General features: G+C 38.6%; 1 protein-coding gene across 1 annotated transcript; it reads left to right on the top strand.

Annotated features, from left to right (window-relative positions):
- The first annotated feature begins 241 nt into the window (after positions 1-241).
- On the top strand, positions 242-21,757 carry TNFSF4 (TNF superfamily member 4). Its single transcript, XM_043567942.1, has 3 exons — positions 242-745; positions 16,935-16,983; positions 18,720-21,757. Exons 1-3 carry the CDS (start codon positions 257-259, stop codon positions 19,067-19,069), a joined length of 888 nt encoding a protein of 295 aa, XP_043423877.1. The 5' UTR covers positions 242-256; the 3' UTR covers positions 19,070-21,757.
- The last annotated feature ends 39,191 nt before the right edge of the window (positions 21,758-60,948 follow it).

Genomic DNA, 60,948 nt, shown 5'->3' with positions numbered 1-60,948 from the left:
ATATATATAATTATTTAAAAATATTATATATATGTATATATATATATTTGTATTATGGTTCAATGCTTAGTTACCTAATAAAGTGCAGATGAGAAAGTACGTCCAACATTTTCCTTCAATCTCTTCTACAATTTAAGACATCTCAGGGAAGGGATAGAGGAACTCCTCCATCAACGGATCATGATTTTTATCTCTGTCAAGTGACCCACAATTTGGTTACTGGTGCAATGAGAAATTAAGAAATTAGCACACTTTTATGACTGTCATTTCGCAGTCACTCAAATCAGAACTGGAATGCCACAAAAACAACTCCCTGTTAGCCCAGAGAAAAAAAAGAAAGAAAGTAAAGGGGAAATTCAGATTAGTCACAAAGAAGTTCCCCCGCCTGCCTGCAGAAGCTGCAGTGTTAAAACTGAGAGAGTGTGCTCTGTTCTTTCAATTGCCTCTTATCTCTGGTCCCAGGACCTCTGTGTATTTTCTGATTGATAAGCTTTGTTTTCCCTTCCCCTCCTTCTTTGTGAGGAAGAGGTCAGTCCTCCATCAGGCTCCCCTTTGTTACAGTTTTCATCTTCCCTGCATCCAGATTGTGAAGATGGAAGGGGTCCAACCCCTGGATGAGAATGTGGGAAACGCACCAGGGCGAAGATTCCAGAGCAACAAGCTATTGCTGGTGGCGGCTGTAATTCAGGGGCTGGGGCTGCTCCTGTGTTTCACCTACATCTGCCTGCACTTCTATGCTTCCCAGGTAAGATGCTCCACTGGGCCCTTTGTTTCCTCCAGCTTGTGATGATGGTAGCTCCAGCAGCTACAGTCATTTGGAAATAGTCTGATGTCAAAATTCCTGATTGCCCCCCGACCTGCCCCTCAGGGATTGTAAAGTGTGGTCAAACACCCTCCTGTCTTTCTTTTCCTTCCTTCTTTTCAGTAGTGGCAGTGGTGGGGCACAGTGGAGGTAGGGCATGGGCACTGCTTCTGGATTCTTCTTTTCCTCGCAGTGCAAGAATCCTGACATTCCTTTATGAGCTGTCGCTTTGAAGCATGGAGCCACTGCTATACTTGCTTTACCCATTCTGCTAGTAAGCATCTGATCAGGGGATTAATATAAAAAGGAAACAAGAAAGGGACCAGTTCCACCTTTCCACTGCATTCATAAACCCCATAGGTGATTTGCTTTTTGAAGAATGCTGAAGGTACCAACATTAAGTTCCTTTAAATAGCTAACCTGTGTTTTTTAAGGGCGGAGATGTGCATGTTCACGTGCATATGCATACATGGCCAAATGATGACCCCACCAACTTAATCAGAGATTGTATTTCAGCTATTCTCTGCCAGTCACAACCTACAGACATCACTTTGTCTTCTTCCCACTTTGTCCAATGCATTGTGTAGTGGGTGATCATCTTTCTATGTATTTCCCCCACTTAATGCAGATATTCTTTCCCTTTTTCCTTCTCTTTGTTCTGATCCATTTTACATTATTTTTTAAATTTACTTGCTTATAACTACAAACATTATTAGGTCTTTAGGGATGCTCTTGACTACAAGAGATTCCACTAAAAAGGAAATAAATGTATAATCTTCCCATGGTCCCTTGTTGGGGCCAGTCTGATCATTCTTGTTTCCTTGGCAGGCTTCTTTGGGTTGGAAAAGCCTCTCCCTGGGAAAGGTGAGACAGTAGGAGGTTTCATTTCTGATGGCCATGTCAGAGACTGGGTACTTTAAATTAGACCAGGAGAAGATAAGCAGAGTCCTAGCCAATGCCTGGGCTTGTCTTTGTCTACCGGAAGTAGGGGTTTTTGGTGTATAGAGGCCGGCGGGAGTGCGGTTGTGATCACTGTACCGCAGAGAGGGCTCATGTTCCTAAATTCCAGAAGCGTAGCTGGTGTCATGTCAGGTCTGCAGACCAGCAAGCACAAGGTGCCAGTCCTCTCTTCATCCTGCCACACATTTCCTTCTCTGTGCAGAGCCCCTTGCGTGAAATTAGAGTAGGCGATTAGAGGGGAGGGCTGGGGGAGGAGCAACGTGTCCATGGCAGGATGCCTAAGACATAGACCGGAATTAGGCTTTTCTGAGAAGAAAACAAAGAGAATGACCAAAAATAGAACAGCTGAGTGCATTCACCAGGTCTAGGAGCCCTGAGAGTGCTTTTCAAACAACCACAGTGTTACATATTTCCTTACACCGTGGGATGATAAAAAGACAAGACAGATGGCCCCAGTCAAGGCTCAACAATTGCACCAGGGCTCTGAGCAGGAAAGAGAAAAAGGTGAAACAGCTCTATAGCCAGCTGGTGGCAGGGCCGCCCTGGACTGTCAATACCTAGGAGATGCTGAGGAGAGGGGTCCTTTCTGGCAAATCACCCAGTGACTAGGTGAACAGAGCTTGGAAGGAAACATAAGCACGAGTTTCTAGGATGCTCGAATTCACAGTGAGCCCATCGCTAGGAGAGAATTAGCTTTCTGTGATCCTGGCACAGAAATGGAAGCAAAGACCCAGGAGGTATGTTAGAGCTGTTTTCTCAAGAAATGTGCTCTCATATACTCAGGATACAAAATTTTTTTCTGGCACAGATATTTGAAATTCTTCACTTGACATTACCTTTAATTTTTTTTTCTTATTTCTTAGCTAGACTGTCTTAGCTAACATAATTTCTTGTACTGTTGTAGGCCCAAGGGCAGCATAATGGGTCCTTACATTTAATCTCATTTAGTCTATTAGGGGGAAGGATAGCATAGATGGGTCATGTGTATTCTCCCTGGAATTTGATCAAATGGTTGTGGCGGCAGTGTGTGTGTGAGTGTGCATGTAAGAAAGAGATAGAAAGAGAGAGGAGAGAAGGGTGTAGAGTAGCTGTTGAAAAAGGGACATAGACTGGTAGCCTTCCTAAACTCATTGATAAGCTGTTTGGAATTTTGGTTGAAATGGGGTTGAAGGATGGGGTTGGTGGTGATTTAAATCAAACCCCTACTTTTATAAAACATGGTATTTCAGGGGTGTCTGGGTGGCTCAGTCAGTTGAGTGTCCCACTCTTGATTTAGGCTCAGGTCGTGATCCCAGGGTCATGGGGTCAAGCCCTGTATTGGGCTCCATGCTGAGCGTGAAGCCTGCTTAGGATTCTCTCTCTCTCTCTCTCTCTCTCTCTCTCTCTCTCTTTCTCTCTCTCTGCTCCTCTCCCCCACTCACACACACTCTCCCACTAAAATAAAATAAAAAACAAAAAAACCACACGATATGCCAGTGATGTGTTTAAAGGGTGAAATTGAGCTGAAATGCTGATCATTTTTCCAGTTAAACTGGATCTATTTTATTGCAGGAAAACATATTTGGAAAATAATCATGATTTTTCTTCATTTCCTGGATTTAACTTTTAGCTTTATAAAATAACTGCCTACATGTAGAGGTCTGTAAAAAAATACAGATATAGCTATTAAACTTCATTTGACAGTGGGCTTTCTCTTCAATCAAGTTTATTTAATAACCTTTTGTTTTCCCACCACTCTGTTGAGTTTTATTTACTTACGTGAAAAGCAGAAGTTTGAGTTTTTGAGATGCGAGAAAGAAAGATAGATCTTACCCACTCCTTCTGTAACTTCCCTCTTTGGGCCTTGATTTACTCATTTTAACACAAGGCAGTTGGATCACATGAACAGAAAGATCTCTTACAGCTCGATATCCTGTGAGTATGTAGTTCATATATATATTTGTAGAATGGGTATGAGGATTTGAGAAATACAAAATATAAGTAAACAGGTTTTTGTGTCTAAGCTTATGGATTTATGCTTCTTAAGAAGGGACTGGGGGAAATCAAATTTGCACATATATTTGTAACTTGTACTTATTCACATATCATACACATATCAGATAACTTAATATGGGTTAGCTAAATGCCTTATTTAGAAAGGGGAAAGAAGTGGATGCCTTAGAAGAATATTCATGACACAAGTTATAAAATTGAGTGCTTCTGTCACTAAAGCCAATAGACATTTTTAGATATTTATTGGGACCACCATTTAAAATATCAGGCTCCCAATTGTATCTGTAGTTTCATCTGAGAACAATGGCAGAAAAAAGTTGACCTATGAAGCATGGAGTTTGTGTAAATTATATCCATGTGTCTCAGGGTTTTTGAAGCCAGGGCTCTTACGAGATTTATACCACCTTCACTATAGCACTCTATATAGGTGAGGGCTTTTAGTGATAATTTTGTTTTGAGATAGAAGAAGAGAGAGAGAGAGAAAGAAAGAGAGACAGAGAGAGAGAGAGAGAGAGAGAGAGAGAGAGAGAGAGAGAGAGAGACAGCACCTGCAAAATTGCATGTGTGAGCAGGGAAGGGGCAGAGAAAGAGGGAGACAGATCATCTTAAGGAGGCTCCACACTTAGCGGAGACTGACACCAAGCTCAATCTTGACCTGAGCTGAAATCAAGAGTCCGACACTTAACTGACTGAGCCACCCAGGTGTCCTTTTTTTAGTGATGATTCTTCAGCAACCCCCCAGTGAAAGTTTTACATTCCTTCCACTTTTACTGGTGGGAAGAACAAAAGTGGAGATGCTTCGAAAGTGAATTGACGTCTTCTGTACCAACAATGCCCAGGATTAGAATTCACAGTTTATTGATGAAATGTCAGGCTATAACTTGGACTTTTATTTGTATCATTTAGGAAGAAAAAGAGGTGTTTTTGCTTGAAAAATCTTGTCTCAGATTAGCTCAATTTAAATGCGTCCCCATGCAACCTAACAAGTTTTTAGAAATACTTTTTTTTAATGACATGCAAATAAGTGATTTCTGATACAACTGAGTTTGCATTTCATAAACAATTCTATGAGAATTGAAAAGAAACATCTGAAGGATTGAACTGATTTGTCATTAAATATTTTTCAGGTTTTTAGGGGAGGTACTGATAAAAACATACAGAATCTTTGGATTTTTGAGCAGGCATTAGACATAGCCTATCTAGAGATAAAACCCCATAAACTCAGAGATGGTAGAAGCTCGGGGATCAGGTAATGCTTCAGCTGATATTAGAACAAAGAGGGGAAATTCTTTAAACAGACAAGAGAGATGGTGTTGGGTAGGGGCAGAAGGCTTCCTTGTTCAGAATGGTTGAAGTGTTCATAGGGAAAAGTGGCAGATGAGGCTGAAAACTTAGGCAGGGGCAGATCACAAAGGGTCTTGTCACTCTTGCCAAGGGGCACATTTATTTATTAATATGCAAAAGAAAATACAGGAAACATTACTAAAATTGTTGCTTCTCCAAATTTCGCTTCTCTACTCTGTGGCCTACTTATTGGCAAATACAGAAAGTGAATCAAATCTCATATGGCACTAGGGGGCACCACAGTAAAACTAACCATTCTCAGATTTATTTATTTATTTATTTTTAAAGAGCTTATTTCTCAGGAAGCTAAGTGCTGATCCACGTGTAAGAGGATGAACAGTACCCGGGGGCCTAATATTGTTGACTATTTACACAGTGATGATATTTTCTCAGTGAAAAACTTAGATACATGTTCTACACAGTGATGATATTTCCTAAATGAAAGTTTTAGCTACATGTTCTCACCCACATATTCAAAATAGGACAGAGTAATTTGGAGAGATCATGTTGGAAAATGTCACATACATGTACAGATACAGAAACAAACATATCCACACATGCACAGGAGATCTGGAAAGCTTGGTATAGACCCAAGAGTATAATCTCCCAATTCCTTTTCTCTGATGTCAGCCCCTAACTACCAGCACCAAGTAAACCCAGCCTTGCCCAGGGCTGACCATCCTGCCCTTCCAATTCTATTTCTTTTAGTAGCAATTACTTCTGTGCCCTTCACTCTTACAGAAACTGCAGCTTTCCACTCTTCAGGGATTTTTCATTCATAGAAAATGAACATTAATCTTCTGGAGACATCTAGGCTAGAGAAGCCATGTACAATATTGTTTTCTTTTTTTTAATTTTTTAAATGTTTATTTATTATTGAGAGACAGAGTGTGAGCAGGGGAGGGGCAGAGGGAGAGGGAGAGGGAGACACAGAATCCGAAGCAGGCTCCAGGCTCTGAGCTGTCAGCACTGAGCCTGATGCGGGGCTCGAACCCACGAACCGCGAGATCATGACCTGAGCCAAAGTCGGATGCTCAACCGACTGAGCCACCCAGGCACCCCTGCAATATTGTTTTTATGTTATGTTTGGTGAGTGAAAATAAACAACTGAACTGCAAAGTAGAAAGGTTATTTCCCAGTCCCAGGTGAAATAGATGGTCCTGACACCCTATAGCTTGTGTGTTTTGTTTGTAACCATCCATACTTTTGATGTCCATATCTTTCCAGATGAAGGAATCAAAACACTTCTTTACATGAAATTACAAAACATCGCAAACTTTTGGAGGAGCTGTTGATATACAGGAGAGTGTGCTGGACCAGAAACTAGATGACTGGTTCAGTCCAGCCTTTTAACTTCATGACCCTAGGTAAATTCTGTAAAATTCCCAGAGCATCAGTTTCATCATTTCCAAAATCAGAATTTGGTTGTTGTGAGGAGCAAATGTTGTGTTGCAGAGCTTTGTAAATGCTAAGATTATTATTATTATTATTCATGAACATGCTTCCATAAGGCTAGGGCCACTAAAATGTTTACTTTGTGGCATGTATACACATGTATGCACACCCCGTGACCTCAGAAAGCGTATCATAGTTAAGGTTAACCTTAGCTTCATGAACACTGACTTTGCTACTGTAATTTTTAGGATTAAAAACAAGTCCCAAAACCCTTGTAATAGTGCTAGCATTTCTGAACATAGACTTCTAAGTGAGAGCTCACGACTGGGTGGGAGAAAAGAAGAGCAAAGGGGAGAAATTTATGAAGGCATAACAGTGTTATCGGGTTAGCATCCGAAAGTGGTTCAGAGATCTAAAATGACACACTTAGAACATGCCTATTCCACCTCCCCCCCCCCCAGTTTGGTATGTTTTATCCAATTCTCCAATGACTTGGTTGCCAAATAGAGTCGAAAATTACGTCTAGAAAAAGCATGCTATCTTTTTCATGATACTGGAAACATTGGGGATAGGGCTAGCATAATCAAATTTGCTTTCCGCAGACCTTTCATTCTAAGATGTAGCTTAGGTGGCTTGTTAATTGTATAAATTTGTCTAGCTTTGGTAACATGTAAATGCTATTTAAGAACATACTCTGGCCAATAGAAAAATGGACAGTAGGCTCAACTTTAATTCTCCCAACACTAATGTAGTGAGCATTATATATGATAGTAATGCTTCCTTCATTCCCTAAATGCAAACTGTATATGTGGGGAAGTGAGAGTCCAGTGAGTTTAAATGGTGTACCCTCAGGGCTGGGCTTTCCTGTAGGTATAGCTACGGCAGAGCCAGAGAAACCATCAAAGATCTGGATGAAGATGAGAGTGTCATAAAAAATTGAAAGCAAGCAGCAAAAACAGTCATTAAGGGCAAATATAAAAACCTGCTGGGTTATAAAATAAGTTGTAAAACACATACTGTACAGTTAAGTATATATAAAATATATTTATATATTTCATATTTATATATTTTATAAATTTATAAATATATGTTTTGTATATAAAATAAATTTTGAAATACTCATGTGTTGGGTGCTTAGTGTTTTTAGCTTCAAACTCCCCGAAAGTTCCTAACCTGGCCCTGTATACGGTACAATGAAGACTGGGAACGCCAAGATCTTTTTGGAGGGATAACTGAGGGCTGTCACTCCTGTTATTTCCAATAACAGCCCCTTGTTTTTGCAGATCTTTTCTGTACTTTTGTCCTCACTAATTCACTACCACCTTGAAGGCAGTTACACACATATTTGTGTCCAGTTTTTCAATGAGAAAATGTGAGGCTTGAGAGACTTGCTTAGGTTTACATAGAAAAGTCAAGGTTAGAAATTAAGACAAGGTCTAAATTCTAGTCCTGTCTCTTTCCATTACACTTGGCTAAGACTCCATGACTCTTGGTTTTACAAATTTTGTCTGGCTGTTTTAAAATTTGTTTCCTTTTCTGGCATTCGTAGTTTTTGAGGAGAAATTGAGGGAAAGATTTGTGACCTAGTATGGAGGAGGAAGATTCTTTTCTGAAAGAGAGTTAAATCTATTTATGCCAATGTAGGTAACATGATCAATGAAGCTTTAACAGTTGCATAATACCTTATGGTTGTTTTTATAAGACAGAATATTGCATGTCTGGTATATTCATAGATGAGAAAGGGGACCTCAATTTGGGTACTAGCTCATCTTTTTTTTCTGAGCCCGATTTTCTCTCTTTTATTATTATTATTATTATTATTATTATTATTATTATTATTATTTTAAATTATAAGGAGATTAGACTACATAATCTCCCTAGGCCTTTGTAATTCCGTCAGACTCTGATTCAAAGATTTACTTTAATGTGAAAGTGTGATTTGCCACTGCTTGTAAATACCTATTCAATCATGTGTTAGTTTTTTAGAGCTGCCATGATAAATTACCATAAACTAGGTGTCTTAAACCAGCAAACATGTATTTTCTCACAGTGCTGGATGGTAGAAGTTCAAAGTCAAAGTCTTTCCAGGGCCATAGAGAAGTCTTTCCTCTGAAGGCCCTAGAGAAGAGTCCTTCCCTGCCTCTTTCTGGCTTCTGGTGACTCCCGGGAGTCCTTGATCTTCCTTGGCTTGTAGTTGCATTACCCCAAGCTCTGTCACCGTCTTCGCCTCACCATCTCCATGTGTGTACCACTGTGTCCTCTCCTTTTGCTTTAAGGACACCAGTCATATTGGATTTAGGGCCCACCCTAATCTAGTTGGTCCCATGCTAACTTAACTAATTACATCTGCAAAGGCCCTATTTCCAAAGGAAGTCACAAACTGAGCTTCCAGATGGACATGAAAGGTGGGGGGGGGGGGGTGACACTATTCAAACCACTACAAACCTCTTATTCATTTACTTGTTTAACAATATCTATGGTTATTATTTTCCTGTCAGACACTGAGGAAACAGTGGTGAGTGAGATATGGTCTTCTTTGCCCTCCCAGAGTTTCCAACACAGTGGGGAAACAAGATGGTTAAAGAAGCAATAACAGTGTGTGAGACGTACTGGATAACCACATAGGGTACAGTGAGAAACTTCAGTAAGAAGCTTCACAGAAAGCTATCTACCTATGTCAGTACCTGGTTTCTTGACTGGGAGTATAAAGTGAGCACACTCCTCTTTTGCATTAGATGCTTTACTTCTCTTCCATTCCTTAAAAGAAAGGCTTTAGTTTTTTTAAAAAAACTTTTAAAGTTTTGTTGACATAAAATGTTACATTAGTTTCAGGTGTACAACAGAGTGATTCAACCTCTCTATATGTGTTCACCACCTATCTCCATACAGTCCTGTACTTTTTACTCCCATGACTTATTCATTCCATAACTGGAAGCCCCTGTCTCCTATTCCCCTTAACCCATTTTTCTGAACCCCTACATCCATCAATTTGTTCTCTGTATTTATAGATCTGATTCTGCTTTTATTTATTTATTCATTTTGCTTTTTAGATTCCATATATGAGTGAAAACATACAATATTTGCCTTTCTCTGTGTGATTTATTTCACTTAGCATTGTACCCTCTAGGTCCATCCATATTGTTGTAAATGGCAAGATCTCACCCTTTTTATGGCTGTATAATATTCCACTATCTATATCTATATCTATATCTATATCTATATCTATATCTATATCTATATCTATCTATATCTATATTTATATCTATATCTATCTATATCTCTACCTACCTACCTATCTTTATACCTATTAGGAAAGGCTTTAGTTTAAGATGTCATTGTCACCACCATGATCATCCCATGATGATTTTTATAAGTTACCAATCCCAGCTTTCAGCAGAATACAGGTTGAGGATTATTTAGGCTCATGCGAATGAGGCTAAGAGCTTCACTGCACAAAGAACACTAGAGATATCTTTGATTGTTCACTAACCATCAGAAGGAGTCACTTGAGAAGGAGACCTACTGCTTTTATTAAGGAAGAGGGATTTATTGTATTGAAAAAATCTGTTCAAAGGTCTTCTTATCACCCAATCTCCCAGGGTTTCTCTTGAATGTTGTGATTTGCTGAATCTCTGACATGGAAGAGTTCATGGGCATTGTTTATTCCACAGTGTGAATAAGCACTTCTTACTGCTTTTTCCATCAGTTTAACTGAGGTTGGACATCAAGAGGAGGAAATTAGAAACTGAGAAAGAGAAGGGACTTATAGATGGCTTCAAACCAGACCCAGGCGTTCCTATTCCCAGACGAATGCCTTGTCCGGTTCTACTAAGTTGCCCTCCCAAGGCAACAATCCCTCCTTTTTGTATAGCAAGTGAAATGGGGAATGAGTGACTTCAAATAGAAATATATTGCTTGTGATAATTTTGCTATTCCCTTTGTACTCAAGGAAGAATGAGGCAATTTCAAAAAACCTTGAGCAGTGTATAATGTTGGCTACAGCCAGTGTCAGCTCTATGTGATTATAGATTATAGATTATAGCCACTAGCTAAGGTCTGGGCATAGTCTAAGGGGCTAAGTTCCACCTTAGCTCAGCAAACATTATTTACTGAATGCCATTATGTTTGATGCATTGTAAGACTCATAATCATACAGTGGGTACATTGTTAACAGAGCCTTCCAGTTGCTTAGAGACTAGGCTTCTACAAGGATATTATGGTGGAGACTTATTCATTGGGGTGAAGAAGGGTGTTCTTAGAAATGTTTTGGTAGACTCCTCTGCCAATGTACTTTAAGGACTTCCCCAGTTAATCTGGAAAGGGAAACCCAGATACAAGAATACCCTTCCCTTGGGGATATAATTGGTTGTCTTAGGTCAGTCATATAATTTTGAAGGTATGTTCATGTCACCTGGATGCTTATGCTTCATTTGGTTGTTTACCTGAATACCTGGATTCCTCTTAGGAATCTGTTAATTGCTAAGCACTGAGGACAATGGAACCACAGTTCTTGTTCTCTGAGATAGGAGAGGGTCAGTAAATGGCTATTTGAGAGATCTCCATTACTAAGTAAGTTTGGCAGGAAGAGTGGAAGTGGTTAGAGAAAGCAGGCTACATTAGGATTTCACATGGGTTGTGTAGTTGGGAAGAGAATAAATAGTAGGAGAAAAATTACAGCAAAAAGGTGCCAGCAGTCACGGTGAAAGGTGGGGAGGAGCAAGAGAAAGTGTTTGGATGACAATTAAAACAGCTCTTCTTTGTGTTCATTAAATCCCCCACAAAAGACTCTTTATTAGAAGAGGTTTTCAAGGCCACACCTCTTCATCTCTAAGAAATGTACCTTTGGGGATATGGTTTTATGAATACAGAAGCCTCCCTGGCCAAAGTACCAGTTTTTGCCCATTCTTCTCATTCCTTTCTGAGTGGGCTCGTGAACTTCCCCGATCAGAGGCGGGCCCTTCCCTTTGCAAGGAGGCTGTTTCCACCGAGTGCACACACACATGTGGCAGGATGAGAGTCTACCTCCCCAGCCTACTGTAATGAGTTAAGTATGGAAAATTCCATCTTTCTTTTCAGAGGCTCCTTGAGACATACACCAACAGCTTGTGAGGTTGTGCTTTCATGAGCTCTCAGGTCTTCTCTACTGACATGCAGCCCAAGGTGGATGAGGCTCACATTCAGTGCGAGATGGCATGGTCAACTGGGGAGTCCCCCTTACAGATCTCTTTCCCCACCATCCAACACTGATTCACACCCCAGCGCACTCCCACACAGGATCCTGACACTGTAGCCTGACATCAAGTGAGGAAGGGCAAGGCCCACATAGTAAGTGTGGAGCCCACTTCCTGCTTTCATATTTGATGACTATCATTCCCTCCTGCCACAGATGCCCCTCTCCAGGACAAATGCCAAATGAGTATAAAGGTGGCAGCCTCCTGCCACATCCCAGTGAGTCAGAATTAGAAACTCACACTCTCCCAAGATGAGCCCTTGAATGAAGCATCACATTTTTGGGAACTCGGTACAGACTGCTAGGCAAACTCTAGCCATCAGATATGTCCCAACCATGTTCTTGGACAGTTCAGTGCTCAAGATGCTAAGAGAGGCCAGGAATGGACCTAATTCTGGCTCTTGTTTGCAGCACCTGCTTGCTTCCTACTTTGTACTTGTTCATGGGCCTGCTGCTCCATGCCAGGACAACTGAACCTAATCAGAGCCTCACTAGAAGTTTTGCCAACCTGTACAATACAGACGACCTTGTAGAGTTGTCTGAAGAGCTTTGTTTCTGGAGAACTTCTGGATATTTTGAGATATATATGAATATTTTGACAACTGTGTAAAACCTAATATTTATTCCTCATTAGTATTATGATGAAAATAATTCAAATTAATCTTGGACCCTCTGACAAATATTTTCATAGGTTTTGTGTTTTTTTTTTCTCTTAAGATAATACAGGATAAAGTGAAAAGTTATTATCAGGGACTGGAGTTCAACCAAATTCAAGTTAATACCTGTTTATTTGTGAGCAAGTTCTTAAGAGCATTGATTCTCATTTTCCTATCTGCAAAACATGGGTTGTTATTATTCATACTTAATAGGATTATTTTGAGCAGCAAATGAGGTAATGATTCTGAGAAAGAACAACCTAATGCATGGCATGTTATAAGTTCTTAGTGAATTTTTTTTTTTTTCTTGAATACCAAGAATGGTCTCATTTCTAGACCTTTCTTCCATAGAATGTCTTTTGCTTATCTGGTCCCTTTCTCTCTTTCAAGGCCCCTGTCCAAGTTTTTTCTCCTTGAGCTGCCAAAGCCTGCAGTGACTTTTTTATTCTCTGGAACTTTTTCACATACACTGTCTATTGATGTTTCCCAAAGGTTTTATGTAGAGGGAGGGTTTTATTTCCTCAGCTGGCATATGTTTGTCAAAAATAAGAATTGTGTGTTCTATTCCTTTCTGTTCCCAGAGTTGAATGAATGCCTGCCACACAGCAGATACTCAGTAATTGTTGATGCTGTTTCAAACCACCAAATAATATGACAATCATATTATTCAATCAACTACCAAATAATTCAGTAGAACAAACATTTCTTGTTTGCATCAAGGAAACGATTTCCTTTATACTTATGCTTCTGAGACCACTTCATTCCAACATCAGGACTATACTTTTTCTGATGTGCTTGACCTACATGAGTTTGGATTTCACCTTTGAGAATGATGTGGGTTCTTCAGACTTTCCAGCTTGTTCTTACATGGAAGCTCTCTGAGACCTTTGATATTTTCCCTTTTCTTTTAGTATCTGGAAAGGATCTGAGGATTTTGCTTTTCATCATGGTAAAAAAGACCATGTTTGTTTGTATGTGGGTAAAATAAATATCTTCTGATTGTTTTCTGGTAATTCTTTCTCATTAGGCCCGGATGCTTTTGTACTGTTTCTTTGGGCTACGAGAGCCAAAGAGCTAATATTTCAGGGACTTTGATAGTCTTTATTCACTATTGTAATAATTCCTTCATTTCATACTCATATATAAGGCTTGAGTAGTGTTGTGCTGAATAAATTAAGAACATGGATCTTGTCTTCCATGTGCATCCGAAAATAACAGCTGACATTTGTCGACTCCTACAATATTTCAGGCCATGTGGTGAAAATTCACAAACATTATATTATTTAATCTTCTTTCACTCTAAGATATAGATTTTATTATTTCCATTTTATAGGTGAAAAAAACTGAAATTTAGCAAGTTAGTACCAATTTCCCAAGGTCGTACAGCTAAATAGTCTTGTAGAGCAGATGAGACGTATGGTGGTAGAGTGGAAGTCAATAGAGAGTTTTTGTTTTATTTTGTTTTTTACCTTAGGATCCACTCTTGGTGCTGTACATTTTATAGGTTTTAACAAATGAATAATGGCACGTGCCCACCATTACAGTGTCATACAGAATAGTCTTACTACTCTGAAACTTCTGTACTTACCTACTCATCTCCCCCTGCTCCCTAACACCTGACAACCACTGATCTTTAACTGTCTCTATGGTTTTGTCTTTTTCAGAATGTTCTGCATTCAGAATCATACAGTATGTGGCCTTCTCAGATTGGCTTCTTTCACTTAGTAATATGCATTTAAGTTTCCTCCATGTCTTTTCATGGCTTCATAGCTCATTTCTTTTCAGCACTAAGAGTCCAATGTCTGGATATATCACAGTGTATTTATACATTAACTTACTGAAGAACATCTTAGCTGCTTCCAAGTTTTGACAATAATGAACAAAGCTGCTATAAACATTCATGTGAACAGAGTGACTTTAAACACTCACTGTGCGAGTGCAGAAGCCAAAAATCAGTTCCTGATTTAGGCCTTGAAGGTGGTGATATTTTGATGGATGGACACAGATGGAGGGACATTTTTGGCAGAGAGAACAAAGGAGGCAAATATATTTCAAATGCTCGCCAGCCTGATTGCTGGGTGCTTTCACATGTTTCTTACTTAAACTTCACAGTCATCTGGAACATTCCAATAGCAATTATTATGCCATAGTTTCACACAGATGAAGACTAATGCTCAGAAATAGTATATAATATCTCCAAATACACAGAGCTAGATAAGTCACAATTTGAACTGAATCTGACTCCCAAGTCTGTGCTCTCTGTCTCATCCTACCAGGCTCTAGTCAAGGGCAAAAAGATTGGAGAAAATGGTTGGCTAGAGCGTATGACATGGAAAGGATATGTGTGGTAATAAAGCTTGACAAGGAGGTTGGAGCCAGGCAATGGAGGGTCTGTTGGGAGGGTGGTTCACGGCAGTGGGGTAGTGAGTGTGAAGAATCAAATATGGAGGACGAAGGGAAAAGTGGAAGGGCACAGAAGAAGAGGAAAGGAGAATCTTATTTTATTTTACAACATTTCCTAGACTTAATGGTATTGATGCCAGTAAGAAAACTTCTGAGAATATGTAAATGTCTAATATTGGTCAATCTTCAGGAGAAGAAACAGGAAACCTGAGCCTGGAGTTCTGTTAGATCTACCCTAGAGAGGAAGTCACGTTGGCTTTCCTTGGTCTCAGAGAATGTCCTCTTGGTTATAACCACCCCTACTTCGTAAGGGTACTTCAAAACATTCAGAACTTCCTTTGATTTGCAGGGAGTGTTTGGAGAATCAGTCAAATAATTAAGTCATGAGGGCTTTTAGATCTCAGAGCTTGATGTAAACTTGGATGAAGAGCCTTCATGTTTTTCTATTTTATTAAAATTGACTTAGCACTGCAACTTTTAAAATCCAAATCATGGACAGTTAATGCTGGAAGAAATATCTGTGATCTTCTGGTAATTTTTAAAGATGAAAAAACTGACTTCTAGGAAAGTTATGAAACTTGCCTGGGATGACATTGTACCTGCCCCGCTGACATTAAAACCAAGGTTGCTGCATGCTGAAATGTGGCCATTCATGCTGGGACCAACCAGCTAGAGAGCATTGGGAGCATTTATTTACCCAGGGGATTATGGTGATAATGTAATATGCCCTTTGAGAGGCCCTCTTCCAGAACATTGCCTTAAGCATGAAGGATACTAATTTAGCTGTCACAAATAGTTCATGGAGGGGACAGACTCTCAAATCATCCTAAATCAACAGCTCTCTCCATGTGCTTACCACTGGCAGCTCTCAGAAAGGCTCTCCCTTCTTCCTACGCTGCCTGTTGGTTTCAGCTTGGTAAGGCTTGTGATGAGAAGGCTTAGAAGGGAAGTAGGGGATTCCTCATGTGTGTGGGCAGTCCCCAGTGGAATCTGCTTGACTGCAGCCACTGGTGTGCCAGGAGAATGGGAAGCAGGGATTCCACACCCCAGGGTATGAAAACAAATCCCTCCCCATGCCTTTGAGCAAAATGTCTTGCCAAAAATAATCTGTGAGAAGAGATGTTGTTCCAGGCAGGAGCAATAGGTGGTGCTTTTTGTTTTTCTTTTTAATTTCCTTTTTTAGTAGGTAATACAAGCATATGGTACAAAATTTTAAAAATATAAAAAAAGTAGACCATGAAAAGTAAGTGTCCCCCCCCATTCCTGACCTCAGGCTTCCAATTCCATTTTCCAGAGGCAATATTTATGATCCACTTTCTGAGAATTCCTTCAGATATATTTAATGCCCATACAAGCATTATTAATATTTTTTAATGTGAATGGTAATATATTTTATACATGATTCTGCCCCCTTTTTTTCACTTCATATATTTTGGAGATTGCTCTGTATTGAACTGCTTTGTTCTTTTAACCATCATATTACTATAGACATTTCATTTATTCAGGCTTCCTTTCTTCATTATTTTACCTCTCTTGCTGTTAAGTACTCGCTTGGTTCAAGTTAGGTTTTTCAAGCCATTAAACAAAAGAGAAAGAGCCAATGTTAGAAATATATGCACTCAAATCTACTGAATTCTGAAGGATTAGACCAGTTTCTATGGCCCGTATGATCTGAAGACAGGATAGTCTTACTCCTGTGTTGCAGTGAAAGAAGAAGTAGCCAGGAAGCTTCCAGAACTCATTCCCAGTGCATCCTGGGAGTTTGTGGCCATGGTGGAATGACTGGCCACAGCCTTCTGCATGAGGGGATCTCTGACTGAATGGATTTCTCAAGATGACTATTAAATGCTCTGTTATCCAAAGTGGGAAAGGGGGGCTTAGAGAGACAAAACAATATACTAGAGATGGGTTTGGCAGAGGTGAGGACAGATCTTAGATGCTTGCATGACAGAATACTCCTGGCTCATCTTAGGAAATGTTATAGAAAAGCAAGGGAGCAGGTACAAGTCTGGGTCTAATCTTCATAGAAAAAAATGGTCTCTCGTCAAGTCATTCCTTCTATAGCTCCTGCATTTCTGCTTCATAGGATATGATTTGTCAATTTCATTTGTTCACCTTTTTTCCTAAAAATATATCCTTTTTCCTCCATCAGGTGCCACCTCAGTATCCTCCAATTCAAAGTATCAAAGTACAATTTACCAGTAAGTATTGTTCAATTGATTCATGTTTTTCTTTAAAAAAAAAATGTTTATCCATTCATTCTGAGAGAGAGAGTGAGCAGGGGAGGGACACAGAGAGAAGGAGACAGAGAATCTCAAACAGGCTCCACACTGCCAGCATGGAGCCCTATGTGGGGCTCAATCTTACAAACTTTGAGATCATGACCTGAGCTGAAATCAAGAGTTGGATGCTTAACCGACTGAGCCACCCAGGCGCCCCTGATTCATGCTTTTAAATGAATCTTCTTTCTAGTCTCTTAATTTCTTCCCCCAAACAGGATCTCTTCCTATTCTTTGGGAAATATGAAATCCTGCAATTGTTAGAGCCTGCATGCTGTTTTCATTAGGGACAAAGAAAATGTATAAAGAATAAAAGGGAGTAATTAGTTACCAAATATATGCTTGTCACTATTAATCACTTTATATGCCTCTCAGGAAACCTCTGAATAGGAATTATTCTCATTTTTCGTAGGTAAGAAAACTAAAGGATGACTTTCCGACACATCATTTCCCACTAAGTTGATTATAGGACAATATTCTGTCTTAATGAGAGTTGGGAAGTCCCAAATATGAATGCAAGGTGATCCACTATTAGGAGAGCATTATTTGGATCCATGATTAGTATTAGGACAATCACCAGTAGTTTCTATATGGATATTCATTTGTTTCATTCATTCCCTTCATTTGCCTGAAGGGAAGTATATCTTGCCCTCCAAAAGTGGTCTTCATTTTCAATTTAAACTATGCCACCTGGGCCTGATGCAAATCAAGAATTAACTGAATTGTGCCCAAGAGTGGGGACTATTCTCTCCTATGACTAAGGGACATGGACCAGAGTGGGTAATCTGAGATGTGGTTGCTTGGCCATTCACAATGATATTGTGGCTGAGGTAGAAATAAAAGAAATTTAGTCTTTTTGCCTTACACTTGGAATGGCCCTACACAAAGCTACCAAAGCTATCAATCTGTGTCCTCCCCCATCCTTTATCTTCTCTCTCCTGTGGTAGTAACTTTCCCCAAAGCACTTTCCAGGAAAAACTAGCAATAAAAAGGTAAAATGGAGAAGCAGGTCTGTGTTCTTGAACTCTTCCACCTACATCGTATCGAGCAGAACTGAGCCCACAGACATTCTGGGCATGGCGGCATTATCAAACTTAAGTGACTGCTAGCAAAGGTCAGTAGTAAATGCTGTTGATAAGTCCAGTGCCCAGGGCATGTGGCAAACTTGCACTTCACAGTCAGGTGGAGAGAGGATAGGGCAGCATTAAGAGCAATTGCTTTGTGTGAATGGGGTGTGCAGGCCCTGGCAGGGGCACTCCTGCTACCCTTTGCCCTTGTCTATTCATTGAAAAAGGAAGGAAGCACTGAAGTGGCAACACCTGGTTTTGAAAAATCAGAGAAACTTCGAAGTGCCATTTCCCGCCACTGGTCTGTTGCGACCACTGCCAATTGCTCTAACCTCTTAGTTTTTGCATCCAGCTCCGTTCTGAAATCCTCTTGGCCACTAGTATTAGCTTTGCCTCTTCTTCCATTCCCCAGGTAAAGCAGACTCCAACCCTCATGTGGAAACACAATGCTCTCCTTCTTTTATTCTTTTCAAAAATCTTTCCCGATCATGTTCTCTTCATATGTTTTTAGATGTACTGGAAGATTGTTGCCCAATGCTGTGCTAAGAAATCATTCTTTTTTTTTTTTTCTTCTTGCCCTCCCCTCCTTAGAGTGTGGGAATGGGACAGGTTGCATCATCACATCCCCAAACAAGGATGAAACCATGAAGGTGCAAGACAACTCAATCATCATCAACTGTGATGGGTTCTATCTCATCTCTCTGAAGGGCTACTTCTCTGAGGAGCTCAGCCTCAGCCTTTATTACCGGAAGGGTCGGAAACCTCTCTTCTCCCTGAGCAAGGTCAAATCTGTCGACTCCATTGGAGTGGCCCATCTAGCTTTTAAGGACAAAGTCTACTTTAACGTGACCACTCACAATACCTCCTACAAAGACATCCAGGTGAATGGTGGGGAATTGATTGTCATTCTTCAAACTCCTGGTGGATTCTGTGCCTACTGAGGACCTGAGGGCTGCACCTAAGCCTGGCACCAGCAAGAACACTGAACTGGGGTTGGACAGGACTCTGATTCTTCTGTGGGAGTGGAGAAGTCGTCCTAGTTTAGCCCCCATATATGGCCACACGGGATGTGACCAGAAGCAGATCCCCTAACTCAGGGATATTTAAAACTTATTTTACATATGAATTAACTTTATTTATCTTCACATCTTCTAAATCACCTATCCCTCATCCCTGATGGTTGCGTCAAGCTTACTAGTTACCTCTACAAAAATGAGAAAATAGGTGCCCCTTCCTTAAGGCACATTATTTCTATTGATCAGGAAATTGTCATAATAAACTTTCTTTATTGAAAAAGACACTTGACTACCCTTTGGTGGAAATTTGACATCTGGCTTTATCAAAATGAAGAGGACAAAGGAAGGGGACATGAATCTGTCAAAGGTGGTATCTCTCCAAGATGAAATTAGTTGCTATTTGCATAGTACCTAAATACTTCTCTCATTTGGTGGAGTTCAAAAGGAAAATCATCTTGAGAACAGCTGCCAGGACTTGAAGACAGCCAGCTAAAGAATACTCTGTGCTCTGGGCTTTTTTTTTTTCTTTGCCACTTTGCTTTTCCAGCCTCCAATGTAATTAATAGAGATTTCCCTTCAAAGATGCTATGAAAAATGTAATCAGAAACTTCAGGAAAACTGTAAGAGATTTTTCCAAACTCGGGAGAACAAGATAATTTATTGTGAAGGTTATCTTTATCGCATGGGAGAGCAGTGAAACTGGACATCTCAGGGTAAAAGTAAGAGTTTAAATAGTCTGGGAAGGAAAAGACATAAGCAGGAGGCAAAGCAACCCATGTGCATTCTCCTGCTTATGCTGAATATACAATCAGCTCCATTTCTTGTACATGTATACCACATTGCTAGTTTAAAAAATGAAGCAATTCTTTTCTTAAACACAAATTTATGTTGAGACACTGAGAAGCTATTACATGAAAAATACTGACATCTGTCTACAATCACCGTCATATCATATATTATCTCACATTGATAATTGAGACTAGAATGACCAATAATCAGCCAATACCAAAAGGGGAAAAGATCCACTTATTTTTAATTTAAACATCCCTATGGATGCATCAGGCTTATGGCACTGTGGACAAACTTCCAATGATTTGTAAGAACTCAAATTTTTGATAAAATTTTTAAATGGCAGCAAATGTTCTTCTCCCATTTTAAATAGAGTGTATAACATAACATAGAATCTTTCTGGATGGTTCTGTGTCATCACAGTGATTGTACAGTGATATCTTCAGGATCTCCAGAAAGGTGGAAGGCAGTGTGCCCCTACACTAAATGGCCTCAATTACATTTTGACTTTTTCCTATCTATTTAACACAGTTTTCCATGTGTTTTATCTATGTCCACCTATGTTCCTGCACCCTCTATTTTAATCTGTTATGGAGAGAAGCTAAACAAAGATGCATCATAAAAAGAAGCTAAATAAGAGAAATTGTGCATAAGAGTAACCAAGCTCTGAGTGGCTGCCAAGGCAGTCACATACTCATGATCATGATCATGACCATGAGCATAATCATAGGTAAACATTAGTGGAGGGTCTTCTGTGGACCAGGCATTGGTCTAAATGCTTTACATGAATTGTTCTGAGCAAGATACTCTATGACATTTGTCTTAACTACTCAGAGAATTTAAATCTCTGTGTGTCGGTGTGTGTAGGGTGTGTGTGTGTGTGTGTGTGTGTGTGTGTGTGTGTGTATTTCTTTGTTATTGACTATGGTCTGCAAAGTTGAAGTTACTCAATGGGTGATATCTAATAAGTAAATGTTTATGACTTAGATAATATTTAAGAATATATATATTTACTTTTTAAAGTTTGAAATGTCTAACTATATTTCTCCTGGACATGCACATTCCAGGCCTAAGCATAATTGTTCTGTGGGTTATCTGTCTTTGGTGTCATGGTCCTTCCTCACAGATGCCCACTCCCTTTGGGTACATGTGGCTTGCTCTTCCCATGCTGGCCTCCTTTGGCCATGCAGGGATTTTATTTTGCCATGCACCAGCTTCACCCCCTCTCCCACTCTACCCATCAAAATATGTTTGTCCTCTTTAAGTCATTCCTTCAGAAAGATCATTAATCCTTCTTTGGAGACAACAAAGTTTTGTGGAAAGAGAGCTGAATGAAAAGTCAGGAGATTGAAAACCTAATTTGATTCAGTCAGTAACTAGCTATGTGACCTTAAGCAAGTAACTTCCCATTTTTGGATCCTGTTTTCCTCTCCTGTTAAATGATCATTTTAGAATCTTATAGTGCTAACTGTGAATGTACATACTAAATGTCTACATACTGGTTGCTGTGAGTCAAGATGTATAGCCTTGGATTTTTTTTTCTTAGACAAACTAACATCTTCACTCAGCCTTCTTGAGGATTCTTTCAAAAAGCAGCTGCAATCGTTACTTAGTAACTTTCTGTTTAGGGAATGGCTTAAGGGATTCCAATCTTGATCCAAAATCATAATTTGTTCTTAAGCATACTGGGCAGGTCCCCTATTTTAAGACATAATTTTGTAGTTAGTGCTTTTCTGGCTCTCAGGAAGTATTAATATTGATATTAATAATATAGCTAATAATAATATTGATATTTACATGGAAACAAAAGATTTCAGAATTCACTACTGGCTAAAGTGCTGCAGTTTTTATTTATCCTTCTCTTCCTTTCTTTGTTATGATCAGCTAATTCCTTGATGAGGGAAGGATGGGGCACGTGTTCCAGTTTCCTAACTGCTTCCAATTTCTTTTTTTTTTTAATTAAAAAAAAAATTTTTTTAACCTTTATTTTTGAGACAGAGACAGAGCATGAATGGGGGAGGGGCAGAGAGAGAGGGAGACACAGAATCGGAAGCAGGCTCCAGGCCCTGAGCCATCAGCCCAGAGCCCGACGCGGGGCTCAAACTCACGGACCGCGAGATCGTAACCTGAGCTGAAGTCAGATGCTTAACAGACTGAGCCACCCAGGCGCTCCAACTGCTTCCAATTTCAACCATCGGAACTATGTCCGGGGATACAACTATCCAAATTCCATCTTTGCTTTTGAAAAGATATTCACTAGAAGTCCTTAGGGCTCCTCTTCTTGTTCATGATACTGATTCAAATACAATTCTACTATGTACTGTTCTTCTTTCTCTCAGGAATTCTTGCCTCATTTCTAAACCTGGGATGATTTCTTTGAGTATTATGTCCCTTCTCCTTAGTAGTAATTACATCCTAAACCTTATTACTCTCCTTATCTGTAAAATGGGGATATTAATACATACCTTCTGGAGTTTTGTGACCCTGAGAGTACCCGACATATTGTCTGAAACATGGTTGGTCTCAATACCTAATAACTATTAATTTACAAAAGTCACTTTAAGTGCCAAAGGAATAAAAGAATTATGGGGTTTAGTATGAGAGATCACTGAAGCATAATGGAAGAGCCTTGTAGGATTTAGACTGGAGAAGACAGAAGGAGAACACAGCTGGGGAAGAACAGTATGTACAAAGGCAAAGGGGTAGGACTTCTCATGGTGTTTTCTGGGGACAAGGAGCTACCACTATGGTTATGGCACTCATTCACTCATTTCTTTGTTTGAGCATATTCTATTTTTCCAAGACAGGAATTTGTGTTTGGTCATTGTGGGAGATAGGATTAATGGGTAGTTTGAGGATAAAATATTGGAGGTGTAAAGACAAAACTGAGAATTTTGGATCATGTCTTACAAAAGGAAACACAGGTTTTTGAGAAGAATTTATCACGGTTTTGGAAAAAGTCTAAGTTCTTGTCAGTGTCACTTTTTCATTTTGACCCAATTCATAGGAGAATCTTACTTTCTGTCAGTTGAACAAAAGCTTCAAATAACTTTAACTAGAAAAAAATGAGAAAAAGAAATTTCATAATAGCCACATTTTTAATACTTTCAGAAAAAGACATATAGAAGTTTTCTTATTAAATTCAAAGTAAATGTTTAATAAAGATTACACTGGGTCATTTTTAAAATATTACATATTTTCTAAAAAGTAGTATTAAAAAAAATATCAACCTGAGATGTTATGAGCACTAAAAAATAATCCCTGGGGATTTCAATCTCTCTGCACATTTATTTGTTTTTGTTTTAAATATACCCTGTTTCTAAAATTAAATTTTTGGCAGTGCTTTGAAATTGCCTAGTTCTGTCTGTCTATCTATCTATCTATCCATCTATCTATCTATAATTTTCTTTCACTGGCAGTAGCCTCACTCACAGAGTTTGTGGGTGGCTTGGAACCTCTCCCTAGGGTTCCTAGTAACTAGCCATGGTGGCTGTCATAGCCACTCATTCAATCTGTGATCCATGGGATCAAAACATGAAAGGATATGGGTAAAATTTAAATGTAATTATTACTGAGGAGAACTGACACATGAAGCCTATAATGCTTTACCACCACCACTCCCCTCCCCCCTCCAACAAAAGCTGGTTGGATGGTTCTTTTTAATCTTGAAGGCATGGCATGTAAGGACCTTTAGTTCTGACTGGTGCCTGGGGGGACAATTAAGGTAGCATTCTATCTGGAAGCTGGCAGGGAGTTGACATAGGAAGAGGATGCTAAGCATCCAGGGTATTCCAGCTTTCTGCCACAGTCCTTGAGATATCTGAAGCCATTGTGCATGAGCACAGTTAAACATGGTCCTGACCAGCATTTTGGTTAATGGAACTGGTTGACTTTGTTTATCTTTTCATGGCCCATCTGTGGTAGAAAACAGAGGGATTTTAAGAGCTGAAGCACAGAATTTCAGCATTTGGGTTTCCTTGGAGTCATGTCAAAGCTGAGAAAATACTTTTACTTTCATATACACTCTCTTTATTGCTGATGTATATAAAAGACCTTTCATTTTCCTACTGATTATGCTGTCTTGACCTTTGGTTTTTGAGGTTTGAGGTTAAAAGAAGAACAATAACAAAATAAAAAAATAATCAACAAGACTTGATATTGTAGAAATATAAGCAGGAAGTAATCTCTAAAGGTCATTTCAGTCCAGCTGTCTACTTTTATTTAGGGTACACTATTTATTAATAAGAACATATGTTACCTTAGAGATTTTTAGTATATGACAATCTATATCTTCCCCTTGCAATGAATTTTAAGAGGTAACATTCTATAATCCTATGACCATTCTTTAAGGCAACTTGAATCTTTTAATTTGTAAAATATCTTCATTATTATGAATCAAGCAATAGTCAAGCAGTCAACCTAAATTTGTTCTACTTCTATTTTACATCAGGCATTGTGCTAGGCATTTTGTGATATTTTTTTTCCTCATTAGAAATTAAAATGAGCTGTTATTATTAATCTTCTTTTATTCTTAAGCCCCCAATACTTGCTATTATCATGTCTATCATCCATTCTGCCCCTAACATACATGGATAAAATGTGCCACGTGATTTTTATATTTTTTCATGAATACTATTTATGTCCCATTAATCATGTTCCTACTATTTTAAACTCTTAAAAATTGATGCAAAACACTTCTCATTCCATTTACAGTTAAATCTCATTTTTATTACTCATCAAATACACATTTTTTTAAAAAGCAGATATGTGCAAGTCCAAAAGAATTTTGCCTATGAATTTTCATTTTTAGAGTACTGAATTCCTAAGATAAGGAGACCATCATGAGAATCAGTAGATTTCTTATATGACATCCCTTATATAATTAATAATATTTTAACCATTCATCCACAGATAATTATTGAATTTCTACTGTATGTTACCATGTGCCTACTGTGCTGGATACTAGAAATCTAAATACAAATATGAAATAGTTTCTTTTCACTAGGTATTTACCATAGTATGTGGTCTTAACTGAGTGGGAAGAAGCTAGAAGCCAGGCTACCAAATAAGAAACCAAGTGTTGATGTCTGTAAAGCAAAAAATGGATCTGTAAAGCAAAAAATTGGACCTAATGATTGATAGGGTTTAGGTGGTAGATAAAGGGAGAGATTAATGTGTTCACTCATTAAAACCATTATTGTTTTGAGAGTCTGGAAGAAATAAGAAACAACAAATAAAAACAAGGAAAGAACAAGTCAGAGTAATAGAAGAAACAAAAAGGGCTTATCCACTTTAAGTTGGGAAGAGACTTCATTGAAAAGATGACATTTAACTCAAGATGTGAAAGTTGGGAGAAACCAGCTGCTTGAAACCAAAATGCTGACAGGGGCCAATGAGTTGGGGTGAGGAGTGGGAAAAGGAAGTTAAAAATACTATCTATGACCATGTGACCAGTTTTAGAAATGAGGAATCTACTAGTTGTATTCCTTCCTAATTCTGATATGACTACATTGATGTATGTACTAACCAATGTTTTCCTTCCAACTCTCCATTCCTTTGTCATCTGTTAATAGTAGTTAACTTTACATCTTGTATTTTAAGTAACATAATATCAAAGAGGGAGTATGACTCAGCTGCAAAAATAAGGAACATCATCCACAGATGGATGAATGAACTTTGGATCTTATTTGGGGAAGAGCTAGAATATTGTACAAGGGACAGCTGCATCACTGGGTGGAACCATCATTTTGATATAATATTTATTTGGAAATAAATTATGATTAAAGATGCCCTGTTGACAAGGGGTGAACTGTGGTGGGTTTGTACTAGCACAAGTTAGTGAACATGGAAGAATAATTCCTAGAATTATTTTCCCTATAGAGTTACAGGGAGAAGTCTGCATGAGATCTGGAAGGTGGAAATGAAGGAGCGGCCATCTTTATACTTGAAAGGCTAGAGTACAGTGCCAGGTACTGTGGCAGCTCACAGTCATTGTTGTGGATCTGCCAGCTCACTATGCTTCTGTGGGGCAACACCTGGGCCCACAGCTCATCTAGCTCCTTGCAGATCTTCTATAGCTTCTCCAAGTCCCAAGCCAGGCATTTATACAGCTCTGTGGGATCTAATTTTCCCTGCCGTCACCCGTGTCCTCAAAGTTGGTGGTACCTACAGACAGATGTGGGTTCCAGCTTGTTTGTATGGGTATGGTGTTCAAGAGAAAGTGACAGTATTGAAACTAGGCAAAGAAGATCCAATATGTAAGGTAACAGTAGTCCTTGAAGAAGAAAACTAATACAGAAAACAGGAGAAATACTAAAACTATAATTTAAAAAACTTCTGAAATAGAAAAAGATTTGAAAACACAAATTGAAATGCAGTGTACATACCTTAGGAATACTGACCCTGAATGACTGAATTTTAAAAATTACTGAACTTAAGAAAATATGAAAAATTCCTTAAGTGTCTTTGCAAAAATATTATCACCAGACTCACGAACACTATTATTTTTCTGTCTGCTCTAACAAATTGCCACAAACTAACTAGCTTAAAATAACAGAAATTTATTCTTTTACAGTTTTAGAGGCCGCAAGTCTGTAAAGAGTCTTACAGGGCTAAAATAAAAATGTAAAAGAGGCTACATCCTCCTGGAAGCTCTCAGGAAGAATCCAATTCTTTGTCAGCTTCTAGAGGCTATTCTCATTCCTTGGTTAATAGCCCCATATCACCTCACATTTTCTCTCCTTGCTTCAACCATTACATTGTTTTCTGCCTTTACCTCCCTACCTGCCTCTGCCTCCCTCTCATCAGGATACTTGTGATTACATTTAGGGCCCATTTGGATAATCTAGGATAATGTCCCTATCTGAAGATCCTTAATTTAATCACATCTGCACTGTGCTTTTTGCCATGTAAGGTAATATTCACGGGTTCCAGGTATTAGAACATGGATATCTTTGAGGTGGGGGCATCATGCAGCCTGCCACAAACACTTTAACCAGAAGAAAGGAGAAAATATATTTAAAAGACCCAACAGAAAAAATATGAGCCAAAGGATTTTATATCCAGCAAAACTGACATTCAAGTATAGTTTGGCATGGATAAGTTGTTTTCAACTTTTAAGAACTCAGAAAAGGGGCGCCTGGGTGGCTCGGTCAGTTGAGCATCCGACTTCGGCTCAGGTCACGTTCTCGCGGTCCGTGAGTTCCAGCCCCGCGTCGGGCTCTGGGCTGATGGCTCAGAGCCTGGAGCCTGTTTCAGATTCTGTGTCTCCCTCTCTCTGACCCTCCCCCATTCATGCTCTGTCTCTCTCTGTCTCAAAAATAAATAAACGTTAAACAATTTTTTTAAAAAAGAACTCAGAAAATATTGTTCCTGTGAGCCTTCATGAAGAATCTATTAGAAAATGAGCTCCAGACAACTAAAATAACTAGACAGACATTGACCTAAGAACTTGTGATCATGAAACACCTGGTTTTTACAAAAATAAGGCTTAAAAGGAAGAGACTATGGTATATAATGGCTATATCCTCTGACATGTAGGTATATTATAACTTTAAAATGGGTAGGGAAGAATGAGGAGGATTATTAAAAATATATTTTAATGGGGCGCCTGGGTGGCGCAGTCGGTTAAGCGTCCGACTTCAGCCAGGTCACGATCTCGCGGTCCGTGAGTTCGAGCCCCGCGTCGGGCTCTGGGCTGATGGCTCAGAGCCTGGAGCCTGTTTCCGATACTGTGTCTCCCTCTCTCTCTGCCCCTCCCCCGTTCATGCTCTGTGTCTCTCTGTCCCAAAAATAAATAAACGTTGAAAAAAAAAATTAAAAAAATATATATATATATTTTAAGCTGTTCTTACTAATTGCATTATTTATTTTTTTTTTTAATTTTTTTTTCAACGTTTATTTATTTTTGGGACAGAGAGAGACAGAGCATGAACAGGGGAGGGGCAGAGAGAGAGGGAGACACAGAATCGGAAACAGGCTCCAGGCTCCGAGCCATCAGCCCAGAGCCCGACGCGGGGCTCGAACTCACGGACCGCGAGATCGTGACCTGGCTGAAGTCGGACGCTTAACCGACTGCGCCACCCAGGCGCCCCACTAATTGCATTATTGATGGCAGTTATATATTAGAATTGCTATTCTCAAACTGTTGTGTATAATGTGGAATAAAGTAAATGTATAATAATCATTCAAGGCTCAGCTTGAAAAAAATTCCTCTATAAGGATTTTTTAAATTCCAGTAGGCAGAAGAAAGCTTTTCCTTTCTCTGAATTCCCATTATATATTATATAATTCTTTTATGACCTTATTATTTTCAAAATTATGAATTTCTGTACTTAGCATAGTGCTAAGCATATAAAGTTGGCCAGTAAATATTTTTTTGTGTGAATAAATAAATGATTTACCCTGAAGAAATTTAGCAGGTACAGAGATAAAACACTGATATTGCTAATAAAACTCTCATACTGGGTCCACATTTCTTTTTTCCCCAAAGTGATGTAATATCTGAAGGATAAAGTATCTTCATTAATAATGTCTCTTCATTAAATAGTGAAAAGTTCCTTCTACAAATCCAGGTCCTGCCCCCCAGCAAATGTTTTTGTTTTGTTTTGCTTGGTCTAGATTGGTAGTATGGAAATAGCTCCCCAAGGAGCCACAGTTTTACTGTTTTCTAAAAGTATTTACTTCCTATGGATATAATTTATTAGACAAACATCATAAACCATAATTACATATACACAAAAAGATCAATTACACCATTACTAATTACCTGCTTACAATTTCCTTAAACAAGGTACTTTGTACAAGATATAAGGATGCTGTAGCATTCATTCTGAGTCTCTAGCCCAGCAATATGCTTACGAGCAAAAGACATTTGTAAGAGGAGGCTTTAGCCAGCTGGTGTTAGATGAAAAAAAAAAGTATTCCTTTCTTCTTCTAGCTTGGCAGATTGTCCATTAATTTAGTGTCAATTGAAAATATAACTCATATACCACCCGATAGGAGTCTGTCTGGAAGAGGAATAAAATCTAGCTGAGGAGCGTGGAGAAAGAATAGTGTCCTGAGCTAAGTGCATACATGTAGACAATTGTGTCTAGAATCACATTTCATAGGAAGGTCTGAATTGTTTTTTCCCCCATAAAGTTAAATAAAACAGGAACATTTTTCAAAGTATAGTAAGTTATGCTCTTCATAAGATTTTTGCCAGAAATTTTCAAGTGGCTAAGTGACAGCACAATGTGTGCCATAACTTCCTAAATAAAAGCTACCTTCTCAGGGTGGGGTGGGGGGCTGCAGAGGCTGAGATAGACCTTACAAGCATCAACAAAAGGACTGACTGAATGTAAGTGAAGGAAAATTAAAAATAAAGCAGGAATGAAAAGGACAAGAAATCAAGGAAGGGATGATATAAGTTTCCTTCAAGAGCATAGGTTTCCACTAAAGGTATATTAAATTTGAGGACATATAAAATTCAATTCAATTTACTTGAACAAGTATTTGTTAAATTTTTGTTTTCACAAGGTGACTAACATTGTGCTAGGTGTTCTGGGGAATCTGAAAGAAGTAAAAGGTAGCAGAATAATACAACTGGTATAAATCTAATACTTGGAATCAATGGAGGCTTGAGTTGAAGTTGAGACTTTACCATCATCTAGCAGCTGTATATTTTGGCTGATCACTTACTTGTAGGTCCCCTACTTATTGCCTTCCTTGCTCCACCATCATACAGATAGCAATAATTAAACTTATTATGTTAGATTGTTGAGAGGATTAAGTGATGTAGTTCATGACATTTTAAAGATGTTTAATAATTTTTAGTTGCCACCTGTAGAAACCACATCTCCTGTCCTGCAGGATCTTAATTCACAGAAACCAAAGACTTAAGAGCCTCTAAAAGAAGTAAAGACAAATTTATATGGGCTTGCAAGAAAGATGAGTAATACAAGTGGAGTATTTTGGATGATCAGCAAATGGTGAAGACTTTTTGATTTGTGTGAAGTGGTAAGGCTGTAGGTTTTCATTATTGAAAATTCTACAGGCTTAAAAAAAAAAGTCAGCCTTAGCATTGAGGTGAGAAAAGTAAGAAAAGTAAGGTTTACAGTAGCAGAGACTACTAGTTAATCAACAAAGCTATTTACTCTTCTTTCTGGGACTCCCAGCCTCCCTTGCAGTTAGTGGTGGTCATGTGACTGAGTTCTACCCAAGGAAATGTGAGTTAGAGCCCCTCCCACTTGCAGTCATCCATGTTCTCTTATCTACTGGTTAATATTAAACCCCAGGGAAATTCTGAAGCCTTCTTCAGCCTGGGCTTGTAACCAGCTGCTTGGAATAGAGCCTCTTTCCCCACTCTTGTCACTAATCAGAAACACCTATTTGATCTACATAGCAAGAAATTTCCAGTATTTTATGTCATTGAGATTTAGGGATTTTTCTTTTACAGTAAGTAGGATTGCTCAACTAAAACACTTGGAGAAAATAAGAAATTGTCTATAGATAGAATCACTCACAAAGCCAAGTTTAAAACCTCAGAACATCAAGGAATCAGACTAGAATGTTAGAGACAGGTGAAATTTTAGAGATTATACTAACATTCTAGTAGAGAAGCAGCCATATTTAAGGGAAAAAGGTAACACCAGGACTGCAACTACCACCAACCACTGTCATCATCATCATCATCAGCCAGATGACTTGTGTGAATCCTGGTTTACCATTCACTAGCTGTGTAACTTTGGGAAAGATACTAAACTACTCCATGCCTCAGTTTGTAAAATAGAAATGAGGATAATATTTACTTCACAGAATCGCTGATGGCATTGTTATTTCATATGTGTAAAGCATTTAGAAGAATGCCTGGAACATAATAAGCACTAATTATGTAGTAGCTATTATTGATATAGTTTTAGAATGAGTCATGACAATGGGGAAAATATGAGGCCACTGAGGCCTCATATTGTTATCACCTTTCCTTATCTATGTGTCTACAAAAAGCATGGTCATACGCAGCTGAAAAGTGTGGGTATTTTGACTCTATGTGGGTGATGGCTTTTAAACATGAGGAAGTATTTCTAATATTCTGATTCTTTTTTTAAATGTTTATTAAAAAACATTAAAGCAGAGCAGAGTGGGGCAGAGAAAGAGAGAGGAGAGAGAAAATCCCAAGCAGGCTCTGCACTCAGTGCAAAGCCCGATGTGGGGCTTGATTCCATGAACTGTGAGATCATGACCTAAGCCAAAATCAAGAGTCAGGTGCTTAACCGACTGAGGCACCCAGGCACCCCTAGTATTCTGATTATTAAGTTTTATAGTGAGTAATGAGTATTTGTTTTATTATTGTCTTCCATAATGTTCACATACATATATATTATTTTGCATGCATCAAATATTTCACCAAAAACATGATTTATGAAGTCCTATTTATGAATTTATGGAAAATTATATAAATAGACTGCATATGTAATAAGAATAGATTTTTCAATAATTTTTTAAACTTTTTAAAAAATTAAGGTCAAGTTTGACCATGTTACTTCTTGGCTTGAAACTCTTGGATGACTCCATTGCCTACAGGGTAGAATTAAGATGGTGTGGCATAGCAAAGATTACTAGTTGCCTTTAATATTTTTTCCCCTTTTTCCTGACTTTGTTAGGGAGAGCAACCGTGCTCAGCTAAGAAACCATATTTCCTAGCATCCCTTGCCTATAGGAATGGTTATTATGACTAAGTTCTGGTCAATGGAATAAAAGCCAAAGTTTCAAATGTAGCATTTAGAAAAGTTTCATCAAAAAAGGAACTTAATTGGGGGAATGTCACCTGTTGTTATTTTTTTTTTCTCTTTCAATCTCCTTGACTGGAAGAATAGTGGCACAAACTAAAGTGGCCATCTTGAGGCATTGAAATGGTCTTATAGAAAGAAGTCCTGCACTAAATATGAAAGAATTGAAAGCAAGAATGAGCTGAGATCTTTATTTTAAAAAATTTTTTTTCAACGTTTATTTATTTTTGGAACAGAGGGAGACAGAGCATGAATGGGCGAGGGGCAGAGAGACAGGGAGACACAGAATCGGAAACAGGCTCCAGGCTCTGAGCCATCAGCCCAGAGCCCGATGCGGGGCTCAAACTCACAGACCGCGAGATGGTGACCTGGCTGAAGTCGGAAGCTTAACCGACTGCGCCACCCAGGCGCCCCAAGCTGAGATCTTTAATGTTTCCTCCATCATGAAGATAATTTGGACTGCCTATACCTGGATTTGTTGTACATGAGAGAAAAATAACCCTGTGTCTTATTTAAACCATTCTTTGGTGACTTCCATCTCTTATAGCCATACACAATTTCTAAATAATATATGTATAACTTTAAGGTCTGGTGTCTACCTGTCTCTTCAGTCTTATATAGCATGCCTACCTAATTTTGCCCTCGACTCTCAAATACCTACATCTCAAACAGAATAAATTATTTTTGGTTCCTTAAAATTGTTGCTCTATTCTGCATGAAATATTTTCTTCTCTCTCTGACTACTTTTTAAAATTTTTTTTTCAACATTTATTTATTTTTGGGACAGAGAGAGACAGAGCATGAACGGGGGAGGGGCAGAGAGAGAGGGAGACACAGAATCGGAAACAGGCTCCAGGCTCTGAGCCATCAGCCCAGAGCCTGACGCGGGGCTCGAACTCATGGACCGCGAGATCGTGACCTGGCTGAAGTCGGACGCTTAACCGACTGCGCCACCCAGGCGCCCCTCTTTGACTACTTTTATTTTTTTTTAAATTTTTTTTCAACGTTTATTTATTTTTGGGACAGAGAGAGACAGAGCATGAACGGGGGAGGGCAGAGAGAGAGGGAGACACAGAATCGGAAACAGGCTCCAGGCTCTGAGCCATCAGCCCAGAGCCTGACGCGGGGCTCGAACTCACGGACCACGAGATCGTGACCTGGCTGAAGTCGGACGCTTAACCGACTGCGCCACCCAGGCGCCCCTCTTTGACTACTTTTATTTTTTTTTTTTAATTTTTTTTCAACGTTTATTTATTTTTGGGACAGAGAGAGACAGAGCATGAACGGGGGAGGGGCAGAGAGAGAGGGAGACACAGAATCGGAAACAGGCTCCAGGCTCCGAGCCATCAGCCCAGAGCCCGACGCGGGGCTCGAACTCACGGACCGCGAGATCGTGACCTGGCTGAAGTCGGACGCTTAACTGACTGCGCCACCCAGGCGCCCCGACTACTTTTAATATCTACCTTCTCTGGTCTTAATTATCACTGGTTCCAGGAAGACTTCCTCTTCATTCATTAAATCCTATATTTCTGTCTTGTCTTTTATCAACTATAATTGATAAATTGCTTGTATACTTCCTTTACTAAAACCTAGGTTCAGTGAAAGCAATAGCTATGTCATATCTACAGTTTTATCTCTAACATCTAGCAGCAATTCAGGCATCTTAGAGCCAGTTAGTAAATGTATGGTGACTAATGAATGAATAATGAATAAATAGGTAGATAAATTCATACCAAAGTAAAAATTACAGATTTATCCAAATGAGCTGATAACAGGGTTATTTTGCCTACAAAGAAGAGTTCAGGGTGTAGCTCCTATGAGAGAGATGGGTGGTCCTTTTTGTTCTCCTGATATCACATGACATAGCCTTCCTGCTCCACAGAAGGAGAAGATGGAAGATTTCCACTTTTGTTTATCATTTGCCATTATTAACATATACATGCCTCACTCTCCCTTCTCCTCCTCCTCCCTTCTCACACACCATGGCTTAGAAGAAAATTCAGTCAAGGATGAATGCTTCTTCAGAGAAAACAGCATCTCTAATTTAAACCATACAAAATCCAAGGAATCAATCTGGCTCTTTTCAGATTGAGTCATAGATTTGGACAAGTGTGTTGACATATGCCAGATGCTACTGATAACCATCAACTCTTGACGTAAATTTGACTTTATTTTCCAGTTTTTATCATTACTCACACTTACATGTTCTTTGTTCCCTTTCTGAAGAAATAACGTGTCAAAAGTTAATTTATCTTGGGGGTCTGTGTCTATGGAGAGACTGAAATTTGGCTAGAAATGTTTGTTGGCCAAGAGTGAATTACACTGCTTATGATTTACTTGGATGATTCTGTGAGTTTAAGATACCTAACATAAAAATGTTACTTAAGGGGCACCTGGGTGGCTCAGTCACTTGAGTGTCTGATTTTGATTCAGTCATGATCTTGCAGTTCATGAGTTCAAGCCCCATATTGAGCTTGCTGCTGTCAGCACAGAGCCTGCTTCAGATCCTTTGTCCTCCTCTTTTTTGCCCCTCCCCTGCTTGCACTCTCTCAAAAATAAGTAAAAAAAATTGTTTTTAATGTTACTTACAATAGAGGCCTTATCTGGGATTTCCAATAATTCTTACGATTGGGCAAGTAATGAAACATCCACCCTTAAAGACTGGGCAAATAAAGTAGCTGAGTTCCAAGAGTTTGCAAAACAGTTCTTTATTTCCCTTGGCTTAATGTTCTGTCACTGAATAAGGGAATGCTTTCTAAACTTCTTCCTTTTAAGGTACTCAGATGAAGTTCTAAAACTCTAAAAAGGAGGTTTGGGGCCAAGAACCAGAGAAGCTGTGTTTTTGAGACTTATGCATCAACTTGTGTTTGTGTTTGTTTAAAAATTACTTACTGAAATTACTTATACATATTGAAAAATTTTATCAACAGTTACCTACTCCTACCTTCTTGGTCAATGTCAGAATAGATTGAAATACAAATGAAATTTACTGTGTATCTGGATTCTTTTTGTAACTAATAAATTTGGTCAAAGTCAGCCAAATCCTTTAAAAGTTGCTATGAAATAAATAGGTAGATACTCTTGACATGCCAAGTTGAAGAAGAGGCTTTAATTTAAAAAAATTAGCTTGATATAAATATATAATAATATACTTGAGTCCCATAGCCACTAAAGGAAATGTGGCCAGTAGAAAAAGGAGGTGATAGTAAGGAGAGATGGAGGCAGAATAAGTGAGGAAATTGTAGGTGTGTCTCAGAGGCTGTCAACATCTCCTCCCCTGCATGACAGACATTGCTAATTGACCTAGACATTCTCTTCTGTTAGGCCTGGTTTAGCATCATTATTTTTGTTAACCTGGTTTTTCAGGTAGATACTAAAATTGATTGGCATTAGTAAGATAAAGAAGAGTTCTTTGTAACTAAAATATTAAAAATGTAAGTATTGGAGGTACTTAAAACGTAGTGAAAAACTAACCATGGAGATGGCCTAAATTAGGAGTTCCAGTTAACATAATTAAGGGACTGAGTTGGGATGTGAGTCCTATAGGTTGAAGAGCTGTTCCAATGGGGAGAGGGGATGTGGAGGAAACATGGTGTGGGATAACCAAGCATCCTTTGACTACTTGTACAGTATAGAGTACATAGATCCAATTTCCTTCATTTATGGTTGTATAACTTTGCACAAGTCACTAAACTCTGAATTGCTCTGTCTTCATTTGTAAAATGTCATGACAAAGTCAGAAGAATTAAATGAGATGATCATAAGTTTTGTCAATTATCAAATGTTATGAAAACCTACTATTAAGGGGCTATTGATTTGTAATAAACAGCTGCCAGATAGACCCTAGATCATTACTACATCACTGAATGTGAAATTTTGAGAATACTAAGTGGATAAAAATCAAACTAGAGCCAATCTACAGAGAAATCAGTCCTCCAAAATTATACACTAATCACAAGCAGGACAAAATAATGGTGGAGGTAGAAGTGACTGAAGGGTTTTAAAGCCTAGAGTCCACAGATACAAGATGTGGGAGGAGACCTTGGAGCCTTCATCAGGGAAATGAATTGAGTCACTATATCTGGAGTAATTTGGCTGTTGTGCTGTGCAGCAGACAGTGGTACATGTGTGTGCTAAAAGTAGAGGGTAAGCCTAAGGTCCAACTTCATGCCCTGCTCCCCTCCCACAATGACCAGAATAAGCAGGCCCCATACAAAGTTCCCCAGTTTAAAGACTTTCAAACACTTAAACAAAGGCTGCACCATGAAAAAAGAGGCAGCAAAATTAAAAACCAGAACTCTTCCCTCCGGTTAAATGTTAGAAGAAGTTCATATGAGGAATAAGGGGCTGGTTTTCAGAGGAGGGGGGTCATTTGATGCTAGTCCAAACCAAGTTGTTTGTGAGGGCTTACCTACACTGCAGAAGATCTTTAGGAAGCTACTCACCTACAGTGTAGTGTACATCATGAGTCACATAGCTTACTTATGACATGTCCTCATTATTCACACTGGTATTACAGAAACTTTCTTCAGAGAATTGTGAAGAATAACTTGGAAGCCAGCCATGCTTCTGGGATCCAAGCAGGCAGAAACACTGGGATGTGGGAATGGTAAGCAAGCACTGAATTGGGTACACTGTGTGGGCGGGCTCCTGATAAGCCACAGGTAAAGGTAGATGCATGCTGAGAATGTGGCAAAACTTTGATCACATGACTTTGGGTTATTTTTCAGGAGCTTACTATCCAGTGGTATCCTGACTTCTAAATGTGACAATTATACAAATATTTGCTGAATATTTGTCATGTACCATGTATGAATGCCTGTAAGAAATAACCCCTGATGGAGTTCTCTTCAGTCCATTCCAGCTGCCTTACAAATAAGATAATAGTTAAATAAAAAGATATTGAAAGATATTACAAGTGCAGATGAGTGGGACAGACATAGGCTGCTATTGTATTAGAAAAAGAAGTCCTTATCATTGGAACTCCTTGAGAGGTTTGCATGGATGTGGTGGTCCATGGCTGAATGTTAAGATTAAGTAGCAGAAAAGGAAAAATGTTAGGCTGTTGGCCCTGTGACTTGTAATCTTTGTGGATCCTAAACAGGCATAAACCTCCTATGACCAAAAAGAGCTATGAAACCTAGTCATTCCTCCAGGATTTGGAAAAAAGGCAAGAATATTCCACAGTGCAATGAACAGGATGAGAAACTAGAATGAAGGGCATACTAAGTATTTATGCCATGAGTTGAAGTCATCTGTTACATGTGGCTGTTGACGTTTTGATTGTTCCCCTATTATGATTTCCACCTTTGTTGGGTAGAATGGTGATGGCAAGTCATCTAGATTCTACCAATACATGCAATTCAGAGTGAGTCATGTCAGAAAAAAGGTTATGTGCAGGTGGCTGTGGCTTGGTTCTGGGGTCAATGGTAGATACACTGTTCTGTGGTGAGGTTCTGTGAGGAATTTCTGGAAACTCAGCCATAAGTTTATTTCTCCAGCCCCTTGAGCTACCTAATGCCTTAATAAATTCCTTTTCTGCTTAAAGTTGCCAGAGTAAGTTCTCTTTTTTGGAACTAAGAGGCCTAGCTGACATTGTATTGGCTCTATATAGCATTTGTAGCTCTTGGCTTTAGAACCTCCCTATATCCCTCCCTGGATACTGAATGGATCACATGAAGTCTAAGCAGTAGAGTGACCACAAGTAATTCATGATATAAACAGAGTATAATTTCATTGTCTCCCTCCAACCCTTTAATGTCTACTAAGAAGAAATAATTTTTCCCTACTCTGTAAACCCTGGTAGATCCCAGGACTTTTCTATTCAGGAGGTATGGTCACTTTAAGTAAAGAACACAGTCTGAAGTCAGTAATTACAATATCCAGGATAAGATATTAAAGAGACCTCAAAATGTGATTTAATGGCTTATGTCCTCCTTATCTCTGGACCAGCCTGGAAGTTTCTAGTGGGAAAGGGGGGTATGGTTAACTTCTTCCCTGTATTTTTATCTTTTTTCACCTTGCTCATGTGGGAATATAAAGAATAGAAAAAGCATCAATTGAACTGACCAAATAAAGTCAGCTTAACACAACAGGTGTTTAGAGTCTTGCATGAAGCACTTTGGTGGCTCTTTGGAAGGTACGATCAAGTCTCTCAGACTTCAGTTTCCTTGTCCCGAGCAGATACTTCTCTAATCTAGATGGTTATTTGTGCCTTCTGTAGCGTCTGTGCTATCTGTAGGCATTTATTTCCAGGTTTTTGCTGCTGGGGTTCCACTGCCTCTCTAGGTGGCTATAATATAGGACAAACACCCATGGGAAGCCCGCATACTTGGTTCCCATCAGCATCCTTTGCCTTGACAAACTCTAGCAGTGTTGGCCAATCTCAATATAATAGCATGTTCTGTTTCCTTGCCACTGGAGCAGTTGGGTCATATTTGAGTTGAGATTCTTTGGGTGAATATTAGACCTCAAACCTTTATGACATATAGTACTCACAAATTAAGCTTTTTTCAGTAGTCCCGTGGAAAGCCACACTGCTCCTATGAGTGAGATGAAGGGGGCAAGCATCTCTTCCTAAAATCTTGTTATAGACATAAAGGACAGATATGTGTTTTATTAAAACAAAATGCTTTTAATATTTGATAAACCGAATTCAGCAAACATGCATGCAGTGAGTAGTGAGTTAGGCTCTGGAGATGCAAAAATAAACAAAAAATGGTACTTCCTCCCTGTGTAGCAGATTTATAATTGCAAACAAGTAATCACAGAAAGGCGTGTGTCAGATGCAAATGATGGTGTAAGCTAGTCTGCTGAAATGGTGTGGTCAGGGAGTAGATTTAAAGAATGAGTAATGATATTTTTCAGAGAAAAAAAACCACGTTAACTCAACAGAAAATGTCTGGATGTATGAGGTTAACAGGAAAATACGGGAAAATTTGAAATTGAGAGGGAAGATTAGGCTAGCAATTCAGATCATTGATGGGGGAGTTTCCTTTAGATTGTGATGTTTTATCTTGTGGATGCACTTCAAGTGACCTTTGGGAAGCTCATGGCTTCAGACATCTGCATACTTTGTTTGACTTTAGGTATCTACATAAGTTGTTTGAGAACATCAGCAAATATCAATAAAACAAGCATCAAGAATTTATAATGAGTAGAATTATTTTCCTTGGATCCAAACAAATAAGGCATAAGGCATAAGGCAATGAGTTAATAACAGACTTTGGATGAAATAACAAAAATTAGAGCTCCTCATTTTTTCAGAAAACCTTTGGGACAGTCACAGAAATACTCAGAGGTCAATTCTTAGTCTTCAACACTTTTACTGTTAAAAATAATGAGAAAATAAACAAATAAAGCACTTAATTTGATTATGTAGGAGGAAAAAACACATTGAAAGTCCTAAGAAAATTAGAAATGAAATAAAACAAAATTCAGAAAAAAATAAATAGGTAAGCAAAAAATGTTACAATAGAACTAACAAACTCAAGAGCTATCTTTACTCTTATAAGACTACAGCTTTATAAAGGAAGAAATAAATGAAGATGAAAAGGAGGAAAAACACCATAGAAGATAGTATTAGCAAGGGTTCTCTAAAACAAGAGAGAGGAAATTGATCAGAGGGTATGATGGCAGAGTTTCAGCATTGCAGCAGATGACCCAGGTAATCAGATGGCAGCAGCAGAATCAAAGTTTCTTGCCTTCTTTCCAGTCAAGGACCCTTCTCAGTTAGTCACCAGGAATTGGGAGACCTGATACAGAGACAGTCACCAGGAATAGGGAGACCTGATACAGAGACAGAGACAGGGACAGAGGAGTGGTGGCTGCTCCTCAGAGCGAACCCAGAGCATTTGGAAGTGATGATTTTCTATGTCTTTTTCCTATCTTTGCTAGTTTTGAAGGTCTGGATCATGGGAGACCCACACAGTCCTTCTCATGTCAGGAGTTAGGAGAGTGAGACTTAACACAGGAAACAGGTAAAATTTAATATGGGATATGGGAGGCAGTTTCTGTCCTCACTCCTGGGTCCAGAAATCATGGATGTAGCTGCAGGTTAGAAGTCACTAAGCTCCACAAAGTGGGTGACCCAACAGAGGAATGGTGTGTCCAGAGGCCCAAATGCCTCAAATGCTGGTGGATTCGCCACACTTGTGCCTGTCAGGCTCTGGATCACCGAGTCCGGTTGTTGCTACTGCCTTGAAACACTCATATCTCAGGACCGTACTCATCAGACAGAGCTGTGGCAGGGAGATGGTCTTGTGTCCCTTTTGTCTTCCAACTTGCACAGGAGAACAGAAGCAGAAGATAAGTAGGTCACATCTAGGACCTCAGTTGTGCAGTCTGGGAAATGTAGTCTGAAGCATTCCCAATAAACAACCAAACTGGACAGAACACAATGGAACCCAACCCAACCCAACCCATTCCGACCCGACCAAGCCATAGAAAGGGGTTGGAAACTGATGTCATGTGCTGAGTCAGCATAATGTGTCTAGATGTAGGTTTCCTTTCATTTACCTTGTTTGGGGATTCCTGAACCTGAGAGTAAATTTTTAGTAATTCTGGAAAATTCACAGCCACTATGTACTCAACTGTTGCCTGTCTTTTTCAGGTTCCCACTTTCTCTTGGTTTTTGGCCTCTGAAGATTCACCATTACTTTCTTTCTTTCCATTAACTCCTACCTGTACTCTTTTCTAGGATTTTTATAGTTTCATGTCACGCATTTAGATCTTTCATCCATTTTGAGTTTATTTTTATGTATGGTGTAAAAAAATCACCCAGTTTCATTCTTTTGCATGTAGCTGTCCAGTTTTACCAACACCATTTGTTGGAGAGACTGTCATTTTTCCCATTGTATATTTTTGTCTCCTTTGTCATAAATTGACCATACAATTATGAATTTATATCTGGGCTCTTTTTCTGTTTTGTGTATCTATGTATCTATTTTTGTGCTGTCTTTGTCAGTTTAATTTTCAGGCCCAGCCAGGAACCTCAAGAGGGTTGAAAATTTTTTTTTCTTCCCCTACACTTAAGTAGGCATGCTCCTACTGTACTTCCCAAACATGCACTTAAAAATAACTTTTTTCCCTTACTTGAGGGCTGTAATGACTCCGGGACGAGAAACGAAAGCTATTTCCTATTACCACACTCCCTCAGATGAATTCTCTCATAGCAAGCGGGGGAAGAGAGAGTGTGGTAAGAGAGGTTCCTTGAGAGTAGACCCCACAAATATTCTCTCTTTATCCTGGGTCAGGACTGAGTATGTCCCATTAGATTCTGCCAATCCAATTCAAAGGGGCAAGGCATCCTCGCTGTTGGTCTGGCTAAAGGCTAAACGCAGGGCCCAGGTCATTGCCACTCTGGGATTGAATCTTGCATGAGGCACAGATGTGCAGAAAGGAGACACTAGTTCACAGGTGCTGATGTATGGCTGCACTGACTAATACCCTCCAAGTCTTCTCTTCCACGTTACACTGTGCTTATTAAAATACACTCTTATCCTGCCACTACCCTGTTTAAAAATCCTTCAATGACTCTTTCATTACCTTCAAGTAAAACCCAAATATGTTATAGAAGGCCATTCATGATCTTAGCCATTAGCTGCTACCCGACTTGAGAGCCATTCAAAACATTTTGGTTTTCCATGATCATATCTCACTGTTCCAAATCTCTGGTCAGAGTCAGCCATTCTCTGTGTCTCCCAAATTGAATCAATGAACTCTCTTGCCAAAGGACTTTTGGATTTGAGAAGAGAGACAGAAATTGAGGGTGGGTGGAGACATACCATCTCAGCTGGTAGAATTGCAAGAGGTCAAACTCAAGAGTTGTTGGTGATCATGTTTTACCCAAATGTGTAGAAAACCACTTGGCAGTGACAGAGGATGAGGCCCAGATGCAGATAAATGAGAAAAAGACTGAAAGAGTCTTCGTTGCATTGAGTCCCTGGTTCCAACTGGGTTTTATTACATTGCTAACCTGGCTAATGCCTCCTATCCTTAACAGTTGCTTGTGAGACATTACACAAAAATAAGGGAATGAGTTTCTGGTCTCCAGTGAGGGTGCCATACAGAGCATGCTATCAAGAGCATTCTCTTCACTTTGTCTACTTGGAACAGCATGTACTGTGAAGGAAGGGAGACATCCAGTTATTTCTAGCTTTGTCCTTAACTCAAAGAAAGTGCCCAATAAGTTTTTTTTTCTTTTGAGGCTTTTATTTTATCTTTTAATTTATAAAACCTTTTTTTTTTTGAGGCCAATTCTCAGCAATTAAGACAGGATCCTGAGCTTTGTGAAAATATCTGCTAATCTGAATTTGATAAAGGTAATACATTTGGAGGATTGAATGGAAAAAATATGCCTTGTTAAATATTTTTCCTTCTGCAAATTGTCTCTTAAGTACAAATCAAGGCCAGCAATGTTTGGAATTCAAGAAGGAATCTAAAGAATTAAGTTAGAACACACAGATTATCTGCAAAACATTCCTTTGAGGCTTCAGGACCTAGCAAGTTGGTGCTGACTGAGCTTGAAGTGTGGAAATTTATACCTAAGAAATTTCCCTTTCTTTGTTAGTACAATACCTGGGAAGCCGGTTTGGAAAAGATGCAGTGGGGTGTGCCTGGGATGATTCCTTCCCTTCCATCCATAAGAAGCTGGCTCAGCTCTCTCCACGTCTGGGCAGGCTGTGACTGAGCAGCCTGCACAATGCCAGCCACCAGAGGAAGCCCATGACGTAGCTCCACAGACTGTAGCTAAGAAGGGCACCAGTGGTTCAGCAAATTCAAAGCCAGACAGAGAAATGGGTAAAGGTAGAGAGGCGAGAAGCTGGGGCACCTGATCCATGTAATAGGATGTTTATAGCCAGGTCTTCAAACTGGAGTCCCCCTCAACCTACAGGTACACCAAAGATGAAGGAGAATATGTTGGGGTTCCCTCATTAGCCTTTCTTTATTCAAAAAACCCAAAACCAAAAGAACCTTCTTAGGCTTTAGATAACAAGCTCAGAAAAAGGGAGGGGAGTAAACTATTAGTACCTATAAAGCTGACTTAATTAGGCCCTTCTCAGTGTCTCACGTGCATACTTGGCACAATTTCTAGAAGAATCCTTATTCCAGGGGCGCCTGGGTGGCGTAGTCGGTTAAGCGTCCGACTTCAGCCAGGTCACGATCTCGCGGTCCGTGAGTTCGAGCCCCGCGTCGGGCTCTGGGCCGATGGCTCGGAGCCTGGAGCCTGTTTCCGATTCTGTGTCTCCCTCTCTTTCTGCCCCTCCCCCGTTCATGCTCTGTCTCTCTGTCCCAAAAATAAATAAACGTTGAAAAAAAAATTTTTTTTAAAAAAAGAATCCTTATTCCAAATCCTTGGGTGCCAGGGTCATCTTGGCACTGAATCTGGCGCCCAGTCCACTCCAAGCCCCTCCTCCTTTCTAAAAGCAGGTCCCAGCCTCGATCTCCTTATTTGGGTATTAGGAAGGCAGGACCTGTTGGATCTCTAAAGAACCTGGCGGTTGGGAGAATTAAAGGATTAAAGGCAGGTTAACAGAGGTTTGAGCTGTAACTGGCCTCTGAATCATGAAAGGAGGAAGCTGGCTCTCACTCCTGAGCCCAAGGCTCCCTCCCTTGCCTGGCTAATCCAGCATGTGGCTGCAACTCCTCAGGAATGTGCTAAGTGGAGGAAACAGATGGTTGGTTTCACTTTTAAAAGTAATAACAATTTAGAGAAACTGGCAGGGATGGGATCCCTCCAGGGCTTCCGCTTCTCAGTGATGCAACACTTCTGGTGCAAGCAGTGGTGATGCAAATGGCTTGGGCCAGACCAGGAGGAATCTCTCGTGGGTGGAACAGACAGGGGGGATTTTCTTTTGGTTAGGCTAAAAATTGGCATCCCTGCCCAGTGGGAGGAGCAAGCCATTCAGACTTTTGTTTTCTCCAATCCACCCCATGAATGGAGACTCAGTTGTGGGGATAAAATCCATGTTCCTGATCACTCAGCTCCTCTGACTTTAAGGAGTTTTTGTTATTGTTGTTGTTGTTGTTGTTGTTTTGTTTTTGTTTTTGTTTTTTTATAGGAGGGTCTGGCTTTTGACCACCTTAAGCAAAGAATAGAATAGTTTGTTCTCCTCAGGAAGGGAAATTGACCCTCCAGGTCTGTTCCAGCACCTTAATTTCACATACGGTATTTGTGAACCACCCTGAAAATCAGGAAGCTGCAGTTCTCGAGAGGCTCATAGTTACAAGAAGTAGAAGGAAGCCCAAACTAAATTAATGCCTGCCCCTAAACTGTATGTGCAGGAACTGAAGAACAGACTTTCTCAGGAGGCTTCTCTGTCCTTCTATGTTAAAACAGAACTGCCGACTTCAGGGAAAGGATATGCGCTTTACAAGATCATTTCCAGGAGTGATGACAGAGTCATGAGGGCCCACAAGGCCTCCCACTTTCATAGACTTAATTTGTAAATTACACCCTGTCATTGCCTCTCCAGAGAAAAAAAGACTTGGGGTGGCCTATTACTAAAACAAAAGGAGCAACAATGTGATCAACAGTAGAAACAAAAGACCTAAGACAGGTAAAGGGAAGTGTTTAATAAAGAGGCCAAAAGGAAAATCAGTATCATTACTGTGAATTGCATACTCGGGAAGTCAAAAGAAAGAAGTCAAAGAAAATAGCCAACCAGCTGAAGAAAGAAGGAAGGAAGGAAGGAAGGAAGGAAGGAAGGAAGGAAGGAAGGATGGAAGGAAGGAAGGGAGGGAGGAACCAGAACTTATTGAATGCCTAGCATTATGCTTTCATAGGCACTTCCCATAGCTGAATTCTCCCAGCCCCAGAACAGTCCTCAGAGAGCGATGTTATTTTCTCTGTTTTACAAAATACAGAGAGATTAAATACATTAGCCCAGGATGGCAAGACTAGTAGCTGGGACTAGGATGCAGCTTTTTCTTTCCATGCCCAGTCAGGATCCAGAAGATAGTGAGGCCCAGTGCTTAAGAGTGTGTTCTAGAGAATCCGACAAGGGTTCAAATACTGGCCCCACCAAGTACTATCTATCTGTGTGCCTTCTGGGATTTTCTTTAACCTCTTTTTATGGCCAATCACTGAAATGGGGATAAAGTATATTATATGCAATAAGTTATGTAATATATACATCTATAAAATATATATATTCTCTATATAAAGTAAGTACACAAGTATCTAGAACATAGTTAATGTTCAAAAACTATTAGCAATTATTATACAGAAACTGGTAGGAGTGGGTGGGGCACCAACTGGTTGGAGTGGGTGGGTGTTTTGTTTTGTTTCTTCCTAGATTTGTCTGAGGCTGCTATAATAGAATACCATAGACAGAATGACTTACAAACAACAGAAATTAAGTTCTGACAGTTCTGGAGTCTGGAAAATTCAAGATCAAGACACTGGCAGATTTGGTGTCTGGTAAGGTCTTCCTGGTTCACTGACAGCCATCTGCTCACTGTGTCCTCACATGGCAGAAGGGGTAAGGGAGCTCTCTGGTTTTTTGTTTGTGTGTGTGTGTGTGTGCATGTGTGTGTAAGAACATTAATTCCATTCAGGAGGGCTCTACTCTCATGACCTAATAATCTCCCAAAGATGCCACTTCCTAATACCATTACCATTACATTGGGGATTAGGATTTTAATATATGAATTTTGAGGGGACACAAGCAATATATTTTTAAAAATAAAATTCATACCATAATTATCCCTACATTTATGGCTGCCTATTCTTTATTGACTCTTACTGATAAGTATTATTGGTAATACTATCTACAGAGAGAACAGAAAGAGCGTCCAATTTTTCATCGAGCATGGCTGATCAAATTTTGTTGTTTTGTTTTTGTTTCTTGGTTTATGTTTTGTCTAGATTTTTTAAAAATAGACTTTACTTTTTAAAGAAGTTTTAGGTTTAAACAAATTGAGAGGAAGGTACAGAGATTTCCTATATGCCCTCTGCTCCCATATATGAATGGCCTCCTCCATCATTAACATTCCCCACCAGAGTGGTACATTTGTTACAACTAATGAACCTACATTGGCACAGTATTACCACTCAAAAACCCTCGTATTCATTAGGGTTCACTCTTGGTGTTGTGAATTTTATGGATAAATGTGTAATGACATGTATCTATTGTTATAATATGCAAGGTGGTTTCACTGCACTAAAATCCTCTGTGCTCTGCCTATTCATCCCTCCTTCCCTACTAGCTCCTGGAAACCACTGATCTGTTTACTGTCTCTATAGTTTTGACTTTTCCAAAGTATTATATAGTTGGAATCATACAGTAAGTAGCCTTTTCAGATTGGCTTCTTTCACTTAGTGATATGCATTTAAGGTTCCTGCATGTCTTTTCATGGCTTGATAGCTCATCTTTTTGGTGCTGAATAATATCATTATCTGGATATACCCCTGTGTATCCACTGCCCTACTGAAGAACATCTTGTTTGCTTCCTGGTTTGGATAATTATGGATACAGCTTCTATAAACATGCATGTGTAAGTATTTTTTAGGTTGTAAGTTTTCAACTTCAGTTAGTAAATACAAAAGAGTGCAATTGCTGGATTATATGGTAAGAATATGTTTAGTTTTGTAAACCATCTTCCAAAGTGGCTATATCATTTTACATTCCTACCAGCAATGACTGAGACTTCCTATTGCTTCACATCCTCACCAGCACTTGATGTCAGTGTTCTGGATTTTGGCTATTCTAATAGGAGTGTAGTGGGTTTGTTTTAATCTGCATTGTCCTGATGACATATGATATGGAACACCTTTCCATATTCTTATTTGCCATTTGCGTATCTTTGTTGGTGAGGTGTCTGATAAGATGTTTGGTCTATTTTTTCATTGGGTTGTTTTCTTATCGTTAAGTTTTAAGAGTTCTTTGTATATTTTGGGTAATAGTTCTTTATCAGACATGTCTTTTGCAAAATATTTTCTCCCTGTCTGTGACCTGTCTTTTCATGCTCTTGACAGTGTCTTTTATGGAGCAGAAAACTTTAATTTTAATGAAGTAACTCTTTTGAGGATCATGCCATTGCTGTGGTATCTAAAAGTCATCACCACCAAACCCAATGTCATCCAGATTTTCTCCCATTTACCTTCTAGGAATTTTATAGTTTTGCCTTTTATATTTAGGTCTGTGGTCCATTTTGAGTTAATTTGTGAAACATATGATGTTTATGTTTAGATTTTTGTTTTTTGCATGTAGATATCCAGTTGTTCCAGCACAATTTTTGAGAAGACCATCTTTGCTCCATTGTATTGCCTCGGTCCCTTTGTCAAAGATTCCTTGAGTATATTTATGTGGGTCTAACCCTGAGTTCCCTATTTTGTTCCATTAATCTATTTGGCTAGTCTTTCACCAACACAAGATTTGTTTTTTATTAACAACAAGCTGGGGGAAAAAAACTTCACTATTTATTATTAAATGCCACAGCTGTAACTTCTTGCCCAAGGACCAAGCCTCAGAGAACTCTGGCCCTGAGATCTAGAAGGACATTGTCTCCCCAGTGGCTGATGGCTACTGCCTTGGCAGGTAGTCTGAACTGGTCAGACTTTCCAGCTCTCAGTTTCCTGTCCCAATTGGGCTAGTCTTCAGGGTGTGAGGAGGCCATGAAGCCTGAATCACAGTGGCTCTCAAAGCAACATATCATTCAGAGTCTTCTCTCTGGGGTCAAAGATGGGGTCCAGATGCTTGACGATGGCTTGCAGGGGCAGGTTGTTCCTGGGTGGCAGGTGCACAGGTAGGTAGTACTTGCAGCACATGGGCCACATGCTAGCCTTTCCTTGGCTGCAGTCTTCCCTGGTGAGGAGTTTATAGGGGCAACTGGATATGCCTACCTGGAGTATGTGGACTACCTTATTTACCTGCTTCTAGGCTTACCTGTTTGGATTTTTTCCCTATGTCCATCCTGTGGAGAGTGAACCATGCTTGTGGTGTGCACATCCCTCAGCCTCAGAATGGTCAGGGCAGCAGTTTGCATCAAGGATAGGAAAGGTTGGAAGTGGGGAGGGCTGTGAATATAGCTTGGATGTGTAAGTTAAGGTGTTGACAAACACCTCTTCATGTGAGATCCTTCAATGTGCAGAAGAAGCTAGGGGTTGGAAGAGCAGGGATGGGAGGATAAGACACAGGAGCAGGCTTTTGGCACCATCATTTTCCATATCAAGTTTGAAGAGGCCGAGAATTCTGTAACTGGCTTTCCAGGTCATTATGAAGGCATACTTATCAAAGTAAGAGGGCAGAACATATTTTATTTAAACAGCTTGATACTTGATTTTAACTTTTACATGTCTAGATGTAAGGTATAAGGACCTCCCTTTTTATTCTGCCTATGGTTCCACAAATTTTAGGGATGGACCTGTTGGTGGGTAATAGACCTGGGACCAAAATTCAGTATTTTTTCAACTCTTTTAATAATCTTGGCTCATCATTAGTATAAACAACTGCTTCTCCTGGATTTCCTTTGGTTTTACCCTGCTGGTCAAGTGTGAAATCTAAGGCTGAATCAGAGAAAGTATGCTCACCCTCAGTAAAGTTAAAGTACAGTTTGTTTTGGGCACTCAGTCTCCCCTGGCTCTTCTCTTCTCAGGAACCAGTAATTTATGCTGTGGCCCTTGAGCTCACCTTCTTTCTTTCTCTAAAACTCATCCAAAAGATGACCTAAGGGTAGGCCGACGGGCTAGCCACAGGATTGATGTTTGTAGGGATACAGATGAAGCTTGGGCGGGCAGGCTGGAGAGCCTATACATGTATTCATAGCTCATCATACTATGGAACAGAGCCAGAGGTAGAAACAGGGAATAGGCTTTGGGCTGGGGGTCTGAGGAGCCGCTATCTCATCCTACCACATTCAAGCACAGAACTCTGAGAAGAGTCTACAAATTCTGAATCTGAACTTGGTCTTCCAAACTATTATAATCTATGTAAGATGATAAAACATATTTAATGTAACAGCCTCTTAGTTTGACTTTGAACTTTCAAATATTTAGGATATGGTACGTGGCTCTTCCTTTATTTTGTCACACTTGGACCTGAGAATATTATTGTAGTTCTGCTTAGAAGGATGTTTCCACCATAAGATACACTTCTCTTCCTCCTGGATAAGACCTGGTAAAGTTTCCATCCTACATTCTACTGTCTGAGGTGGTAGAGACTTTCAAACACAACCACTGGCTATCTTTACTATCTTGCTGGTTTGAGGTAAGGGGGTCCTATATTGCTTTTCAAATTGGGCCTCAACTTGTATTGGTTCTGTGTTTTCTTAGGTCCTTCCTGAAGTTTTCCCCTGTCCTGGGTTTGTTGAGAATTAGCAGAGAAGGATAAAATTGTCTTCATTTCACCCATTTTTTTCCCACTCCAACCTCAAAACATCCACACACATGTACATAGCCACACAAGATTCCTTTAAAAACTGGAAAAAAAAAACTGGAAAAATTCACTAAGGTTTTCTGGAGCTTCCTTCCTCCTCTTATGCTCTAGGGCATTTTCCACTCAAAGCCACTGATTTAAAAGAAAACAAAGAAACAGAAACTAAGATAAAAGAAAAAGGGAAGAGTTCTTGTCAGAATATGGAAAAATAAAATTCTAAAAATAACTCATATTCTCAAATTTCCCTACAATTATGTTGCAAACGTTATCCAATTGAGGAACTGCTGACACCAATAACATTTTTCTGGTCCTTTGCTCTTTCCCATCAATGTTTTCTCAAACCTGGGTTGTGGTCAGTGACTCTTGAGTGCAACCTTGTAAACAAGCACTCCCAGATGCCTACAAGAAAAGCTTAGAGCTACGGCTCCCTTCAAATTTGGGCTTGTATTTTTATATACATATACACTCACTGGGGCTTATGTTCTATAAATAGCTCTTCAAATTTTCCTGGAATGGTGAAGGGCATTGAAGGAGATAGAGATGGGCTACATGCAATCAGGAGCATATCGAACTTTAGAAGCTAACCAAATAATGTTAATAAGTTTGGGCACAACTCAACAGGTTTTAAAAAGTATCAAGACATTAAGATAATTCATCAGTCCATTAATTCAACTAATATTTCTATTTCATTTTTTTCTACTCTAACAAAAATGATTAAAGCAGCTAAATTAAAGTTATGGAGTTCACTCACAAGGATTGTGTACCCTATTCTGGACAATATAAGATTGTGACACAACTGGTCAGAAGCTCAAAACTACTGGGGAAGGAAAACATGAATCTGAGAAAGTTAAAACAATGTGAGACTTTGTCAGATATTGCACCCTCAGCTTTACCTCATTTCCCCAATCCATATTTTCTGTTATAACCACAGTTATCTTTCTAAAATGAAAGTTTCATCACATAAATCTGCTTAAAGCCCTTTAGTGGTTCTCTATTACTTACTGGAAGAAGGCAAAGGTCACAGTGTTTGTGATCTTGTCCAGGTCTACCGTTCCAGACTCATCTCCAGTTATCTCCCCTCCTTCCTGTGTGTGGAATGGGAGCCTCTGAACAGCCATGAAGCTAGCAGCTTTGTCTTAATCAGCTTTGACTTCCCAGTGTTAGAGCAGAGGCTTTAGGAACACTTTATATTTAACTGATGCAGACTTTTCCCACCCATCAATCTCTTTTCTGAACTATTTTATTACAACATTTAACACACACAGAAAATTTCATAAAACAAATGAAGGGCCCAAGAAAGACTGTGAAAAGAGCATTCATGTATTTACCATCTAATTAAAAAACTAGGACTTTGCTGGCTCCCCAGAAGTCCTCGGCATTCCCTTAATCATACCCTCTCGACTCACTCACCCCACATTTTCACCTGTTCTCATATCAAGCCATGATCCCCTCACACTCTATCTCACTTCTGTGATCTTTCTTCTGACCCCATACAGCCCTCTTTCTCTGATCTTTAAAGCACATATTCTCTTTAGCATTCATTTAGCCTCTAGTCAGCCACAGCATCTCAAAGAAAATATTATGTGCTTTATAAAATGTATTTATGATATGCTTGTAATTTTTATATTATTTTGCCTTCACTGTAGGTATTTTTATGTTTAAGTAGATATTTGGATGTCTCTTCTTACTTTATTTTTAACATTTTTTGAGTATAGTTGACACACAACGTTGTATTATGTCAGGTGTACAACACAGTGATTCAACCTTGCCGTGGTATGTTGTCAGTTCTCTATATTGTTACTGTGTATGTTTTACTTTTATAGTTAAGATCTCGTTATAGATGCTCAACGAATATTTACTGAATGGGTAACTAGTGACTGAATGAAAGGCTAACACATCAGAGCATGTAATAGGCAGAAATTTACTCAGCCAGAGAAAGAGGAATAGCAGAATATAGTGTACACAAATAAAGAAAGAGAGAGAAAGAGACAGAGAGAGAGAGGGAGAGAGAAAGATCTTGTTCTAATGTACTACACATAAATATTCAAGAATATCACACACTGAAAATCTCAATTCCTTCTCCTTTATTTATTTACTTCTTCACACCAAATCAACTGTTAGGAATTCCAGATATGCTTCTGATTTAATCTTCATACATTTTAATGTCTCTGATTTTGAGTAAAGAAGGCATTTAGGCTCAAGCACTACATGTCTCTCTTGAACATTTCACTCTAGAGAAAACATGGCCAGAATATGGGCCAGACTATGGGATGAACTCCTGACATGACTACTTCAGGAAGAATTCTACATTGTCAGGGAAGCTGGAAGAGATTACACTGAAAATCCTTTCCCATTTTATGATGGCATGGGTAAATGAAAGCCATTGGCAATCTAAGTATAATGATTAAGTCTATAGTTTTATTTAGAAATTAAGTTTATGGGGCACCTGGGTGGCTCAGTCGGTTGAGCATCTGACCTCAGCTCAGGTCATGATCTCATGGTCCGTAAGTTTGAGCCCCGCGTCAGCCCCTGTGCTGACAGCTCAGAGCCTGGATGGAGCCTGTTCCAATTCTGTGTCTCCCTCTCTCTCTGACCCTCCCACATTCATGCTCTGTCTCTCTCTGTCTCAAAAATAAATAAATGTTAAAAAAATTTAGAAATCAAGTTTATGCTGAAAACTCAGGTTTATGACATAAAGTTGTAATTCAAATATCTCCTAGGTTCCACCCAGTAAATACAGTTGAAGCTTTTAGTCAACCTATATCCGTCTTTTCAATTGTTGGATGGAATAGTAAATGTTAAGCATGTAAACTTGAATTATCTTTCCTTGTTTTTCACATACTGTTCAATGATTCTTCCCACCTCACCCATACTTTTCTTGTAGAATTGAACTCTTTCTTTGAGGCTCAAATAAAACATATCCTTCTATATGAAGTCTATCTTGATCTCTCATGAAAGTTAGGGCTTTGTCTATTCTTCTCCCACAACTTTTTCCTTAAAGTACTCAATACATTGAATTTTGAAGGTGTATTTATCTGCCCCAAAGAATTATAAGATTCTCAGGACTAGATTTTACTTAGTTCTAAACCTATGGTAGGTGCTCAATAATTTGACTGAATGAAAGGTACAAAGTAGTAAAATTTAAGAAACAATAAAAAATAATAAATAGCCAATACTGGAATGAATAACTTCTTTTTTTTTTCCCGGGTACTAGATTAGACACTGACAAAAGGCAAATGAAACAGAACAGGCATCTGGGAGCTCACAGTTCAGCAGGAAACAGGGAAATGAATATGTGCAATATTGTTGGTGGGAGGAAGATGGAGATGGGTAAGGTACTGTGGGAATCAGAGCACTGGTCTTCAACTCAGACTGGAGACTAGGAGACAGATGTTAAAATTAATTAATTAAGGACAGGTAGCCAGTCAGGTGGAGAAGGGGTAGAGGTGGAGGGCATTCAAGACAGAGGAAACAGAAGCAATGAAGTCCTCTATCTAATGGGAACCTAGTCATGTTTCTTCTTACACAGAGATTCCCAGTGGTGAGAACAAGCACAGAAATTTTCTTCTGCCAAGTATGTATAAGAGAGGAAAAGAGAAAGACAAGGGGAGCACAAGAGAATCACTGAAGAGAGTAAACCCATATTCAATTAGAAGGTAGAAAGTAGCATATTTTTGCCTGACTAGAAAAAGGAGAATGCATCTGGATCACAAATGGACTTGAGCTATACTTAGATGTACAAAGAAAATTAGCTTCTTTGTTTTCTAGTACACATTTGATCTTCCTTACAATCCTCTCACATCTCTTGGGAGGGGAGGGCAGGAACTTTCAATGTTCTATTTCTTGCATTCCAGGCTCTTCCAGTTTGAATCAATGCATTTTGAATGACTTCGTCTCTTTTGGGTAAATGCTTTTCAGATTTCCTTTCCCCATCTCTACTCTTGCATGCCTTTCTTGCTTTTCTCTAAGCATAACCTCATGGCAACAGGGAAGACAAGTGATTGGAATGCATGTGGCATTCTTTAGATAGAACCTTACTGGTCTCCTCTGGTTTCTGTCATAGGACAGCCACTCAGATATGTTCCCTGAACTGGTGACCTTTCAGGTGCAGCTGGCTTCACTTGATCTTTTGGAGGACATGTAAGCATCTGTGACTAGAATCTACAGCCTATAGCATTTATATGATATTTTAAATGTGACAACCACTTCGTTCAGATACTGGGTCTTAACCAGTCTGCTGCTCCTATCAGCACCTCAACATTTGGCCACATGTTTGAGTACTATGCACAGGCCTTGAGAAACAAGCAAATATACCTCAGGATCACCTTTCTGGGCACTATTCCTCAGGATTCCCAGGTATGTGGCATCTGGATGTTCCCACTGAGTCCCTTCTTGCCGTTCATTTGAGTAGAAGAAATGAAGAAAGACCTCTCCATAATCAGCTCTCTTTCTTTCTCAGCCATCACGGCAGAATGGGCAACTGATCTACTTCTCCCTTCCTGGCATAGGTTTCCCTTACATCATCTCCTCTTTCTTTCTTCTTAACAGAAGAAGGAGAATCCTTTTCATATCATAGGAGAAACTATAATCTGAAAAGAAACTCCAAAATCTGAGTTGGTTGGGGCTGGCTCAATAAAAGACAAGGGAAGACTGGTTTAATGTCCCTACATATTATTCTAATTACAAGTATTCTGGAATGGCAGAGAGAGTCAGTGAAATTTTTCTCTCACAAAAATAGAAAATTATAACTAAATAATAACTAAAATCAACCATTCTGGAACTCTGGAAATTAGCAAAAGCCACAGAACAAACTGAAAATTGTCTACTCAAGAGAAAATACTAAATCTCTGTCAGTAGCAGTATCTATATCATTTTAACATGGGCTATTCCCATCCCCCTTCTCTCTCTAGTCAATGGAGAGGACTGACAATTTCTGAAACTTGACTAAAAGCCCCATCCATAGAGTGCAATAAACATTTTGTCTGAATGAGTAGTGACCTAACGAGCTTCCATTCCAAGGATATTGGGGCTATTGATTTGACACAGAGCTTAGCTCAACAACAATAAAAAAGCTTTATCCCCAGGATATTAACTAACACTGCCAGTAATCTGCTGGCATCATAGCTGTTGGTCCAAGGTTTTGATTTCAACTGAAGAAAAAAAAATAGCATGATTAAAAATTTAAAAGGAAGTCCCAGAGAGCTAGACAACTAAAACTAGGGAACTTCAAAAAGGCCTGATACATTTCTGGGAATCTAGAAGACAGTGTGGGTACAAGACTTGATCTGGAAAAAAAGAAGGCTCTCATCACTTCAGTCCATGTTTGGCTGACACAGGTCCTGCATAAGCAGGAAATGAAAGCTAAGACTGTTTTATAAATTGCCTGAGGGTTGAAGGCATGTCTTCACACATGGATCTCATTGGCAAAGGGGGAAATACATACTGGCAAAGCATTTAAGGAAATCTGAAAGACTGCTGGCTGCCACTAAATAATACTGGCTCAAGGCTGACCCTAAGGAATCCAGCTTGAAAATAAAAACAAGAACTTAAAAAAAACACACAAAAACCCCCAAAACCTAGCAGAGAACTCAGTGACCACATATTACAGAATAGCAGCAACAATAATAAACTTTGGAGGGGATAAGGATCTGATACCAGAGTGGTTACAATATATATTATCTAAATTATCCAGTTTCAACAGAAATTATGAAACATGTATAGAAAAATGAAAATATGACACAAATACAGGACAAAAGGAGAACCAAGGGAAAATGCCCCTGAGGGGGAACCAATCATGGACTTAATAGACAAAGACTTTAAATCAGCTATTATAAATATATTAAGATAACAAAAGAATTAAAGGAAATATGACAGTAATGATTTACCAGTTCAAGAATATCAACAAAAAGAAAGAATTTTAAAAAAACTCAGAAGACATTCTAGAGTTGCAAAGTATAATAATTGAAATTAAAAAGTTCCCTAGAGGTGCTAAAAGGAATTTGAGCTTGCAGAAGAATCAGTGAATTTAAGATAGGCCAATTAAGATTGTCTAGTCCTAGAAATAGAAAGAAAAAAGAATGAAAAAAAATGAACAGCACCTCAGAGACCTGTGGACACAATCAAACATATGAGCATATCCATAATGAATGTCTCAGAAGGAAAGAAAAGAGAAGGGGCAGAAAGAATACTTGAAAAAATAATAACCCCAAACTTCCAAAATTTGATGAAAAGCATTAATCTAAAAGCTCAATCTAATCTAATCTAATCTAATCTAAAAGCTCTAATCTAAAAGCTCTAATCTAAAAGCTCAATAAACTGTAAGATAAATTCAAAGAGATCTACACCAAGATCTACTTAGTAAGCAAACATTAGAAAGACAAAGACAGAATCTTGAAAGCAACAAGAGAAGTAACTCATCACATACAAAGGATCCTCATCAGAACCACGGAGGACAGAAGGAAGTGGGATGACATAATTGAAGTATTATGAAAGAGACTGTCAACCAAGAATATTATATCCAGTAAAACCAACCTTCACAAATAAAGCAGAAATTAAGATATTTTCAGATAAATGAATGCTGAGACAATCTGTCACTAGCAGAGTTATCCAAGAAGAAATAGTAAAGGAAACCCTACAGACTAAAAAGAAAAGACACTGGATGGTGACCCAAACACACATGAATAAATAAAGAGCACTGGAAAAGGGGAGTACGTAGATAAATATAAGACAGTATAAACATATTTTTGTTTCTAACTCTTTTGTATTCTTTTATCTGATTTAAAAGACAGCTACATAAGGCAAGACTTTGTGCTTGGAATGTATAAATACATAATCTGTGTGAAAGTAATAACACAAAAAAGGGGGAGGGAGCACAGGTATATTGAAGCAAAGTTAGTATTAACTTGAACCAGACTGTTTTAAATTAAAATGCTAATTGAATCTCTAAGGCAGCCACTATTAAAATAACTTTATTAAAAAAATTTTTTTACATTTATTTATTTTTGAAAGACAAAGAGAGAGACAGAGCACAAGTGGGGGAGGGGAAGAGAGAGAATGAGACACAGAATCCGAAGCAGACTCCAGGCTCCACGCTGTTAGCACAAAGCCCGATGCGGGGCTCGAACTCACAAACCATGAGATCATGACCTGAGCTGATGTCCGATGCCCAACTGACTGAGCCACCCAGGTGCCCTTAAAATAACTTTAAAAAATAATAGCAGAAACAACAAGGCAACAAGGAATCCAATTGGTACAGTAAAAAATATGTATTTAACACACAAGAATGCAGTAACAGAAAAATAGAGGAACAAAAAGACATAACTCATATATATAAGACAAATAGCAAAATGACAGACCTAAATCCTACCTTATCAGCAATTACAATAAAGATAAGTGAATTAAACACTCCACTCAACAGGCATAGGTTGGCAGAATATAAAAAACATTATATGATCCATTTATATTTTGTCTACAAGAAACATGCTTTAGACTCAAAGACATAAATAGGGTGAAAGTAAAAGAATGGAATACAATATACAAAACAAAGAGTGACCAAAAGAGCACTGGGATGGTTATACAATATCAGACAAGTACAATTATAAGACAAAATTGATGCTAAAAAAATAACATTTTGTAATGATAATCCATCAGGAAGACATGGAATTATATACATATATTCACCCAACAATAGAGTCCCCAAATACATAAAGCAAAAACTAACAGAATTAAAGGGAAAACTAGAAAACCAAATAGTATAAGAGGGCTCAAACCCAAAAGTTCAACAAAGAAATAGAAGACCTTAACAAAACTAATCAGCTTGATCTGACATCTATAAAATGTTCCACTTAAGAATAGTAGAATATATATTTTTCTTAAGTGCACAAAAATTTTGCCAGGATAAATTATATGTTAAACCATAAAAAAGGCATCAGTAAATTTCAAAGACTTGAAACCATAACAATTATTTTCTTTGATATCATTGGAATTATATTAGAAATCAACAATGAGAAAAAAATTTTGGGAAATTCACAAATATGTAGAAATTAGACATGCTCTTAAATAATCAGTGGATCAAAGAAGAAATCATGAAATAATTTAGAAAATACTTTGACAAGTATTCAAATGAAAAAAGCAAGTATAGTAAAATTTACAGAATGCAGCTAAAGTAGTTCCTAAAGGGAAATTGATAGCTATAAATAAATGCTTATATTAAAAAAAGAATGATCTCAAATCAATAACTGAATCCTTTACCTTAATAAATTCAGAAAAAAAGTGAAAACCAAACCTAAAGCAAACAGAATGAAAGAAATAAAAAAGATTAGAGTGGAAATAAATGAAGTAGAGAATAGGACAATAGTAATAAATCAAAGCTGAAAGTTTTTTTTTTTTTTTGGAAAAGTTCAATACAATTGCCATGTTTAGCTATACTACCAAGAAAAAAAAGAGAGAAGACTCAAATTACAAGACTAATAATAAGGAATGAAAGAGGGACATCGCTAGCAAACTTAGAGAAGATTATAAGGGAATATGAAAAACTGTATTACAGGTTTTATAACTTGGTGAAATGGACAAATTCCTAGGACACAAACTGCCAAAATGGACTCCAGCAGAAATAAGAAATCCAGATAGATCTGTATGTATTAAGAGATTGAATTAGCGGGGCGCCTGGGTGGCGCAGTCGGTTAAGCGTCCGGCTTCAGCCAGGTCACGATCTTGCGGTCGGCGAGTTCGAGCCCCGCGTCGGGCTCTGGGCTGATGGCTCAGAGCCTGGAGCCTGTTTCCGATTCTGTGTCTCCCTCTCTCTCTGCCCCTCCCCCATTCATTCTCTGTCTCTCTCTGTCCCAAAAAATAAACAAACGTTGAAAAAAAAATTAAAAAAAAAAAAAAGAGATTGAATTAGCAATTTAAAAACATTTCTTAAATAAAAATCCAAGTCCAGATGGCTTCATTGGTGAATTCTACCAAACATTTAAAGAAGAATTAATACCAATCTTTCACCAACTAGACTATTTGAAGTGGCAGCAGAAGCAGAAGCAGCAACATCAGGGGGAGGAGAGAAAGAAACACTTTCCAGTCATTCTGTAAGGCCAGCAAAATCCTGATTTGAAAATCAGACAAGGATATCACAAAGAAAATGCAGACGAATATCCCTAATGGATGTAAATGTAAAAATCTTCAACAAAATACTAGAAAAATGAATCTAGCAACACATGAGAAGGATTATGCACAATGATTAAGAGAAATTTAACCCAGGAATGCAAGGTTATATTAACATGTGAAAACCAGTTAATGTAATATAGTATATTAATAAAGGACAAAAAATACAATAATCTCAATTAATATAAAAAGCATTAGACAAAATCCAAAACTCTTTTATGATGAAAACACTCAACACAACAGGAACAAAAGGAAACTTCCTCAACCTTACAGAGGGAAGCTACAAAAATCCCACTTCTAATTTCAAATTTAATGGTAAAAGACTAAATGTTTTCTCCCTAAAAATCAAGAAAAAGACTCTTATACCAACTTTATTCAATTCTAGACTTTCTGCTAAAGATTCTAGCCAGCATGATTAGGCAAGAAAAAAATTAAAGGGATGAGATTAGAAAAGAAGTAAAATAATCTCTAGTCAAATATCAAATGATCTTGAATACAGAAAATCCCAAGCAGCATGCACGTGCGCGTGCACACACACACACACCTATTAGAACTAATGAATGAATTCAAAAGGTTACAGAATACAAAGTCAATATACAGAAATCAATTCTACTTCTATATGTTGGCAATTAATAATCCAAAACTGAAATAAAAGAAATAATTCCATTTATACTAGCATCAAAAAGAAGAAAATACTTAGGAATAAATGTAACAAAAGAAGTATATGACCTGTACATGAAAAACTATAAAACCCTGTTGAAAAAAATAAAGACTTAAATAAATGGAAAGACATCCTCTGTTCATGCATTGGACTAGTTATTCTTTAAATGGCAATATTCTCCATATTGATCTCCAGATTCATTGCACTCTCTATCAACAACCCAAATTCCCTTTTGCATAAATTGACAAGCTGATCCTAACATTTTATGGAAATTAAAGGGATTCAGAATTTCCAAAAGAATCCTGGGAAAAAAAGAATAAAGTTGGAAAACTCATACTTCCCTATTTCAAAACTTACTACAAAGTTATAGTAATCAAGACAGTGTAGTACTGGCATAAGGATAGAAATATAGATAGTGGAATATAATGGAGAGTCCAGATATAAGCTCTTATATTTATGGTCAATTGGTTTTCAAAAAAAGGTACCAAGATAATTCAGTGGGAAAGACAGTCTTTTAAACAATTGGTACTGGGACATTTGAATATTTGGATTAGTATGAAGTCAGATCCCTACCTCACAAGGTATATGGACATGAACTCAAAATAGATGATTAATATGAGCTAAACTACAAATCTCATAGAAGAAAACTTACAACTAAATACTTGTGACTTTGGGTTGGGCTACAGTTTCTTAGGTATGACACCAGAAGCACAAATAGCAAAAGAGAAAAGACAATAAATGAAATTTCATTAAAATTAAAAATATTTGTACTTCAAAGGACACTATCAAGAAAATAAAGACAACCCACACACAGACTTAGAGAAAATATTTGTGAATCACATATCTGATATAGGGTTTATATACAGAGTGTGTGTGTGTTTGTGTGTGTGTGTGTACACACATATATATGTATGTTTCTTAAAAAACCTTTAAAAAGTCTTTTAACAAAAAGGCAAGCCAATTAAAAAGAGAGCAATGGATTTGGATAGACATTTCTTCAATATAAATATACAAATAGCTAACAAGCACATGAAAAGATGCTTGACGTCACTAGTCATAGGTAAATACCAATCAAAACTATAATCACTTCATAGCCACCAAGGTAGTAAAATAAAAAAGACAATAATAACAAGTGTTGGCAAAGCTATGGAAAAATTAGAATCCCTCATACATTGCTTAAGAGAATGTAGAATTGTGTGTCCACTTTGTAAGAACAATTTGGCAATTCTTCATGTTGTTAATCACAGAGTTACCATATAACTCAGCAATTTTATTCCTAGGTCTGTACCCAAGATAACTGAAAACATGTCCTCACATAAACATGTTTATGAGTGTTTATAAATAGCCAAAAAATGGAAACAACTCTAATGTCCATCAACTGATGAATGGATAAACAAATGTGGTATATCTATGTAATATTCACCCATAAAAAGGAATAAAGTATTGAAAGATGTTATAAAATGAATGAACCTCGAATACTAAGTGAAAGAAGCCAGTCATGAAAGGCTACATATTCTATAATGCCACCAGTATGAAATGTTCATAACAGGCAAATCTACAGTGACATAAAGTTTATTTGTGGTTTGACAGGGGGTGGGGAGAGCGAGAGTAATTGCTGGGCTTGAAGTTTTTGTTTGGTGGGATGACAATGTTATAAAATGATATTTTGGAGATGGTTATATAATTCTGTGAATATACTAAAAACTACTGAGCTTCATACTTTAAATGAATGCATTTTATGGTGTGTGAACTATATCAATAAAGTTATTAAAAAGAAGAGAAAGAGAGCACCACAAAAAATGTGATGGGTAAGTTAAGAGAGGCAGGAAATATCAGATTCATCATTTCAAAGAGCATGGCTCTGTGCTTTTGGAAAATCACTTATATACTAGTTCCCTTGCTAATGCCCATTTAGAAGTCCAGATTTACCCAGATTTCTGTATTTCTAAGCACTAATTTAAACTATTAAGCTCAACCATACAGACTATGGGTGGTATTTTACACATGTCAAAGTACTTTTATATAGGTCAAAATGACCTATATTTGTCCAGA

The sequence above is a fragment of the Prionailurus bengalensis genome, chromosome E4, assembly GCF_016509475.1.
Source record: "Prionailurus bengalensis isolate Pbe53 chromosome E4, Fcat_Pben_1.1_paternal_pri, whole genome shotgun sequence".
Taxonomy (NCBI): Eukaryota; Metazoa; Chordata; class Mammalia; order Carnivora; family Felidae; genus Prionailurus; species Prionailurus bengalensis.
The sequence above is the reverse complement of the archived record's forward strand: the minus strand, read 5'-3'. Positions and strand labels throughout refer to the sequence as shown.

What these genes read in the sequence shown, in the direction of transcription:
- TNFSF4 (XM_043567942.1), top strand. Translation starts at nt 257, where the DNA reads ATGACTGTCATTTCGCAGTCACTCAAATCAGAACTGGAATGCCACAAA. An exon ending in TGCACTTCTATGCTTCCCAG is followed by an intron (nt 746 to 16,934) that starts GTAAGATGCTCC and finishes TTCCTCCATCAG; the next exon opens with GTGCCACCTCAGTATCCTCC. An exon ending in TATCAAAGTACAATTTACCA is followed by an intron (nt 16,984 to 18,719) that starts GTAAGTATTGTT and finishes TCCCCTCCTTAG; the next exon opens with AGTGTGGGAATGGGACAGGT.